Source organism: Glycine soja, chromosome 6 (genome assembly GCF_004193775.1).
Source record: "Glycine soja cultivar W05 chromosome 6, ASM419377v2, whole genome shotgun sequence".
NCBI classification, from domain to species: domain Eukaryota; kingdom Viridiplantae; phylum Streptophyta; class Magnoliopsida; order Fabales; family Fabaceae; genus Glycine; species Glycine soja.
The window spans coordinates 27,107,523-27,179,611 of NC_041007.1; the positions used below are offsets into that span (position 1 = coordinate 27,107,523).

Sequence of the window (72,089 nt, forward strand, 5' to 3'; positions counted from 1 at the left end):
AAGTCTCTTAAAAAGAAAACACATCGGGGTATTTATAAATTTTGACAGTTAAAACAAATCTAGTCGATTATAAAAATAAGTAATTGATTAATTCATCAAAACCCCTTTGTTTTGCAATTCATGAAATTGGTTAATCAATTATCAAAAAAGGTAATTGATTAATTCGTTTCAATCTAAGAATTTTAGTTTCTTCTATGTTGACTGGATAATCTATTATCATGTATGGTAATCGATTATAAATTCACACAGAGAGCTTATTTTTATTTCTAGGAGCTGATTCATTGATTATCACATGAGTTAATCGATTATCCTAAGCTATAAACCTTCCTTCTTCTGAAATTGGCTTGGGCAGTCAATTACCAAATGAGGCAATCGATTCATTTGGTGTTGCTAGCCAAATTTCAAGTAGAGGTGATTTCTTAAGAAACTTAGAGAAAAAGAAATCTTCATGTACTTCATAACTAATTAAACACTAAGCATGAAAAAGATAAAACTATATCACACACACATGCCTAGACTTAAAATTCAATACAAATGTCTCATATATCAAAACATGTTAGGCATTGCAAAATTATCAAACCAAAACTAAACTAGGGGCTTTAAGCTCTTCAAGCTTTGTTCTAACAATCCCCCCTTTTTTGGTTTCGATATTGTCAAATACATATGATGTGTATTGATGTTTTCCTTTCACAATACCTGTTCTACAACATGCTTCACAAACACATTAAGCATCTATTCAATTCAAGTCATGCTTAATTTCAATCAGCCATCAAAATCATCAATCTTTCTCAAAGAATGCTTAATAAACCGTTATGGAGAGAAGTAGAAACACTTAGTTTATAATGGTTCTCTCAACCTGAGCTATTTCCAATTATGAGTAAAGGGTTTCACAAATCAAAACTTGATTATAAAACAAGTATTCTAACCTATCACTCCTAGCTTTATAAATATTCTTAACACCACTTCTGGTACCTTCTAAAACTCATCCTAAATCTAAGAACCCAAGTATTTTTTTAACACTAAGCTACTTCTGGCTTTCACAAACAAATGTTTGAATGAAAATAAGTCTTCTCAACACTAAAAGAGTGACTACACAGTTATGCACAAATACAGAATAACTTTGTTTCGCAAAGGATAAACTAATGAAAATTGTGTATGATCGTCTAGTGATTTTAGCAAAATTTAGCTTCACGTATTTTCTTATTCTCTTGCTCTATTTTTTGTCTTGTTGCTTCATTAAGGGAGACGAAATTTTAAATACTTTAGAGAAAAATCCATTACGGGATCGCCATTGATATCTTGAAAGGACCATTGTCTCACACTAAAGAATAAGGTGACGTGTCAAGCTCTGAATTGAGAGGATTTATCCATAGTACCAAAAGCACCATGTGTATTTTTTCCACATCGAAAGCAACCTTTAAGGGAACATTCTTTGGAAACCTTCTATTCTCTTCTATATTATCATTTTCTTAAATTCAAATGTTAGTTATTCAAAAATAAGAGAGGCAAATAGAATTTGAATAAAAAAGTACCCATGCACTTCCCGTTTTTGTCATACTTATTCTTTGAGATTGGACGTGCATGTTTACCTTAAGGCAGTGTGTTATACTGATTTACATAAGAGTAGACGTTTACTTGATATAGCATGTTGGATGCTAGATTAAAACAGAGCATACTTTCTATAGATGTGGACGATACTGAATGTTGTAAATTTCCTTAACATATTGATCTTGTCTGATGCAATCCTCCCAAGGAGGGGACCCATCACCAGAGCCATGGCTAGGAGACTCCAAGAGGATTGGGCCATAGATACAGGAGAATGTCCTAAGGTTCTCATGAGCTTAGGGTAGATTTTGGGCTCATGGACTAAGTATGAGCCCACTTATCTTTGTACATATTAGATTAGGGTTTCATTATTTTTGGGCCTTGTATTTAGGGCTCCATAGTGTAGGGAGGGTACCCTAGTAATGTAGAATTTTTCAGCCCTTGTATTTTAGGGCACCTAGACTAGATTTTGTATCAGGGGTAGTTTTGTAATTTCACATGCATTAAGTGCACTATTTGATGTGTGTGTGTTTGGAGAGAAATTTAATTGAATTGGGAGAAGCCTAATCCAATTAAATTTTGGACCTTCCTAAGGGGGAGGTGAGCATTTGCTTGCTACACCCCATTGCCACATCATATAGTCACACTTTGTGCTTGTCCTTCATGCTTTACATGCCTTATGACACCTAAGCACACTTAGTGGAGAATCTTGGACTTGATATTGAATTAGTGGGCTGAATTATAGCTAAAATTCACTAATCATAATTAGTGAAATTTTGGCTCCAAATTTGGCTCCACAAATTCAAATTCAAATTCAAGTGTAATTTGGATAGAAATTCAAATTTTACTCTAATTTTGTGTGACACTTAGGCTATAAATAGAGACCTTGTATGTACATGTTTTCAACTTTGATCATTTGAGAATTACACTTCAAAGTTCAGACCTCATTTGAGGCATAAAATTTCGCGCTCCTTCTCTCCTTCTTTCTCTACTCATCTTCTCCTACCTTCAAGCTCTTATCTATGGCTTCCTATGGTGGTGAACTTGTTCTTAACTCATCTCCTCCTTGAAATGGCATCTCCAATCATCTTTTTTCCTTCTCCATTCTGCTGCTATTGATCTTCAAGAAGCATAGGATTCCATTGATGAAGAAAATCCAAGGCCTACAAGCTCTACATGGAGCTACATCATTGTCCACTTGTCAAAACTCATTAGAATATCAATAATTTATACTTATTGTTACGCATCAAAATCTAAGGTGGATGTGACACTTGGTATTTCAGACCTAACAATCTCCTCCTTTTTTATAATGAAAAAAAATATATATTTTGATTTATAAAGATAAATAGAGTTTTAAGAGAGGGATGGGAATGTAATGTAGTTAAACTTCCCCTAAGTTCAATTGTGGCAAGAAAATGACATATAAAAAATGATAAATGTAGCAGCAGAATAATAACAAATAATAACGAAAGAGAAAACATCTATGAAAATACGCCAAGACCACTTTTTATTAAATAGGTTCGCTTTTAATTACAATCAAAATTCTTATTTCTACCCTTTTTGTCGTAAGCAAAAAAGGGTTTGGAGATAGAAAGATTGAAGACCATCATTGTCAGTCTTAAGATGGCGGTGGTGGTGGAGGTTGAGAAGGTGGGGGTGAGGATTGAAGAGGTGGTGGTGTCGGAGCCAAGGTTGGTGGTGGAGGATCAAGGGATGCAGGTATAGGTGGTGGTTGAGGTGCAAGTGTAGGTGTAATAACAACTCCAAGCATAGACATTTCAGCCTGCTGAATGTTCTGCAATAAGACGACACTGAGGTTGGAGAACTGAATGGTAATGGCACTCTGCATAAAGAGTCTGAATTGCTAATTGTATTGTGTTAGTCGGTGAATACGATTAAATTTTGTGTATAAAACTTGTGTAAATTGTATCAAACTCTTCCAATTTATGGTTATTTTGCAGTGTTATAAGTATTTTCTGTTAAGTATAGGTAATAAATACTTAGAACTTCCATTTTGTGTGTTTAATAATCATTTTCTCTCAATTTTAGGTTAATTAGGCAAGCTTTGAAAAGTGTTGTTTTTCACCTTCTCGCTAAGCCAATCTGCTGGCTTAGCGAGCATTCGCTAAGCGCATCACTCATGGGCTAAATGCGAGGAAGACTCTCGAAGAAGATGAGCTATACAGGTTCGCTAAGTGCACCGCTTCATCTCACTAAGCACACCGCTTCAGTTTATACGCTAAGCGAGAAAGGCACGCCTAAGCCAAAATTCACTAATGTGCGATAAGCGGTCCATAATTGCGCTAAGCGCACAAGCACGAACAAGGCCACCTATTTTAGCCTAAAATCAGATTTTAGAGAGGGAGTTTGGGCTGCGATTCAGAGCTTTGCATGTCTAGAGATTCTAGAGAGAGAAAGGTCCAAGTTCCAGAGAGTTTTGAGAGATTTTGTTGTGTGAAGCTCTGTAGAGACTAGAGCTCAAAGTAGGAGCCGTTCTGAGAGCTTGAGATGAGTTTGTGAGTGATTGTGAGATCCTAGAGGTGAAAGAGACATCCTCACCACTTGTATTTTTGCAATCTTTCATCTTGTTCTTCTCTTTGTTGTAAAGAAGGTTTCCTAGTTATGGAAAACTAAATCCTCTATTGGATCTTCCCTGTAGGTACCTGATGTAAATATATTTCTATCTATTTAATGATGTTTTGTGTGTTCTCTGTGCTATCTGCTTTTCACTCCAGTATGCCTTTACCTTAATCACGTAGATGGATGCTTTGTTAGGATCATTCAACAATGGAAACTGGTATGATTCTAAAGTCCTTGATCGTACAGGGCTAAGTTTTCGTACTATCGCGAGGAATCAAGGTGCGCTAATTTAGTTGTGTATGTGTGTCTTAATGTGATCCTGGTTGAGTTTAGTCCAACAAGAGGAATCTGAAGACGATGCTTGATCAGGATTAGGCTAAACTATCATGAGAAATCAGGGTTTAGTATCTCAGGAGACACCATAGGAATACATGAGCATTCTTAGATAGAGAATATCTTTTTAGCATCAGGCACCTATTAGGAAGGCCAACATGTTTTCTACTTGTTTTTACACATCATTTCTCTCGCGTGATTCTCCTTTTTGCACAGATAGTTTACACACCTGTTCATATTCACACTTATCTTTACACACCGACACCTATTTGTTGAAATAGCTTATCAAATAACACAAGTTCCCCGAGAGTTCGATACTCGGTTCTTACCGTTTTATACTACTTGTACGATCCGGTGCACTTGCCAGAAGCGAACAAGTTTTTGGTGTCATTGCCGGGGAACTTCTTTCTATTTGGGAAGTTAGTTCGTTTGTAGGTGTCTATTCTTTATTTGTTATTCTATGATTGTTTTTGTGAATATTTGTTCTTAATTCCTATTTGTCTTTTCTTGTTAAACTGGATAACTGTTATTCTGTTAGTATTATATATGCATAGATCTCCCATAGGCAATTTAGTTCCTCTGGACTTAGAAATTGAAGCTACATTGCGAAGGAACAGGGCCGAGAGGAGAAGGAAACTTCTGCAAGACAGAACAGTTGCATCCATTCTTGAGGAAAAGACTTATTTCTCTGACTTATTATCACCTGATTCACCATCATCAAGGGAATCCGCCACTCAATTACCTGAAATCATTACCATGGCAAAAGAGCATGACCAGAGGATTACCCTTGAGGATTACTTAAGTAGTTCAATACCACAATTTTAACAATGTTGCATATTTCAATGAACGTTGCCAAGTGTGCATATACAGCTATTAGGCTCAGCCTTTTCTCATTCTCATTGGCAGGAGAAGCCAAGAGGTGGCTCCACACATTCAAGGGTAACAGTCTGAAAACCTGGGAAGAAGTTGTTGAAAAGTTCCTAAAGAAATACTTCCCAGAGTCCAAGACTGCGGAAGGGAAAGCTGCAATCTCTTTATTTCATCAGTTTCCTGATAAATCTCTGAGTGAAGCATTGGAGAGGTTCAGAGGCTTGTTAAGAAGAACTCCCACTCATGGGTTTTCCGAGCCAATCCAATTGAATATGTTTATAGATGGGCTAAGACAACAAACCAAGAAACTTTTAGATGCTTCTGCACGGGGAAAGATAAAACTGAAGACCCCGGAAGAAGCAACTGAGCTAATTGAGAACATGTCAACCAGTGATCATGCCATTTTACGAGATAGAACCCATCAACCCACGAAGAAAAGCTTCTTAGAGCTATCATCACATGACGCTTTATTGGCACAGAACAAGTTGCTTTCTAAGCAACTTGAGATTTTAACAGAAACACTCGGTAAGCTACCAACTAAGTTGTCTATTGGTTAACCTACGCATTCTTCTATTTTGCAGGTTACAGGTTGTACCATCTGTGGTGAGGCTCATGAAATAGGCCAATGTATTCCCACTAAAGAAAACACTCAAGAAATTTATTATATGGGAAATCAACAGCGACAAGGGTATACTCAAGGAGGATATTCAGGCTTCCAGCAGGGTCCCTATAATCAACAAGGACAGTGGAGGACACACACTGGCAACCAATTCAACAGAGACCAGAGTGGGCCTTCAAACAGGCCAATCCAACAAGGACCTAACATATTCCAGAGGACTACTAATACTAAGCATGAGGAGACCTTGACTCAATTTATGCAGGTAACAATGTCAAATCATAAAAGCACTGAGTCAACAATGAAGAACCTTGAGGTCCAGGTGGGACAACTAGCCAAGCAGATAACTGACAAGTCATCCAACAGTTTTGTGGCAATTACAGAACAAAATCCCAAGGAGGAATGCAAAGCTGTGATGACAAGGAGTAAAAGATTTGTTGAGGCTGAGGATGAGGATAGTGTTGTGCATAAGAAGAAAACTGCTGACAAGAAGGGTACTGATGATAAGAAAAATGAGGTGAGAGGTGAAAGTAATCAAGAAAAAGAGGAACAAATAATGGTCAAAAATAAAGAATTGAAGGACCAAGAAAAAGAAAAAGAAATAGAAAATGAAAAAGAAGAAAAAAATAATAGGAATGCAAAGAAGAGTAGAAGTGAAAAAATTATGGATGAAGGTGTGGAAGTACCATATCCTGTGGTACCTTCCAAAAAGGAAAAAGATCGTCATCTGGAAAGATTTTCAGATATTTTCAGGAAACTGGAAATAACCATGCCTTCGGAGAAGCTTTGCAGCAGATGCCACTCTACTCTAAATTCTTGAAAGATATGTTAACAAGGAAGCATAAATATATTCATCAGGAAAACATCATAGTGGAAGGAAACTACAGTGCTATGATCCAAAAGATCCTTCCACCCAAGCATAAAGATCCTTGGAGTGTAACTATTCCTTGTTCAACTGGAGAAGTCAATGTGGGAAAAGCTCTTATTGACTTGGGAGCCAGTATCAATTTGATGCCACTCTCCATATGTAGAAGATTAGGAGAGTTGGAAATAATGCCCACCCAAATGACTTTACAATTAGTTGACCGATCCATTACCAGGCCATATGGAGTAATTGAAGATGTGCTAGTCAGAGTAAAACATTTTATCTTCCCAACAGACTTAAAGGAAATGGATATCTCTGAAGATACTGACATCCCTGTAATATTGGGAAGGCCATTCATGTTGACCACAAGCTGCATAGTTGATATGGGGAAGAGGAAGCTGGAGCTAGGTTTTCAAGATCAGAAAATTGATTTTGATTTGTTTGTTGAAGACAAGCCTGCTCTAGAACACAATGTCTGCTTACAGGTAATGGAAGGAGGTCAAGAGGTTCTAAAAGTAAGAACCAAAACATAAGATCGCCCAGTGAGGTAAAAGCATCAAGCTAATGACGTTAAAGAAGCGCTTCCTGGCAGGCAACCCAGTTTCAATTTCTGTAACTTTTGTTTTTCATGCATTAGATCATTGGGAACTTGCTGCATAATCTGTACATAGGAGTAAATCAGCCTATCTTTGAATGTTAGATATAAGGGATTCAATTTGTTGAGGAAGGGACTGAAAAATAACTTATTAAACATTCTATGAAAAACAGTCCTTTCGCTAAGCGCCAGCTTCGCGCTAAGCGAATCTTTGGTCATGCGCTAAGCCGAGAGTCTCAAGCGCTTAGCGCCCAACCCTTGCATCTGAGGCTGATTTGGTCCGCTAAGCTGGCCAAGGCTGAGCTAAGACAACTTCAATTCGATCTGAATTCGGCTAAGCTGCAGCCTGATCGCTAAGCGACAGCTTATCCTTGGCTAAGCGCGACCTATTATCGCCAAGCTAAATTCCTTACAGCCAAAATTGAGGTTCATGAAGCTAAGCGCCAATCATGCAGCTAAGCTGAATTCCTTGCGGCATTGTAAGCGCTAAGCGAGTCCTTATCAGCTAAGCGCATGCTCCTCTGTACTTAAGATGCATCATTTTAGCTAAGCCAGCCCATAACCCGGCTTAGCGAGAGTTGCAGCTTTTCTGATCTGCAGACCTCGCTAAGCGGACTTATCTGAGCATTAAGCCAAGCCTGTGTGCAAAAAAAAGAAAAAAAAACTAATTTTGAATTTGAAATGTCAGCTAAGCGCGCGGATCCACTAAGCGAGCCTCGTTGAGAAACCAAACGTCTCTTTGGCTCGCTTAGCGCAGCGATCCGCTAAGCAAGAGTGTCGAAAACTGTTTAAGTGACTGTAACAGCAGTTACACTCACACTTGCCAGATTTTGGAAACTTCATCTCTGCATTCTCTCTCTCCAAAAATTTGCACATTTTGCATCTGTGCTTTCTTTTTGCATTATCAACTTCGAAGCAACAACCATACACCATCCAAGTAAGTTCCTTGATTCCTTTTCTCTATTTTCTTGTCCAAACAATAGGATAGAATACTTCACTTGTAGTTTAGATTTTTAGGGTTTTAATGTTTTGTTAGAATTAGTTTAAGATTAGGATTATATGCGCTTGTATACTGTATTGAGTATAATGCACACATTGCATGTTTGATATGCCTTTTAGAGGCTTGAAAAGTGCAAGAAAACAAACTGTGTTTTCTGGAAAATGCGATGAACTCGCTAAGCGAGTTCATCAGTACTCATTGTATATAGGCGTTCTCTGAAGAACTCGCTAAGCGCTCTTACTGCGCAAAGCGAGTTCATCCTTTGAGGATGAATACTCATCCTCTTGTTGAACTACCTGTGGCTAAGCAAGGCTGAATCGCTAAGCCCAGGTAACTTAGACAATTTTTTGTTGACAGCCACGCGCTAAGTCGAGCTTTCCTTGGCCAAGCGCGATTTGTTGCAGCATCCGCTGAGCTAAGCGAGCTTCGCTCGCTAAGCTCCCAATACTTAGTGAAATTTTTGAAGATTTGGTGCCACTAAGCACAGCCTATAAGGAGCTTAGCGCATATCCTTGCAGCAGATGTTCAGCTTAGCGGGCACTTTCCAGCTAAGCCAATTCTGCAAAAGCTGAATTTCTGCAGCTTCCACTAAGCAGCTCCACATGTCGCTAAGCGGTAGTATTTTTTTTTGCAAAGGCCAGCTAAGCGGACCATGTCTCGCTAAGCGGCCAATGTCTTTTCAGTTTTATTTTTCAGTTTTCATTTTTAATAAATTGTGTCCTGATTAATTGTTTGGTTTCTTTATTTGCAGATGGCTTCTAGGAAACGTAAAAGTATTGGTTCAAGACTCACAGTGCAGTATGACACAAGGAGATTCTCTTCCTTAGATGCTTGGACCAGATACACAGATAATTTTCTAGGGAGAAACATTTTACCAGAGAAAAAAGTAGAGAAATATCATTCTAAGCTAGATAAGTTTAAGGCTAAACTGGAGAGGCATAATTTCCATAAACGCCTCACCAATTTAGTCGATGGGAGCATAGACCTAGCTTTGGCGAAAGAATTCTATGCAAATTTATACAGTTCTAAGGATCATCCACCAAAGCAGTCCAGAGTCAGAGGTCATTTGGTGAAGATTGATGCTGACAATCTCAACACATTCTTGGAGACACCTGTGGTATTAGCTGAGGGGGAGACCTTACCCGCTTACTCCAGATACTACAGGTTGCTTACAGACTACAGAGAGATAGAGGTTGCTTTATGCATACCTGGCCAAGGGTTCATCTTGAACTCAGAGGGCCATCCTAGGAAGATTCTCAGGAAGGATCTAACTATACTAGCTCAGGTGTGGAGTGTCCTCTCATACTCCAACTTGGCCCCCACATCACACACTTCTGGCTTGACAGTGGATAGAGCTAGGCTGATCTTTGGCCTAGTTTCTCGCTTGGATATGAACATAGGGGCGATGATCTCAGGCCAGATGATCTCTATAGCCCATTCTAACACTTCTAGACTTAGGTTCCCTGCTCTAATCACCGCATTATGTAAATCCAGAGGGGTTGTCTCTGATAGCCTCACCTTTGAGCGCCTGAGCCCGGTCATTAACTTGGCCTACATCAGGAAGAATTGTTGGAACCCCGAGGATCTAACAGTTTCTATCTGAGGGGCTAGAAGGGCGAGGGCAAGGCCAGCTGAGCTTCCTTCTACTTCTGCAACTCCTACTCCAGCATCCACTTCAGCAGCCCCTTCTGTCCTAGTTCAGACAGATTCTCAGCGCTTTGAAGCCATGCTTCAGAGCATTCATCAGGGACAAATCATTTTACTACAAAGTTTACAGGTGGTGGCACCTCGAGGATCTATTCCTTCAGTGGAATAGTTCACTGAGATGGTAGCCTGGCCTGGGACCCAACCTTTTCTTCACAGGGAAGATGAAGGTCCCACAGCCCAGGTACCTCAGCATGTGGAGGATGAGTCATCTAAGGCCACCATCCCAGAGCCATTTGTTATAAGAGAAGAGGCAGAGGAGACACAGGTGAGACAGGTAGCTGCTGCCACACCTGAGCGATCCCTTGAGGCTACTTCAGAACCTTCTGCACAAGGGGAGGATATACCCTCACCTCAACCTGCAGCAAACCCCTCCACTCCTTTTCTAGAGATGCTAGAGGACCCGACTACATGAGTCCTAGCTATGGAAACTTCTCCTCCAACTACTCTAGTATTGCATCTGACAGATGAGGAGGATGTTCAGACACAGGACGCCCAAGACCAGTCACATAAATTTTGATTCCTGATGACACTTTTTGTTGTTTGGTTTATTATTATTATGAATATAGTTTCAGTCCAGTATTTCTTTTATATTTACATACACTACTAGTTTTATTTATGGATAGTTGGTTTGCCTATTCTGAAGCATTTTGAACAGCTTGACTTGATTTTGATGACATGGCAGTAAAACGCTTTTATCTTTTTGTGAAAAATGGTTGTATGCTTTTATTTTAGATTGAATGCATGATTAGGATGGAATTTGTGTTTCTTTTCATGAGTTTGAACAAATATGCCTGTTGGACAAAGAAAGAACAAGAATGTGAACTTGCAATTAGAATTGTTAGTCAATAGACAGATTGATTGAGAGAAAAAAGCTTGAACCAAAACCGGTGAGAGTGTGATCTTACATTGTGAGTGAACAACTAGCTATGAGTAATAATCTTTGCATGAATCTCTAAATTTTGGAATGAAATGTATAAATAAGGACATGATTGATGGAAGCTTGCTTGTGGGGCTTCTATGGAGGCTGGATCTTTGACCTTCAATGAGGTCCTTTAATGGTGATTTTCCACCATGGAGATGCAGCGGAAGACAAAGGAGAAGAGGTGAGAGGAGGCGCCATCCACTAGGGAATAAGCCATGGAAGAAGGAGCTTCACCACCAAGATGAGCCTTGGATAAGAAGCTTGGAGAGGATGCTTCAATGGAGGAAAAGAAAGAGGGAGAGAAAGAGAGAGGGGGAGCACGAAAATGAAGGAAGAAAAAAGGAAGAGAAGTTGAACTTTGAGTTGTGTCTCACAAGACTCTCATTCGTCAAAGTTACATCAAGTATTACACATGCTTCTATTTATAGACTAGGTAGCTTCCTTGAGAAGTTTTCTTTAGAAAACTTCCTTGAGAAGCTTCTTTGAGAAAACTTCCTTGAGAAGCTTCTTTGAGAAAACTTCCTTGGGAAGCTAGATCTTAGCTACACACACCCCTCTCATAACTAAGCTCACCTCCTTGAGAAGCTTCCTTGAGAAGATTCCTAAATAAGCTAGAGCTTAGCTACACGCCCCCTATAATAGCTAAGCTCACCCTCATGACAAAATACATGAAAATACAAAAAAAATCCCTACTACAAAGACTACTCAAAATGACTCGAAATACAAGGCTAAAACCCTATACAACTAGAATGGCCAAAATACAAGGCCCAAACAAAGGAAAAACCTATTCTAATATTTACAAAGATAAGTGGGCTCATACTTAGCCCATGGGCTCAAAATCAACCCTAAGGCTCATGAGAACCCTAGAACTTTCCCTTGGATCTCTGGCCCAATCTACATGGAGTCTTTTATCCAATGCCTTTGCGGGGTAGGATTGCATCAATGATGAAGGCCATGATTGTGCATATACAAGCCTTTTGACCAAAAAGCTTACCTTGAATGATAAATTGTATCCTTTGCACCCTTTATGAGCTGAATGATATTGTCAAAAATTTGAACCCTGAACTTAAATCATTATCTCCAGATACCTTGCTTATATTTTAGGAGAGCATATGGTTCAAGGAAAATTTATCCCAAAATTGGGGGGGTGAAGTTAATAGGAATGTAAAGAAAAGGTAAAGCATCAGCACACACAACAAATAAGTTGTATGTTAAAAAAAAGAGCAATCAAAGAAAATATGTGTTGTTATAATAAGGTCAGAAGCAAATGAAAGTGAAAAGCTAGTGAGCAAGCTAATTGTATTGAAAAGATCACTTGGATAAGTCTAGGATGTGTGCTCTCTTAGAATCTAAGCCTTTGAATCCTAGAAAAACCAATGAATTTTTGTAGCCAAACCTCACTACAAGCCGAAGAAAGTCCTTATGATTCTATTTATACATTTCTGACTTTATGGCATGAGATGAAATTCAAAGATTGGACCTCTTGCTAGTTGTTATTAATGAATAGCTTAAACACTTGTGCTTGAGTGAAACAGTAGCCGTGAAACTATGGTTTAAGCTACTTTCCTTAATATTTGTCTTATGATTAACTCCATCTAATAGTACAACTTACATTTTATTCTTCTCTTTGAATAACTGCATATTTTGTGAAAGCCAAGTGATGAGTACATAATGCTTCATTCTCTTATCATGCAATCAGTAATTTTTGTTGCATACACCTTTGTACATAGTCACTGCATGTTATTGTCACTTGAGGACAAGTGAGTTGTCCTCTTTTTGCTTGAGGACAAGCAAAACTATAAATTTGGGGGAATTTTTAGTCGGTGAATATGACTAACTTTTGTGTATAAAACTTGTGTAAATTGTATCAAACTCTTCCAATTTATGGTTATTTTGTAGTGTTATAAGTATTTTCTGTTAAGTATAGGTAATAAATACTTAGTACTTCCATTTTGTGTGTTTAATAATCATTTTCTCTCAATTTCAGGTTAATTAGGCAAGCTTTGAAAAGTGTTGTTTTTCACCTTCTCGCTAAGCCAATCTGTTGGCTTAGCGAGCATTCGCTAAGCGCATCACTCATGGGCTAAGCGCAAGGAAGACTCTGGAAGAAGATGAGCTATACTGGTTCGCTAAGTGCACCGCTTCATCTCACTAAGCGCACCGCTTTAGTCCATACGCTAAGCGAGAAAGGCACGCGCTAAGCCAAAATTCACTAATGTGCGATAAGCGGTCCATAATTGCGCTAAGCGCACAAGCACGAACAAGGCCACCTATTTAAGCCTGAAATCAAATTTTAGAGAGGGAGTTTGGGCTGCGATTCAGAGCTTTGCATGTCTAGAGATTCTAGAGAGAGAAAGGTCCAAGTTCCAAAGAGTTTTGAGAGATTTTGTTGTGTGAAGCTCTGCAGAGACTAGAGCTTGAAGCAGGAGCCGTTCTGAGAGCTTGAGATGACTTTGTGAGTGATTGTGAGATCCTAGAGGTGAAGGAGACATCCTCACCACTTGTATTTTTGCAATCTTTCATCTTGTTCTTCTCTTTGTTGTAAAGAAGGCTTCCTAGTTATGGAAAGCTAAATCCTCTATTGGATCTTCCCTGTAGGTACCTGATGTAAATATATTTCTATCTATTTAATGATGTTTTGTGTGTTCTCTGTGCTATCTATTTTTCACTCCAGTATGCCTTTACCTTGATCACGTAGATGCATGCTTTGTTAGGGTCATTCAATAGTGGAAACTGGTATGATTCTAAAGTCCTTGATCGTACAGGGCAAAGTTGTCGTACTATCGCGAGGAATCGGGGTGCGATAATTTAGTTATGTATATGTGTCTTAATGCGGTCCTGGTTGAGTTTAGTCCAACAAGAGGAATCTGCAGACGATGCTTGATCAGGATTAGGCTAAACTATCATGAGAAATCAGGGTTTAGTATCTCAGGAGACACCATAGGAATACATGCGTATTCTTAGATAGAGAATATCTTTTTAGCATCAGGCACCTATTAGGAAGGCCAACATGTTTTCTACTTGTTTTTACACATCATTTCTCTCGCGTGATTTTCCTTTTTGCACAGATAGTTTACACACCTGTTCATATTCACACTTATCTTTACACACCGACACCTATTTGTTGAAATAGCTTATCAAATAACACAAGTTCCCCGAGAGTTCGATACTCGGTTCTTACCGTTTTATACTACTTGTACGATCCGGTGCACTTGCCAGAAGCGAACAAGTTTTTGGTGTCATTGTCGGGGAACTTCTTTCTATTTGGGAAGTTAGTTCGTTTGTAGGTGTCTATTCTTTATTTGTTATTCTGTGATTGTTTTTGTGAATATTTGTTCTTAATTCCTATTTGTCTTTTCTTGTTAAACTGGATAACTGTTATTCTGTTAGTATTATATATGCATAGATCTCCCATAGGCAATTTAGTTCCTCTTTTCTTGTTAAACTGGATAACTGTTATTCTGTTCACACTTATCTTTACACACTAGACACCTATTTGCTGAAATAGCTTACCAAATAACGCAAGTTCCCCGAGAGTTCAATACTCGATTCTTACCGTTTTATACTACTTGTGCGATCCAGTGCACTTGCCGAAAGCAAACATATTGGTGTTGGCATTTAATAAAGGATTCTATGACTTGGCTAATCATATCCTGGACTTGATCACGAGTGACAATAGCGAGTTGTGCATAGTTGAGGGGAGTGGGGCTGGAACTAGTAGAATAAACAATAACAACATCATGTTCGCCCTTATCTCGAGAAGTGACCTCATTTGAAGTTGTAGACTACTTGGATGTAGGGTCTTGAATATGTGATTCAACTTCATCTTCCATAGCTGCATTGGACACCTCAGGAGTTTTTTCCATGACACCAGTGTTTGTAAGGTCAATGATGACCCTACGTACAATGGCGTCGTCCACAGCTTTAGTAGAAGCTTCAGCTTAGATGGAGACAACTGTAACGACCTGCCTCATCGCTACGATATCACTTACTATAAAATGTGACATTTCAATTTTTAAGTGAAAGCTCCATTAATTTGATTCTGAAAACGATGGTAAATTTTTTGCTATGTACATTCATCAAACAACTCACAAACACGTGAACTAATACATACATACATATATATATATATATATATATATATATATATATATTATACACCACTGCACATCTTTCAAATGTCAGAACATAATTTAGTTTTTTTTACATATATCTAAACTTGGGACTTACATGCCCAATCAAAAAGATTCAAGGAACCAATTAAGGAAGAGTTCATAACAAAACACAACTCTCCCCCAAAATAAATTCCAACATTATCACATCGGCTTGACGGCTCCATCAAAAAAACTTCTCTCCAAGTCACCTACTATTGCTCATCTACTCCCACGAATGAAAGTTCGAGATCATCACAGGCACCAATCATATGGTACAAAAATTGCAAGGGTGAGTTTATTATAAAAGATCAACAAACACCAAAAGACAATGATTAACAAGAAAACAATAACAATAACCACAATCATTCTCAATAACCCATCGGTTCAACGTACACTTAACAAACTAGTCATCAACTTTTCTATAATTCAAATCAATTATGCTCAGAATGATGCATGTACCTGACTTAACTCTAAAATGCAATGTGGTATCATTTATCATGAAATAGCCTAAGTGTGTCCACATGACACTCTCACTTAGGAAAACTAGGCAGCAAATGTCGAGGTCACCCTGTCATGCACAGGCAACTCCTCCCCCCCCCCATGGTGATCAACCTGAGTCTCAAGGAAGTTCCAAACCGAGTGACATGCCTCCAAGTACAAGTATTTTTCCTCATGAAAAAACTATGAGTACTTACTGACAAAGTTTGTACTATTTCCATGCAATATGAAGTATGAAACATGAGCATCATCAATGCATTGACCATGGATAGTTAAAGATTCTAAGTCATCCCCTTCTCTCTTTAGGAATGCTTAAAACTCTTTAAAACACTCTATCTCCCCCTCTAGGGATATCCAACATGGTCATCACACCCCCCATGTACATACACAACATACATCATCACAATAACATCATCAACATCAACATCATCTCATCTCAACATCATCATCAACATCACAAGCAATCACATTCCACATACATACATATAAATTCATGTCTGGGATCACAATCCCCAAGTCTTCAGGCAACATAAACCTCATACAACAACAACAATCTATAATATCATGAGACTCATATTTTTAAGGAAAATTCTAAATTAAAGAGGAGAACTATGGTATTCAAAATAAACTCTTATGTCCGTTTAAAATTTAATAAAGAAGTAAATAGAAGAAAAAATATAAAATTTTGGGCAGAGTTTCCTCCATAATTAAGACTTTTTCCAAAAATTTCAATCAATACAACAACATCATTGACAATTTCAATCATCAACAACAAATATATCACATCTCATTAGTTAAAAACATAGTTTTTCTTGAAAACCAGAATGCACATCAATAACAAATGTATCACATTCCATTAGTTAAAAACACAGTTTTTCTTGAAAACCAGCATGCACAAGGACAGACATACATCCCCATAATTGGATTCCCTGTCCCCAACTATGGTATCAAAAGTTGTAAACAAACAATAAACTTCCCTCACCTATCTATATCTCTCTGTTAGTTCTTATCGGCGTTGTTCTAAGATCTCTTAGGTTCACGTCCGTTCGTTCAAACGCAGAGCTCTATATACCAAATCAAAGATAATTCAGTATAAATTTCAAAGACAAGGTTAATATTAACTTTTGGGGTAAATACCCATTCAATTTTAAAAGGGGATAAAGGGGTGTTTTGAGATCCATATCAAAGAGAGGTCATTTTGAAATTTTGACCACGTCACTATGACCAGTGTTCAACAAATGTTACAAAAACAAAGTCTATTTTATAAAAAGGAAACTTTTACAACGTCTCTTTTTCAAGGGTTTTTCAAAGGAAGTGTGAAAACATTCACTAATGGTACCCAAGTCAGAAAAGATGCAAAGATAGGCTCAAACTAACAAGCAGAAGGCTTATAAATCACAATTGCCTCGAAGAAACCGCGAAAGAAGGATTGGAGGTTTCATTCTCTACCTAATCCTCGAGTTGAGTTTTGAAGATTCCGCTCCGATTAAATTGTTCTTCTTCATGCGGTGGTCCGATGGCAAGCAAAGGCGGCTCGTGGCGGTCATTGGTGGTGGAGGAGGAGTTTCGGGGTGTTAGGGGAGGGTTTAGGGGAAGAGAAGGAGAAGGAAAATGTTGTTTTATGCTGCTGGACGTATTTGTAGCCTGCAAGACTCACCTAGGCGAAATTTGGCTTGCATGCTCAAATTTTTTTGCTTCGGTTAAAATATTATATCTCATACTGAAGATTTTATATTGAAAATCCCAACGGTCAAAATGTGCAGAATTTCTTTGCAAGCCTATAGTTCAAATTTGAAAGCGATCCAACGGTTAATGAATCCAGGATTGCAATTTTAGTGGAGCAGGTTTAAGTAAAACTTAAAATCTCATAATTTCAACCTAGGTCAATAAAACTCCACATAACTCAACATCCACATCAAGAAAATCGCACATGGCTAATTCAAACAATACCTTAACTCATCTAAATAAATCAAGTAATCAAATAAAACAAGAAAAACATCAAACATCTATTTTCAATTATCGAAATTTCAAGGCGTTACAACAACAATTTCTTTCTCAACAACAACATCATCTTTGTCAACCTTCTTTTTTTGTTGAGCTTCATGGAGCTTAGTCACATGAGCTATCATTATTTCTTTTGATATCTTTTTCAAGTTGTAGGTGCCTTCGTACTGAATTGTTGGAAGCTTGAGAAGATGTTGTATGAATGAGTATCTATCAACATCCTTGGTAAAGCAAACGCAAGTGTCATCAAAGTGATACTTCCTAATAGGACGTAACACTTGAATAACATCGCGATGCACAACAATGTCACCTCCATCATAGCCAGAAGTGGAGGCTTTTTAAGAGTCCATCCACACGATCTGACACTAGAAGATCCTAGCATCATGAGCGTTTGAATTGCATATTAGCTACTTTTCATTAAACAACAAGCTCCAGCTACGAGGGAAGTTCACAATCTCCACCTTCATTTTCCTTGTAGGCATGTCTTCTTTGCAATAAAGCTCAAATCCTTTTTCCTTTGGAGTACCCCACACTGGTAGAGGCAGACACACTCTATTAGTAAACCATCTTGATGTTGGTGGCCCTTGAGATGTGCAGTTTGACTGGGGATAAGTATTTTTCTTGTGATAGATTTATATCAATAGGACACATTGGCAAGAGTCTAGAAATGGGTGTCCACAAGTGCACCTTCTTCTAAAACTCTATCTTTAGAGGTTCCACTTCTTGCAAACCTTCTTTATTTTGAAAATAGTTCCTGAGGGATGCAACTTTGGGAGCTCTTCTTGTCTTTTAGCTTCTGCATACTGTGCCAAGCTTGAGTGGGGGTCACTTCGGTGGAAGGTCGAACTCAATGCTGAATTCCAGGTGTGAGCCAATAGGGAGACATCTTAATAATGTTTGGTTGCACTGGACGAGTGCATTGTGGAAGTGGAAGATGAACTATGGCATCTGATGACCCTTAAATGCCTAAAAAGGAGTGTGCACATAGTCATGTTGCATCCACACGGGTGCTTGGACTGATATTTTTTCCCTAACTACAGGTTCAAAGAATAGCACTTCAGAGAAGGGGGTTGTAGGTGTAGGATTATCATTAATGAATGCTAGAGGAAACCTCTGAGCATCGGTTAATGGTTCCCTGGGAGCAACCCTTCTGAATTTGTCTAGATGTAGAGGGGATGGAGGTGGATGCAATTGAGTGGACGATGCATGCTTGTGGAGGGGTGAGATAAGAGTATCATTGGTGGACTTATTATCTGATGAGGAAGAGGTTGGATCTTCCTTGTTTCTAGTAATGCAAATTGCCCATTCTTTATCACCAATCTTTAGGTTAGCCTTAGTCGCCCTTGTCTTAATATGTCTTAGAATAATAGAAAGGATGACAAATGCCCGAGGTTCAGAGACTAGTTGAGTTTTCTTTGCCTTCTTTGGTGTAAGGGCATATGGAGCAGCTACTTTCCTCTTTTGCTTGGCCACTCGCACCAAACCTTCATCATCTTCATCAGTCTCACTTAGGTCTTTCAACCTTTGTGCGACTGAGTTCACTACCGGTGGACGTTCAGGAGTAGACGCAGTAGGTTCATGTCTTCTAGTCTTGTGCTCCTTGGCAAGAAGCTATTCTTCTTCTTTATCCTTTTGAGACTATTTTCTGGTCTTTTTTCTTTTCTGTTGTTCAGCCATGATCTTCTGAATCTTTCTTGAAATACCAAAGTTGTTCAGACCTTGGTCTTCATCAGCGATGACCTTGGCTAGCCTTTTCTGTTTCCTCTTGTTGATGGCGCCCACGTCGACTTCAGGAGCCTCCTTCAAGCTTTGTTCTAAAGCAACCTTCATAGCTTTCAGGTTAGTCTTGCTAAACTTTTTTTGTTTAGCAACCATTGAACATGGTGTGCTCAGAATCCTCGCCCATCTTGTTGAACACATGGTATAGTTCTTGATCCCACAAGAGCTTGTTGATGAGGGTTGCATTGCATATGTCGAACAGACCACCTAAGCTCTTCAAGCTCCTCAGCCTGTTAATGTATATGGTGTGTGGAAGGTCAAACAAGAGGTTTTCCATCAAGTGAAACATCACGAACTTGTGTAGATAAAAAAGGCTTGTTTTTGAACCTGCTTTATGAAGAACACTCTTGTTTAGAATGTTGGCCCATATCTTTTCCTTCTCATACACCAAGTTGTAGACAATCCTCTTCAAGCCACCATCCATGCCAGCATTCTCCCTGTAGGGAGCTATGGTGACATAAGATTCATAGTTCTTTTCCCAATTCTCTTGGTAAGTGATTGAGACCGTACCCGAATCAAATAAACATTAAAATGTAGTAACTAGGAAGTGATCCTAGGTCGTTTCCCAACGAGCAATGATAAACCAAATGTTCATAATAGATAGTAGGAAATAGTAACAAATTGGGGGGGGGGGGGGGTTGTTTGCTTTTGTAAATTAAACAGCAAGTAAAATTGAATTAGAAAATATCATAATTAAAATATGTTGCTTCCCCTTAATTCACAAGCAAGTCTCTTATCCTAGGTAGCGAGAATTTATCCTTTATCAGTTTAACCACTTAATCCAACCCTAAATTAAATTACTAAGTGAAATTTAACATAAGGCGTTCATTATGTGATTAAGCAACACATACACAAATTACTCATAAACGATCATTAAGCATGAACGTAAATTAAGCGCAGAGACAATTAATCAAGCACTAAGCATGCATGAATTAATAGCAACAAATTTAGAGTAATTAGTGAAGAGGAAAAACTGAACAGAATTTAACAGTAATAATAGAACCTCAAAGAGAACTGTGCTTGATCCTCAACAGAAAACAATGTTGGGGACTTAGCCTTCCATTAATCAATAGAAAACGAAATTATAGATTGAAGAACGAAATTTTATTGATAAAATTAAAAGTCAGAATTGGAATTGCAAAAACGAAAATAAGAGAAAGAGAAGATAGGGCTAAACTAGAACCTTGGTGTTGTTATATAGTTTTCCAGCCCTAAAGCTTACAAATCTGTTTTAAATCCAAACCCATAAATAAAATAAAATCAAATCTAGATAAGATAAGATAAGATCTAGATGAAATAATATCTGGATGAGATCAAATCTAAATAATATCTAGATAAGATAAGATCTAATTTTGTAGAATAAAATAGGCTGCCCTCTTCAAGTCCAAGCTCAATTCTGGATTCAAGCCCAAACCCAATTCTGGATTCAAGCTCAAGCCCAATTCTGGATTCAAGCTCAATGCTTCATTAATTCCTGAAATTATATTAAAAACATCAAATTAGCTGAATGGGCCCACATAATAAAACTGCCTAATTAATTTGACAATTAAGACTAATCAGTACTTAAAATGGTGCAAAAAAGGGTTAAGAAATAGAAGAAAATAATGTCACATCAGTAAATACTGTCCTCACGCAGACATCTTGTTGCCTTAGCAATAGTGTTGTAGGATAGCACTACCTTCACTCCCAAAACCTTTGAAGCGACAATCTTCTTGTTGACAAACTTAGCATGTCTCCAAAAAGTTCTAATCAATTTAGGGTATATGGTTTGTGGTTCATTGAAGAAGTGTCTGACACCGCAAAATAGCAAAATCTCATTGAGCTTTAGACCCACTTTTTCGTAGAACTGATGTTGCTTTTGCATTTTTTTTTTTGTCTATTTCTTACTATATCACATTGGTTTTGGGGAGAACCAATGTTGTATGGTGGATTTCAATATCGATTTTCATAATCGATGTTAAAATGATACTATTAACGATAGTTTCAACATTGGTTGAAAATGAATGTTGAGTGTTCATAAAAATCAATGTTAAAAGTTTATTTTCTAGTAATGAATGAAGCCTTAAATAGTTATAGTTGTTTAAAATCGTTAGAAATTACATTTTAAATTTTACTTCAAAATATGCAAGGTCCTATTTGGCATGTGCCAATGACATTTGAAAAAAAGACAAAAAAAGAATACTTTTTAAATTTGAGAAAAAAAATAATTTTGAATTTAAAGGAATAAAAAAATATGACCCAAATTTAAGGGACTAAAAATATATTTATGGCTTATGTTAATTAACCAATCAAACTTCATTAAAACTTTCCAAATTTTAGATCAAGGCTATACTATCCATTTCTTACCTGTATGTAAATATGCATAATTGTTATCAAACTTTAGAAGGGATATTTTTAGAATTTTCTGCTTACTATTATGATATTATGATTTAATATTTTGTATTGAATAATATTTCAAATAAATTATATTTTTTTAACTTACTCAATTGTATGTATATATCAGATTATTAGTATATGTCACATTGTTATAATATATAAATTATTACGTAATATAATGATGCTATAATATTATATATTTACGCATAAAATTATTATTACAATGAGTAAATAATACAAACAATAATTAAATAAAAAAGTACTTTCGTAGTTTTTAATGACGAATTTATTTCATTTTCTTAATCTAATATTTGCAAATTAGAGTTTATGTGGTACCAATAGCCATACTGCAGAGAGATAAATAGCATTGAGCCATTGACCAAAACTTGGTTTCAGATTTTAAATTTCTTATTGCATTTTTAGAAATAAAAAAGAATCTGGGGTGCTTAAAAGTTTCAAGTTCATGTATGATTCCATTTTTGTCTATTAGCACGCGCTCTCCTTTGTTTGAAATGCGTTTGTTGCCGGCCATATTTGTATTTAGCATTGTTTGGTTTGTTGATTGTTGTTTATAATTTTCGTTGGATGATACTTTAATTAGAGACCCAGTTGAAGCAAGTTTAAGGTGTAATAATTAAGGTATAGAAAAAACAAAAATTGCTCTTATGGGCTCGTCCGTCACTGATTTCTCTTTTATAAGAAACTGTATTTAAAGTTATATTATTTATATAAAGATTAAATATATTTTTCAGTTCAATTTAAATCATGATTTGTCTTTAGTTCCTAAATTTAAAATTGTCCGTTTACTCTTCAATTTTAAAAAATATTCTTTCAAGTCCTTCGGACGGTTAAAAAAAAGGTCATAAACTGTCAAAAAAAAAGTTAAGAAGGATTAAAATGAATATTTTTCAAAATTGAAGACTAAAAAATTAAAATTAAAATATAGGACAAAAAACAACCATTACTCAAATTTAAGGATATTTGAATCTTTTATAATATTTTTTAATGATACAGTATTTTTTCTTTTCTATGTCAATATCACAAATAATCTTATCTTATTAAACAGTTGTCTTTTTTTTTTCATGGCTCTTAGTTCTATAAATAGTGTAAAACGTGTGCATATGCATATAGAGGCGCAACAACTAGAAAAGCTGAAAAATGGAAGTGACGAATAAATACATAGTAATAAAGCATCACGTTGAAGATGCACCTAAACAGTCCAATTTTGAGCTCAAAACTAAGGCTTTTGCTCTGTCAGTTGAGTCAGGATCTGATGATATCATTGTGAAGAATCTCTACATTTCTATTGATCCCTATCAGATTAACCGCATGAAGAGTTATAGCTCTTCCCAGGGCACTATAAACTTTGCAGTGCCCATAACCCCAGGCGAGGTATTCATTAATTATGATTTATTTGTTAAAACGTAGGAATTCGAACTCAGGTAGGATTTATAAAAACTCAATAATGCTGATTTATATTAGAGAATTAGATTAATTATTTATTGATTATTTAGGAATGAGATTATTATAAGTAATTGTCTAATATTGCCAAAGATGTTTAATTGTCGTTCTAATTTGACACTTTCCAGGCTATTGATGGTGCTGTTATTGGAAAAGTTGTGGCTTCTGGGAATGCTAAGTTTCAAAAAGATGATTTGGTGATGGGAGTATTCACTTGGGCAGAGTACAGTTTGGTCAAAGAAGGGAACATAATAAAAAAATTAGAGTCCTCTGAATTTCCACTCTCTTATCATCTTGGAGTTCTGGGTAACTACATGTTACTGTTTATCATTGGTCACTTGTTACAGTTTAGTTGTTATTGTATTAGTAAAGTTTGTTGTACCGTTAATAAAGTTATGTTAGCTATAGATTAAAATTCCAGGAAAAAAGACTTGAGTAAATTACACAAATCTCACTTAAAGTTAAAAAAATTACATATATCACTTCATTTTTAAAATATATCTGAATTTAATGTTATTATTGTTTGTATGGAGTTGGTTTAGGTAATTTTGTACCTAAGATTATTGATGACTTGGTTAGAATAATTTTATTTGATTGTTGAAATCAATAATTGTTCATTTGATTTATGGATTTGATGAAATGAGATTGGTTCAATGGTTTCATAGCTAACTTTGATGTTTATTTGACTTATAGATTTACTAGTAAGACGACTTAACTAAGTTTTCTCTAGCTTGATTTTTTTTTTTTTTATCAAAATTGATTTATACTTGAAAGAGGAAGATAAAGACATTTTTAAAAGAAAAAAATACTCATAAAGTCATGTGTAACACATGACTTAGTTATTATCAAATATTTAGACGATATTTATAAAGATTTGTATAGGTTTTAAAAATTAAATGAAAGTGGGTGTAATTTCTTTAAATCTCATAAAAGATTTGTATAAGTTTAAAAAAGAAGAAAATAGGTGTATAATTTCTTTAAACCTCATCAAAAAGTTATTATAATACCTATACCATAATTAAAGAAAGTAAACTCAAGCTTTGATGGGCTTGAATCTTGATATTGATATTCACAAAGTGGAGAGCATTTTGCTGAAACCTAGTTCGATAATCTCTAGGTAGTTATTATTCCATTTACAGTTTATCAAGGCAAATTACAGTTGGAGGAGCATTTTGGCAACTTGACCAGATGATGTGAACCTTACGGGGCGGATCGCTTGATACAAGCTACGGATATTTGGATGACGCCACTTTCAATGAAGGAAGATAAGTCAGGGTAGACGCTACTTCCGATGAAGGAAGATAAGTCTGGGTAGACGCCACAAGGATTACCTTGATAAGTCTGATAATTGGTTCAACAATGAACCAAGAGAGAAACTCTCACCCAATTTTATGAAAATGCCAAAAGTTTTTTTTATTCAAAACAAAAACCAATACTTATAGTGTATCTGAACAAAAAGATAAAAATAGACATGGGCCTTCTAAATAGTTTGGGCTAAAATTACAATAAATAAAAATTAGAACTAAAAAACATATTTAACTTGGGTCTTCAAATTAATCTGGGCCTTCAGCAACAATTAATAGTCTTGATAGTGTCTCTGCCTTTGGGCCTTCATCCTTTTCCACTTGGACCTTCATCTTTCTCCACTCGAAGCCTTCGTCCTTCTCCACTTAAGCCTTCGTCCTTCTCCACTTGGGTCTTTAACCTGTATTTGGCCAGTTTCATGATTCTCATCATTGTAATATCTAACAACTTGTTTAGTCCTTTCTAAAAACTGATTATAACGAACTATTATGTACCACAGTATCACTACACTCCTCATGTTTGAAAATTGCATTTTTTTTTATTTATTTACTTGTTTCCATTCTCTAATGCAGGATTCAATGGACTGTCAGCTTATGCGGGGTTTTTTGAATTGTGTAAACCCCTAAAGGGTGAAAAGGTCTTTGTCTCAACAGCTTCTGGAGCAGTTGGAAACTTGGTAGGGCAATATGCAAAGCTTTTAGGTTGTTATGTTGTTGGTTGTGCAGGGAGCCAGAAAAAGGTGAGGTAACTGAAGTTTAGGATTTTAATCTTACTTGAGTTTTCAGCTTAAATGCCTAACAATCCATGAATTATTGTCATAGGTTGCATTGCTTAAAGAAAAGCTAGGATTTGATGATGCATTCAACTACAAGGAAGAAACAGATCTAAACTCCACTCTTAAAAGGTTTGTCAGCTATGAAGCCTCGATACAAGATATGACACGGGTACAATACGACACATATACGGCAATATAACATTTTTTTTAAAATTAAGGATTCAACACGTCTTACGTTAATAAAAAACTATAACAAAAAATATATGTATGCAAATATGCAGATTTCTATTATAAAATTTTATCTAATGCAAAAACAGCGGAAAAAGTCAAAACCACAACATCATCCCGGAGGCACCTCACAATAGAAACGCGAAAAGCCAAAAACACCCAATAGAAACACAGAAAAAGGACGAAAACGGAAACCGCGTCGAAAAGGGAACCTCACCTGAACGAAAAAGATGCAGAGAATGTGACCTCGTTGGAGAAAGCGCGAACTGTGGTGACCTCGCCGGAAAACACGAGAACAGGGGTGACCTCGTCGAATAACGCAAACAGAGAATTCAGTTGCCGATGTCCGTCGTCCGGAGCCTGTAGTCCGTCGTGTTGTCGCCGTGCTCTGAAGAGAGGTTGCGTGAACGGAAAGGGTTTTTGGGCGCGAGGGAGTCTATGCTTGAAACAGTAGAGGCTAAATTAAAACTTTTAACTTTTTTCTAATTTTAAAATTTTTATTTTAAAATATTAAAATTATAAATTTTTAAAAAAATCAAAAAATGGTTCAATCCAATACGGCTTGAGCTGTGTCCCTTCAACGTAAGCTGTATCGGCGCCGTGTCGGAGCCGTATCCTATTTTTTAAAAAATAAAAAATATAAAAAATTCTGATACTTCTTAGATAGTATCGGTGTCCGACGTTAGTACGAAACCGGTAAGTTACCTATTTTGGAGTATCGGGCTTCATAATTTGTTAGTGATGGAAGATAAAATCACAAGTCCATTTCGGAATAGAAGTTAAAAACTTTAATTAGATTGTGTTTGATGTGGTTTATATTTTATATTGTAGGTATTTTCCTGATGGAATTGATGTATATTTTGACAATGTTGGGGGTGAGATGCTGGAAGCAGCGGTTGCTAACATGAAAGCATTTGGAAGAGTGGCTATTTGTGGGGTAATATCTGAGTATACTAGTGCTGGAAAGAGAGCTTCACCAAACATGTTGGATGTTGTGTACAAGAGAATCAACATCAGAGGATTTTTAGCTGCTGATTTTCTGAATGTTTTTGAAGATTTTTCCACAAAAACTTCGGATTACATACGTACAGGGAAGTTGAAGGTGATTGAAGACTTGTCATTGGGGGTGGAGAGCATCCCTTCTGCTTTTGTTGGACTCTTCAAAGGGGATAACATTGGAAAGAAAATTATAAGTTTAACAGAAGAGTGACGAAGGAATGCCACAATTTACCTCTATGAAAGTAGCTAGTGTGATGAATTTGATCTTTAAGAATAAGATTGTTGTTTTGTTTAACAGGAGATGAGATGATTGAAGCTTGAGAAATTCATTGAAAAAGGCTTTGAAGTTACACCTCATTTCAACTTCTGCAAAAGTAAACTTTAGAATCGGCAAGAATAAAATTGATTCACAATTTTACCGTTTTTTTCTATCTCGTAGGCCTGAATTGTCAGGTTATTCAAGGGTAGTAAAATATATAAATCCCCATATCATATATATATATATATCAACAACTTATGGTTGAAATGTGCAAATTATTATTATTTTTTTCGTTTTTCTCTCTCTTTTTTTGTTTAGTTTCTCACTTCTTCCACGTGTTATGTTCTTCATTATTTTGGCTATTTTATTACTCCCGCTTGCATGTGTCATGCTTCCCTCACCTCCCGTGCAACCTCTTCGTGTTCTGCTTTCATGCGTCTTTGTTCCACCATTTTTCAATTTTCATTTTCTCATTTATGCATTCCAATTCCGCACTCTAACCGCGATCCTGCATTTTCATTCTCTGGTGAGGTTGTCACCTGTGTTGGTTGAAGAAGTTCACTTCACCTTGGTAAGGTTCTTTGTATATTCTCCTCCACCCCTAAGCGCCAAAAGTTTTTTTCTTTTTTCTTTTTCATTTTCTTTGTAGAAACCTGATTTCTCGCTCAATTCACGTCACTGATTCACTTTATTTTTTCCTCAGGTCGACAATGGTGCTGCCACGTTGGAGAAACCAATGTCGGTGGTGAAAAATTCGTAGGAATTAGGCATGCTGGAGCCTCCCGATGATCCCAGAGAATGCGCCGTTCAATACTCTTCTTTGCCTCTCATCTCTTTTCCTTTTTATGGTTTTCATCTTCTTCTTTCACAACTCACAAAAAGAAGCATTTTTATGTTTTGCATTTTAGGATTCAAATTCAAATCGACTGTTATGGCTTATGGGTATGTGTTCATCACTGCAAGGTGTCCGCATTTGGGTTTCTCTCCTATTGAAAAAAAATAGGTCGCTTTACACTAAATTTGTTTGCTTTCACCAATCTAATGCATTCTTGGATTTTTAATTTTTGTGTAGCAAATATAACTTCTATTTGGAATGGAAATTAATACTCACTCTGTTATTAAATAAGTTGCAAAAATATCAAGAGATTTACAATTTTTTTTTCTTTTTTGGGCTAGAAAAGCATTTAAGAATCTACTAATATTGTAATAACTCTACTGTCAGAATGCAAGACACTTGTGTTGAGCTATGACCAATACAAAGATGCATAGGATACAAGTGTTGTAATTGAGGTATATTCTTGACTATATGTAAGAAGTCATGTTTTTAATTTTATCTTGGTATAAGAGGTTTTTGCCATAAAAGTGTGTAAAAAAAATAATTGAAATTTTTTTCTGATTCATAACTTTGATTTGGATGGTTAGGATAATATTATAAATATTCTTTTTATTTAAGTCTATAAATCCGCTTGGTTTACTTTTTTTATTTGTCATTAATATTTTAAATCATTGTATTTGAATCTATTCTTGTAAGTTGAGTATGTCATGTATCAACTTTTGAGCTAGGATTTGCAATTAATCATGCTTATCTAACTTTTCAGATCAAGCAAGGTAGGAAAGTTGCTTGCTGAAGCATTATTGGGAGGATTGCAGGGAAATAGGTAATTTGCTTATTTCAAAATTTCTTTATAAAATTTAGCTCCTTTAAAATTGTGGAATATGAAATATTTTTAATCTATGAATTTTAGGCCTATTACACAAATAAAACATATTTTTAATCTATCTATGGACTCATGGTCTATTTTATATTTACATTAATGGATTTCTAAAGACTGCTTAACAACTCATGGTCTATTTTAAAGTTTGTTACTTTCGATCCTTTTTGTAATGTAGTGATTTTGTTTATATTAAATGTCATTTGTGTATTTGTGTAACATTGGCTAGTGCTCTATTTTATCTGGATAATGTTATACGAGTCTTTCTGCATTTTGTTTGAATGATATTTTATTTTTTTATTTGTTTTGGACTTATTTATGAGTTGCAAGTTATGTGTTTGATGTAATGCTCAAATGAACTTTGACATGTTTTAGCTGATATAATGCTTAAGTTTATTATAAAACATGAACTTTGAAAAGAAAATTGCACATGGTTAGCTCAATCAAATAATTTTTTTTTCTCAACCTTTTAGATGATTGACTTTCATTTACAATACATCATTGCATGCTTGCTGATTAAGGGAAAAAATTGCAGACCTAGGCCCCCAGGACTGAATCTTTCGATATGATATTGTTGAAGTTAGGAGATTACCATGTTTTAAGCAAATATGCCTTTTATATTATTCGTCTTACTGTGTGTCTACAGTTATTGAGCCTAAAAAATTGTCATGGATTGTGCTATGAGTGCTCAAGCAATTCTAAGATACAAGTGTGTCTAAGTTAAGATAATTTGATGGTAGTTATTATTTATTATATTTCAGTTTTATAGTTTGAAAACTAACATTTGACTTCTTAAAATTAATTGTGGTGCCCCTTATGATTTTGATTAATATATATTTAGTGGTGGGTTGGACTCTCATGCCTATAAACTTTTAACACAACCAAATCATGGTCCAATTATACTGAAAATTGCCCAAATCATGATGTATAGATATCATTATACATATTTTCTCAATGAATCTTCTTCAAACATGGAGATCCATATGTAAAACTATCACAACTTTTTCATTTAAGAAACATCACTCCCTAAAGATAGTCCAGTGAATATTTTAGATGAGTTCTGTTTATGAATTGAACTTTGGAGGTGTAGAACTTTTTCACAGCATCATCTTTATATGCAATGCTCAATTCTGATAATTTGGTGATAATTGTGATTGTTTTTTTTTTACTGAATCAACGTGCATATCAGGCTGTCGAAAGAGTTTGTTTTGATAATTCAAAAGAAAAAACAAATCTAACAGGAATATGATTTGCAGATCAATTACATTTTGTCATTTGAAGATGTCACTTTGAAGTTCATTAGTGCTGGTGAACAAGTACCCTTTGTGTTGTTGGTCTTTAAATAAGAATTATATGACTGCAATGTTTTTCAATGAGTGAATTTTTTGAAGAGTTTATATTGTAATTTTGTTTTTCAAAAGAAATTTTTTTGCTTATATTGTTCTCTATTCCATTCTTCTTTTGCATCTAAAACTTGTGTTCACAAAGTTAATCCAACCACACACATGGTAGTAATTCAATAATGTTTATACTCATTTATGAGTTAGTTTTTTTGTTTAAAAATGAGTAAAGCTTGAGAGCAATTGTTTATACTCTTCTAATTTTGTACTCTTCTATGGCTTTAGGCAATTAAATTAGTACTTTAGTTGTATTAATAATCTTTATCATTTGAAGAGAATCATATTTTATCATTTGAAGAGGTCACTTTGAAGTTCATTAGTGATGGTGAACATATACTCTTCATGTTGTTGGTCTTTAAATAAGAATTAAAACTACAATGTTTTTCAATGAGTGGATTTCTTGAAGAGTTTATATTGTAATTTTGTTTTACAAGAAGAAAATGTTTTTATGTGTATTCTTGTTTGTTTCATTCTTCTCTTGCATCTAAAACTTGTGTTCACAATGTTAATTAATCTAACCATACACGCAGTAGCAAATCAAATTAATAATGTTGATACACATTTATGAGTTAGTTTTTTTTTCTTTTTGAAAAAATGGGTAGAGCTTAGAAGTAATTTATGATACTCTTATATGACTTTAGGCAATTAAATCACTACTTTAGTTGTATTCTTAATCTTTAGTTTTTCGTGTTTTCCTTAGTGACAACAAGAATGTATTGGATGAAACAACTACAATTAAGTTTTTCAAAAGATAGTAGTTGATTCTTGATATGACTACTGCATATTTTTTGGTTAGACATTCATTGTTGTTGCATATATGTTTTCTTCAATTTTATTTATAAAGTTCTTCTTGGTCGTTTGTGTATGAAATTCTCTCAAGCACATTTGATTACTTAAAAGTTAATAAATATTGTCAATGTATATTCATGTGAGTTTATAGATATTTTTTGCTTGCAAATTAATTTGGGTTTCCAATCTTGGCCGTTTAAATAATTTGATTGCTCTTGGAAGATGACTATTCATCAAAGAATAGTAATTTTGAGTGGATCAGTTGTGCCTTTTGGGTTTTTCATTTAAATAAATAAATAAATAAAATTAAGTCATCAGTTCCCTCACTAGAACTTTTAACCCAAAGAATGCTTGAGCGACTACATCGAGGTAAGGAATGAATTACTCATGCTTGGGGATTAGAAGGAACATGTATAGGGATCCCTAGAGGATCAATTTTGGATTATTTTGGGTTGTTTCTTTTTTTAAAAAAAAATAAATTCTGTTTTTCCTAAATTTTTCACTTGTCATTGTGATCGAATTCCACTCGTACAAATTTGATTTATTTATATATGTTTCAAGCTTTGATCTCAAATTTTGAATTGTATAATAATTATATATATGGAGTTATACGATTTTTTTTATATACGCGTTAATTGTCATTACAAACCATTGCATTGGTTTCAATTGCAAAACTCACGTGAATTGCCAAACCTCAAATTGATTTTTTTTTTCGTATGAATAATTCTTATGGCCTAGATTTTCTAATTTTGGCATTCAAAGCAACATCACACCCTTGTGTCCTTTGGTTATAATAATTAACAATATGTGTGTGTGAGTGTTAGATAGATATATGAGTTGTTTTTCAAATGTTTTAATAGTCTAAACGAATTTGCAACGGTAAAAAGGTTAATACATTAGAGGCTTCCCTTGAAGGTGCAATATATATGTTTAATACGTTAATCATTGTGCATATTAAATTGGTAAACCATATTAAGCATTGTGCATATTAAATTGGTAAACGGATTGCAGCAGTAAATATATTGATATGTAAGAGGTTTTCTTTCAAGGTGCAATAATACATGTTTTATATATTAATCATTGGAGATATTAAATTTGTAAACGGTTGTGCAGTAGTGGTAATATTCATAGTTTTTCTTATATATATATAATACATTCTTACTTATATATATATTTGGTATTACATGTAATTGTATTGTGATGTGTTATATATATTTGCTACATGTAAATATATTTATAAGTTTTGAAGTTAGATATATTTTATTATTATAATCAGTGGCGGACCTACGTTCAAATGAGGGGTGCACTTGCATCCCCTCATTTTTTAATAATAAAATCTTATATTTTTGTATTTTATTTTATCTATATTTATATAATTGAACCCATTGATTTTATTTTTTATAATTTACCCCCACTGACTTAGGGTCTTGGATCCGCCACTGATTATAATACATTCTTACCTATTAGATAAATATTTTGTAGTTAGTTAATCGAGATCTAGGGGTGCATATAATTATTTTATACTTAATGTTTTGATTTGCTTAGTGCGTATATACTACCTAGAATTTATATTGTTATTAATTAATTGACATTAAAGATGTTATAGTTTTGCTTTGATATGATTTTGAAAATTATTCGAGTCGATGTGTATGTACTGGGTTGTGTCTTATAAATATTGCTATGAATGTATAACATGATATATGATTATAATTGAAATATATGATGAATTGTGAGTTATGAATTATACAATCACACAATTATAAGACCCTTTAAGGGCGACGAGTTAATGCATAATGAGTTGTGATGGGTTCCACGGTGGGATCTCAATGAGTTTAATCGCTTGAGGCACGATGAGTTAAAATAATTTTGGAAAATAATTGAGATTTTGAAAACAATTGAGTGGTTGTGTACATTACATAGTTCATAGGTAGAGTCTGTGTGTTAAAATATCTTCTGGGTTGGACCTGAATCAGAAGAGAGAGGCCCTAACGGACTCCTCGGAGTCTAGGCCTTGAGGATAAATACACTCAATTTGAGTGCTCCTTTAAGCTTGTGTTGATCTCATATGGTTGGATCATTCTCGCAAAATAGAGTGATCCTGACTGGTCTCCCTATGATTTCACTTAGTGAGAGTGACCTGACTTACCCATTGTGAGGCATGTCTTGTCATGTACTCCTAGACGTCCGATGAGGTTTTTCACTAAAAAATGGTGTCACATTGCATGTAGGCTTGAGTCTAGTGTATTTGTTGCATAATGTTTGTGTTTGACTTTCATTGAGTTAACAATTGCGGTTTGATGTTATTTTTTGGAGTGTGTGAACTTGAGTGAGTGTGAATAATGTGTGTGATTTTGTGAAGTGATGTTGTTTATATAAATTTAGCTCTAAGTATTATATGTTTCACATGTTCTAGTGTTTTATTATATACAAATGTGATAACTCATTTTCGGTGTGTGTTTGTGTTTGGGCTAAATGTCATTTTGTTTCAAGTGAGCCAGCATATGATGAGTTCCATGCTGGAGATGGAGAGGTTTAGTCTATGCCAGGGAAATGCTCTGATAAATGTGACATCAGGGCATAGGATTTTATTTCATATTTTATAATTTCAAGAATAATATAATTGTTTTATGTTTTCCAAACTTTAGTGTGTCTTCTTTTCATTCAAAATGGGCGGCCTTATTTTAAGCCGAGATAATTTTATCAGTATTTGAACAAGTTCTATTATGATTTCACTAAGCGAATGTGAATCTTTTACCATTTTGAAATATTTTTATTTAAATGTGTTTTAAAATTTTCAATTAATTTTGTATTCTTATCCTTTTATTATATGTGTGTGTGAGAGAGAGGTAGAGGGTGTCACATCGAGTACCAATCAATTAATAAAGAGTTTTGTTCCTTTCTCATTGACAACAAGGATATATTGGATGAAAAGACTGCCATGAAGCTTTTAGAAAGGTAGTAGTTGATTCTTGATATATTTGTTGCATGTTTTTTGGCTAAACACTAATTCTTGGTGCATACCTGTTTTCTTCAATTTACTTATAAAGTTCTGGTAGTTTGTGCATATGAAATTCTCTTGAGCATGTTTAATTACTTAAAAGTTTATATAATTGTCAATGGAGATCCATGTGAGTTTATAAATATTTTTTGCATGCAAATTAATTTGGGTTTCCTATCTAGATCTTTTGAATAAATCAAATGCTCTTGCAAGATGATTTTGCATCGAAGAATAGCAGTTGAGAGGACCAATCAATTATTAAAGAGTTTCATGCTTTTCTCAGTGGCAACAAAGGATATATTGGATGAAACAACTACAATTAAGCTTTTGGAAAGGTAGTAGTTGATTCTTGATATGTATGCTGCATGTTTTTTGGTTGGAGATTAATTCTTGGTGCATACTTGTTTCCTTCAATTTTATTCATAAAGTTGTGGTAGTTTGTGTATATGAAATACTCTCAAGCACGTGTTATTTCTTTTGCAAATTTAAATTCAATGAAAGATGCAGGAAAGTAAAGGATGTGCTTTGAGGATAGAGTGAAGGGTCCAAATCCATGTTTGTTTGTATTGATTAGTTTTGTAGTTCTTTGAGATTTTTAGAATTTTTTGGCTGGACATTAATTCTTGGTGCATACTTGTTTTCTTCAATTTTATTTATAAAGTTGTGGTAGTTTGCGTATATGAAATTCTATCGAGCACATGTTATTTCTTTTGCAAAGTTAAATTCAACGAAAGACGCAGGAAAGTAAAGGATGTGCTTTGAGGATAGAGTGAAGAGTCGAAATCCATGTTTGTTTGTATTGATTAGTTTTGTAGTTCTTTGAGATTTTTAGAATTTTATGGCTGGACAATAATTCTTGGTTCATACCTGTTTTCTTCACTTTTATTAATAAAGTTGTGGTAGTTTGTTTATATGAAATTCTCTCGAGCACATGTTATTTCGTTTATTTTACTTTATGATAATTGCTAAATAAGAGTTGTTTTTTTATGAAAATAGAGTTAAAATATCTTTAAAAACAATTATTTAGTAGTTATCCATGCTTAATTGTTAGGAATTGATATTTTTTGTTTACGGCTTGCAGATATAAAAAATGGAGGGATTAAAAGAAAAAAGATGCAGAAAATATGAAAAAAGATAAAGGTTCGAGCATCAGGCCCAGCCCAAGACGCGCTCAGTGCACGCTAAGCGCGAAAACTGGTACCTACGCTAAGCAGAGCGCGCTAAGCGCGAAAACAGGCACTTGTGCTAAGCGAGCAGAGCGCGCAAAGCGCAAGTACACAGACCCAAGTCCTCTCCAGCAACTATAAAAAGGGAGTCAAGCCAAAGGGAAAACACACTGAGTCTCACAGCACTCTCATACATACCCAAAGCCTGAGAACTCTTCCTTAGGGAATTCTCTTCTCTCTCTCATCATTCTTTCTATTCCCTTCTTCCATCCCTTCTCCTCTACTAATTCTTATACCCTCATTTCAGTGTAAGGCCCTCAATGGCCATGAGAGGCTAAACCCCTAGTTAGGGTCTGGCAGGCCTAAAAAGCCAAAAGATGTATGATGTACTCCATATTTATCAATGCAACAGGTGTTTTCTATCCTATTGTCTTTTCTTATTTATATATCATGCATTACTCATCTTTACATTATGTTAGGGGTTAGATGTTCGACAGAGGGTAACTCTTAATAAAAATATAAAGAAAATATGCATGTATCAGTTTTAAGGATTAGACGTTCGACAGAGGATAACTCCTAATAGAACAAAAAGAAAAGATATTGTAATGAAATCATTGCTAGACATAGGATGGTAACATTATGCCCATGCATTAAAGCACACATCTAGAATCAAAGTTTCATGCATTTTATCTATTGAATCTTTGCAAAGGCATTTGAAAGATAGGTAGGTAAAATAGGCTTGTCATCGTGAGGCATCAAGGGCAAGTAATTGAATAGATGTGGGTAGGCTAAATTCACCTAATTGATAAAGAAAAATCCAAAAATCATACATCCTAGGCAAACAAGGCATGTTAGGTCCTAACATTCTCATTTTATTGAATTCACTAATTAATTATTTTGCTTTCTATTATTTTCTCTACAATTAGCTATTATCTATTACCATTCTTTTATTTATTTTACACCACTCTTCATTTCTTCCCTTAGGAATTGAAAATTATACAATAAAAGTACAAAACAAAATCCCTGTGGAATTCGACACTCGGACTTCCGAGTTTTACTACTTGGACATTTGGTACACTTGTCAAACTGTTAACACTTTATGTTTTTTATCATCTAGGAATTTATGACAAAGGCAATACTGCCTAGCGAGGAAAAAATAATGGACATGATGGGGTTGTTTTCATGTTGTTTGGATTTCCATCAAGAAGTCGCTGCAAATGAACTGAGATCAAAGTTCCTCAGCACAACATGGCCTATTGTCTGAAGCTCTGGGATTATTAAATATCTCCTTCATTTTATGATTCCCCTCCATGTTCATCATTTTTTCATGTGGAAAATAATGTAAGCTTAGAAGAATGTTTCTTCTTTAGGAAGAAGTCATGCAACGAGAGGTAATATTTTTGTTTCTATACTTTGTTTTTGTTACCAATGTAACTATTACTTTTCTTTTCTGTTTGATTGCTATATTAATATTCTTTTCATGAGTATTGAATTCAAAATAGTTGTCGTTGTTGTTGCTTTTTTAAGTTCTTCATATTATTAACTCTTAATTTATATTTTTCACTTTGAGACAAATTTAAATTTAGGAATAAGAAATTGTTGCATGCCAATTTTCCTATTAGGTAAATTTTAATCAGCAACATGTCTTATATGCTATGTTGAACTACTAGGTTGTCTAGCTTTCTATAATAAATGAAATAACAGCTAGAAAAGAACTTGAAAAAATTAAAGAATCAATGGATAGTGTGTTAATATCCAAGAAATGTATTAGTTAATTATCCTAATAGTAAAACATTTTGATTTGTTGACTCTCTCTTTTGCTTAAATCGCAGATGCTAAATTTGCCTTGAGGTTGGAACCAAACAATCAAGAAACAATATGTTGATACTAAGTCAAGAAATCAAGAGCTCACAGTGTTACAAATTTACAACCAAATACTTTTGTCTTTTTCTTTACTTTGCATACAAACACTCAAGGTCAGCTATACGTTTTCTATTTGCAATAATATTGAGCCAAAGTGGAAAACAAAGAATTGCTTATGCGAGAAAGGCTCTAGTCTATTTTCTTCTCATTCAACAGCTCCTTATGTTCTTGGATGCCCATCATGGGCGACTTCTGAATTTGAAGTCTAGTGATCATCTATGTCCAAAAGTTTAAGCTTGAAAGTGGATGTTCTTCCACAACAATGCCACAAGAGCAAGACATTTAGTTTTCAATTCCAAGAACAGGATGCATCTTCAACCAAATCCACTGATCAATCTTATCCTGAAGTTGGTATGACATAATCTGGTATGTGGATTGAAACCCTGGCTTTTTGTATAACTCTGAATGTTTGTACATATCAATTGGTGTTTGATCACTTGTTTCTGCTATCGGTGTATATATTTCCTACCATAAAACTATATCAGTAGTCTGAATGGTAATATAAATGAAATGGAGTGCTACAAGTAGATAAGATGGAATCATTCAAAGCATGGAAGAACAAAAGGTCCAAAGAAGAGAGACACCTTGGAAGTTGAATTAATTGAAGAGGAATAAGAAGTTGAAAGTTAAGTTGTTATTACTGTGTGTGTGTGTGTATTAATTTAAGGCAAAAAGTTCATCCTACATGCACCATGTTGATTGAAAGTACTACCTATTTTGCGGACATTAGGTAGATTATCTACTTAACTATTTAAAGTAGAACCCTCTAAAAGAAATCATAGACTTAAAGAAGTGTACATTGTTAAAAACTATGTAGTTTCCTCATGGACATGGTTAAAGATTGAAAATGGGATTGTCATGGACATGGTTATGTGCAAGCTAAGGTTGAAGGGTGTTTCCTCATGTTTTCTTCTTTAATGTCTATTTGCCTACAAATGAGTTTTATATTCCTATGACCATTTTACTAATGTTAGTTAATTCTTGTGATGCAATCCTATCCCCCAAAGGCATTGGATAGAAGACTTCAAGAAGATTGGGCCAAAGATGCTGGAGAAGACCCTAGGGTTCTCATAAGCTTTAAGGTAGATTTTTGCCCCATGGGCTAAGTATGAGCTCACTTATCTTTGTACATATTAGATTAGGGTTTCATTATTTTTGGGCCTTGTATTTAGGGCTCCATAGTGTAGGGAGGGTACCCTAGTAATGTAGGATTTTTCAGCTCTTGTATTTTAAGGCACCTAGACTAGTTTTTGTATTAGGGCTAATTTTGTAATTTCACATGCATTAAGTGCACTATTTGATGTATGTGTGTTTGGAGAGAAATTTAATTGAATTGGGAGAAGCCCAATCCAATTAAATTTTGGACCTTCCTAAGGGAGAGGTGAGCATTTGTTTGCTACACCCCATTGTCACATCATATAGTCACACTTTATGCATGTCCTTCATGTTTTACATGTCTCATGACACCTAAGCATACTTAGTGGAGAATCTTGAACTTGATCTTGGATTAGTGGGTTGAAACATAGCTAAAATTCACTAATCATAATTAGTGAAATTTTGACTCCAAATTTGGCTCCACAAATTCAAATTCAAATTCAAGTGAAATTTGAATAGAAATTCAAATTTTCATCTAATTTTGTGTGACACTTAAGCTATAAATAGAGGTCTTGTGTGTACATTTTTTTCAACTTTGATCATTTTAGGCATAAAATTTTGTGCTCCTTCTCCCTCCACTCATCTTCTCCTACCTTCAAGCTCTTGTCCATGGCTTCCTATGGTGGTGAGCTTGTTCTTGACTCATCTTCTCCTTGAAGTGGCATCTCCAATCATCTTGCTTCCTTCTCCATTTCTCTCTCATTGATCTTCAAGAAGCAAAGGACTTCATTGATGAAGAAGATCCAAGGCCTACAAGCTCCAAATGGAGCTACATCACCTTGTGCGTTCCAGCTTTTCACAACTATCACTATTAATGAACCTCCTTCTGGTCTGAAGGCTATCTTTAGTTTCAAAGTTCCTGACCAAAGGTCTAGAAAGGTAAGATAGTCAACCATTTTGCATAACAAGCTTGGAAAATCTAATGCAAATTTAGGTGTGTCAAGTAACCTATGTAGTTTGAGAAAGCAATCTCATTAAGACTCTCTAAAACCCTATTAACTCTTGCATTCTATTCCTTTATGGATTAATTTGTATAGTTTGTTTTATGGAACAGTTGGAAGTTCAGTACTTGCATGACTACGTTGGAATAAACACCAGTGTTAGGTTGACTGCAAACTCAATTGTCAACTTCTCTGGTGTTATAGGAACTAATATTCTTGCTCTTCGTGCTGATCTTTCTAAAGCTATTGGAGTCATTAGACATGCTGCAAATAAATTTGCTATATGTAGGATAAGAGAATGTTGCTAAGATTAGTATTTTGTTTTTAAATGAAATAGGAATTCACCGTGTTTATTATTAGTGTTCTTATCTCTTGCAACATTGAAATCTTCTTTTGGACTATGTTTAAGAATACCCTATATAGTATATATATATATATATATATATAAAGAACACCTCTATAGTGATCAGGATTGCAATTGTTCTAAAATCAAGTACTATTCTAAAGTGATACTTTTGTTGTTAAGTATTAATTACAAAATATACAATGTTTAAGAATTCTATATTATTGTTCTATAAAATTTTTAGGAGATTAAAATATATTTTTTTAAATAAAATTCAATGTCAAATTTCCTAGAAATATAGGTAATTAATAATCTAAGGAATGAAACCATCAAATGTAGAGAACCCCGACAATGAAAATCCAAACAAAGAAATCATGTGAGTGTTAACGTAAGACAGAGATATATTACGAAAATAATTCTTGGTATAAAACTTTCTTAGGAAGTAATCTCACTTCTTTGGACTTTTGGAATTACAACCTCTCTCCTTGTCCATAATAAGGTCATTTACTTTTCTTAAATGTTTTAATAAATACAAGTAGAATTTTGACATTGAATTTTGTGGTTGAGGTGATTGATTTTTTCTCATCTAATCTGTTATTTAAAAATTATAAATATAAGTAGATTAATCAAATTGTTTCATTATGATAGAAGTGATTATTGAGTCTCATAATTTATTATTTATTTTTTAAGTAAAATAATTATACATAAAATCAAATGGATAAAATTGTACAAGCCAACTGAGTCACCATATCAACATGACGTTATATAATTGTCATGGTAGGATATTCTATAGTGTGAGATTGGTTGATTAGAATGAAATAGAAAGAAATTATATTGAAGGAATAATAAAAGTGTGAGATTCACACAAATTTTTTTATAATCTTTTTGTTTGAATTCAATCAAACCATAGATTAAATCGTACAATTACAATTAGAATTTAGAGATTAAAATTGTACAATTAAGTCATTAATTTAACAAAAACAAAATATTTTCAAATTATCAAGTGTAAGTTTTAATGTTAGGAATTCCCCCCCATAGGACCGTGAGTATCATCATTCAGTCGACAAAGGTAGAGAAAGTGGTGAAGTGATGAAAAGATCTGGAATCTAAAAAGAAAAATAAAAAAAATATTTTCTTTTATTTTCGATAATAATAATATTAAGAATATTTTTATTTTTTATTCATAAAAAACACACCGACATGGAGTTAAAAAATAGAAGAGAAGATTATTAGAGTTATAGCATCACCGTTCCAGGAAAAAAATTGAATTCAATTTGAAACACCCTGTTACAGTTCCAATTTCGAAAGAATTTCAATTGAACAGGGTGTTTTCGAATTCAAAACACTCACAGAAATCGTTAAATGAAGTTAGGTTTCCCAATTTCTTCTTCTTATTATTAGATCTTTAGTTTTGGATCCATACATTAATCATGGACAGCATAATGAGCAAGCTCCACAACCTCGACATGTACCCTAAAATCAATGAGGATTTCTTCAACCGCTCGCTCTATGGCGATGTCATCACACTTGCTTCCTCCATTCTCATGTTCTTGCCATTCTACTCCGAGCTTCGTACGACACCTCGTCTAGCATCTTAGTAATGACAATTTAACCTCTTATTACTGATATACACAAGTAATTATTTTTGAAAAAAGTAATGTTATTGGGATTCATATATCCCTATTACTTACTTTTGATACAAAATACTATATTGCAAATATATGCATCTTTGCACCAATCACTTGATAATGCTCCCATACAAAAGTATAACATAGCATGTAATATGAAGCATATCTTATATGCAATATTTATAATATGATTTTTTTAGATTACATGAGTAAATACCTTTAAAAACATGAATAATTGGTTTATCATTGTAAAGAAGTTTCATGATGATCTTTTAAATGTAAAAACATTTAGTTCCCAAAAATATTTGTGAACATAATCAAATGTTTTCTATATTATTTTGATGTTTAATACATAAAAGTCATTCTAAAACATGCACAGAGATGAATGCAATCCATTCTTATGTGTTGATTCATTGTACTTTTATAAAATTCATATTTTATTTATTCTAAAAATTTATATTGTCTACTAAAGTTTAGAGTAACAATTAATTATAATATAGATGACCCAAGATTATAATTTTATAGCATTCAATTTAATTACATTTAAAATTAGACAAGAAATATGTAAAAGTATATTGTTACACAATAATAATCATTTTTATTAGGCTAGGATGAAGACTGGCCAAGTATATACAAAGTCGTGGATGGATACAAAAAATTTATCGTGGTTGAGCATAAGGGATGGGGGGTGAAGACGATGTTGGGAAGCAAGAATGAGAAATGACCTACAATCTAGTAGTGCTCCATTGTCATGCTTATCATAACCATCATCATTTATATGGTTAAAACAAATTATATATAAACATAAGATTCAATACTTTTTTTTAATTTTTTGGGTTTACTTTTTTTCTAATTTTTTTTTTTTAAAAAAACTTTGATTTGTTCACATGTTTTTATTAAATCACGTATCATATGACATTGTCAAGTTGATGCTCTAAATTAGTATTGTAATTGTTCTTCAAAATATTTATCATGAATCTATTTCAATATGTTAGCAGTTTTAGATTTTTACTTCATACTTTAGTCTTTTGTAAATAATATACAAACAACATATCTAATGACAATAACCTCAATAAAATTAAATATGTATTTTATTTTTTATAAAATTGTAAAAAATAAATAATCATGAATATCATCAAAGCTAAATAAACAATGTTATTTATAAAATATATTATATATTTCAATCATATTAGTTTTGGTTCTCATTGAATAAGTTCTACACCAATACAATTATATTATGCAAGTATCTATGGTAACTATTATGGTTATTAATTTTCATTTTCTCTCTTTTATATTTGTTAATTATCGTCGTCGAGAATCAAGGACGGGATGGAGACCATGTTAGGGAATAAGTACAAAGAGTAACATCCAATCTCGGGGTGAGTGCTCCATTGTCATGTTTATTTTAACCATTATTTATACATTTTTTAAAAAATAATTATATATAAACATAAGATTAAATACTTTTTAAATTTTTTAATTCTTTGGGTTTAATTTTGTTTTCTAAAATTTAAAAATACTTTGATTTATCCTCATGTTTTTATTAAATCATTTATCACATGACATTGCCAAGCTGATGCTCCAAATTAGTCTGGCAATTGTTCTTCGATATATTTATCATGAATGCAGTTCAATAAATTAGCAATTTTAGATTTTTGATAACTACTAAATAATAGTGAATTAATAGTGGAAAATTGGTCTGAAATTAACTTAGAATTAATTATTTAGCAGTTATTTATGCTTTAATTTGAAAAGATTTAATTAATTTCAAATTCTGATTGCAGATGTGAAAAAGGGAGGTACAACAAGCAAAAAGGAGCAGAAATGAAGGAAAAAAAGAAGAAAATCAGAAGAAGTCCAGCCCAGCAAGACGCGCCCAACGCGCAAGAAGGCAAGGCGCTAAGCGCATGACACGCGCTGAGCACGAGGCTTCGTGCTCAACGAGACTACGAAGGCCCAAAGCCCAATTCTGCACCTATAAATAAGAGGGTCAGCCTAGGAAAACGAACACACTTCCTCAGAGCTCAGTTTTCATACCTCTGGCACTCAGTTCTCTCCTTTTCCTTTCCTTTTCTTATATTCTTATTACCTTTCTTTCACCCCCCCCCCCTTCTCATTGTAAAGCCCTCATGACCATGAGTGGCTAATCCCCTAGTTAGGGCCTAGCAGGCCTAAAAAGATAATGATATATGGAGCATTTCAAGAGTTATCAATAAAAAGAGGATTTCCTTCCAGATTCTTTTATTTACCGTTCTTTCTTATTTATCCTGTATCTCAGTCCTTATTTTTTGTTAGTCTTTAGTTCACTCGGGAGAGGGTAAAGCCTAATTAGGGGTAAGGAATGAATGCTTGAATATGTTTTAAGGGTTAGTCCACTCGGGAGAGGGTAACGCTTAATAGAACAATAAAAGAAAGAAATCATAGGGTTAGCATTGACCCAATGCCCATGCTTTAGCAAACATCTAGAATTTAATCTTAATGCATCTTAGTTATTGAGTCTTTGCAAAGGACATTTGGAAGATAGGTAATTAAGGTAGGCTTGTCATCATGAGGCATCAGGGGCAAGTAGATTGATAGATGTGGGGCAGAATTAGTTCACTGGTATTGATAACAGACAAATCTTGAATCCATATATCTAGGCTGATTAGACTTGTTAGGTTTTAGCAAATTCATTATATAGATTTTATTCCCTATTTTATTGTTTGAAGTTTCTTTAATTTAGAAGTAGTTATTCCTTATTTTATTATTGGGTTTAATCCCTTATTTTATTATTGGGTTTAATTCCTTATTTTATTGTTGGGTTTAATTTAGAAGTAGTTATTCCTTATTTTATTATTTGGGTTTTCTTAGAAGTAGTTATTCCTTATTTTATTTAGAAGTAGGTACTTAGGTTTATTAGATTTTAGCAATATTTTATAGACTTTATTCTTTATTTATTGCTTGAGTTTTCCTTAAGTTAGAAGTAGCCGCTTAGATTTAAATTGCCTTTAATTTTACAAACTAAATTTACAATTTGCAAACTGAAAAGCACTTCACATAAGTGCAACAAAATCCCTGTGGTACGATATTAGGATTACCGAGAAATTATTACTACGAGCGATTTGGTACACTTGCCAAAGAGCTAACAAGTTTTTGGACTTGTTGACTCATTGGCAAGTGTACCAAATTGTCACAAGTAGTAAAGTACTCGAAAGTCCGAGTGTCGAATCCACAGGGACTTTGTTTGTACTTAGATCAATGCAAATCCAATTATTCAAGCAAGAGATAAGAAATTTAAAATAACAAATAGAAAAAGATAGAAGATAAGGTAAAGAAAAGATAAAATTAGAAGATAAAGGAAAAGATAAAAGATTTAGATAAAATTAAAAGATAAAGAAAAAGATAAAAGATAAATTCAAGATAAGATGATATTAGGAACTGACTTGCCTTGTCTGCCTAGGATGTATGGGTTTATGATTTTTTCTTTACCAATTCAAGTGATTCTATCCTACCCACATCTATTCATTTACGTGCCCCTGATGTCTCACGATGAAAAGCCTACCTTAATTACCTATCTTCCAAATGCCCTTTGCAAAGACTCAATAACTAAGGTGCATTAAGATTAAATTCTAGATGTTTGTTAAAGCATGGGCATTGGGTTATCATTCTATGCCTAGCAATGCTAACCCTATGATTTCTTTTCTTTGATTATTCTATTAAGTGTTACCCTCTCCCGAGTGGACTAACCCTTAAAACATATTCAACCATTCATTCTTTACCCCTAATTAGGCTTTACCCTCTCCCGAGTGGACTAAACCCTAACAGAAAATAAAGACTGAGATATAGGATAAATAAGAAAGAAAATAGGAAAGAAAAACCTGGTATTGCATTGATAAATAGTGAAAAGTACATCATATTTCATTGGCTTTTTAGGCCTGCCAGGCCCTAACTAAGGGTTTAGCCACTCATGGCCATTGAGGGCTTTACAATGAGAAGAGGGGTGAAAGAAAGAAAGGGAGTGAATGAAACCCCTAGGAGAGGGGGTTCTGTTGTGGTGTGTACTCCTGTTTTCCTTGGACTGGCTCTCTATTTATAGTTGCTGAAGTGGACTTTGGGCCTTTGTAGGCGCGCTTAGCGCGACACCTCACGCTTAGCGCGTGTTGGGCTGGGCCTGCTTCAGACTTTCTTTTTTTTTCTTCACTTTCTGTTGCCTTTTTGCTTAATCTAACTTTAGTTTTCATATCTGCAACCAAAAATTCAATTTAATTAATTTTCTAACTTTTAATCATAAATAACTGCTAAATAATTAATTTTAGGCCAAAATTTGACTAATTCTCTACTATTAATTCACAATTATTTAGCAATTATCAATTTTTACTTAATAATTTAGTTTTTTGTAAATAATATACTAACAACATATCTAAGAACAATAACCTCAATAAAATTAAATATGTATTTCATTGTTTGTAAAATTTTAAAACATGAATAACTATGAATATCATCGAAGCTAAATCGACAGTGTTATTTTATAAAATATATTATATATTTCAATCATATTAGTTTTGGTTCTCATTAAATAAGTTTTACACAGATATAATTATACTATATAAGTATCTATAATAACTAATATTGTTATTAATATTCATTTTGATGTAAGCTCCATTGGAGCTTGTAGGCCTAGGATCTTCTTCATCAATGGATTCCTTTGCTTCTTGGAAGATGAATGGCAGCGGAATGGAGAAGGAAGAGAGAGAGGAGACACTACTTCAAGGAGAAGATGAGTCTAGAAGAAGCTCATCACCATAGGAGGCCATGGATAAGAGCTTGGAGGAAGAAGGAGATGAATGAAGGGAGAGGAAGAGAAGAGCATGAAATTTTGTACTCTAAAAGAGCTCTGAAATCTGAAATTTAATTTTCAAATGATCAAAGTTCAAAAAAATGCACACACATTACCTCTATTTATAGCCTAAGTGTCACACAAAATTATAGGGAAATTTGAATTTCAATTCAAATTTCACTTGAATTTGAAATTGAATTTGTGGAGCCAAACTTTGGAGCCAAAATTTCACTAATTATGATTAGTAAATTTTAGTTATGGTTCAGCCCACTAATCCAAGATCAATTTCAAGATTATCCACTAAGTGTGCTTAGGTGTCATGAGGCATGTAAAGCATGAAGGACATGCACAAAGTGTGACTATATGATGTGGCAATGGGGTATAGTAAGTCAATGCTCACCTCCCCCTCTACAATTTAATTGGATTGGGCTTCTACCAATTCAATTAAATTTATTTCCCAACTCACACATCAAATATTCACTTAGTGCATGTGAAATTACAAAACTACCCCTAATACAAAAACTAGTCTAGGTGTCCTAAAATACAAGGGCTGAAAAATCCTATATTTCTAGGGTACCCTACCTACATTATGGAGTCCTAAATACAAGGACCAAATATAATGACATCCTAGTCTAATATGTACAAAGATAATTGGACCCAACCTTGGCCCATGGGCTCAAAAATCTATCCTGAGGTTCATGAGAACCCTAGGGCCTTCTTCAGCAGCTCTAACTCAATCCTCTTGGAGTCTCTTGCTCATGGCTCTAGTGACTGGTCCCTTCCTAGGGAGGGTTGCATCACATTTTCTCTCTTTTATGTTAGTTTATTATCATCGTCCAAAATCGGAGAGGGGAAGGGATGGAGAAGATGTTAGGGAACAACAATAAGAAATAACTTACAATCTTGTGGTGTTCTATTGTCATGTTTATCTTTACTATCATTTATACATTTTTTAAAAATAATTATATATAAACATAAGATTAAATATTTTTTTTAATTTTTTTTCTATTTTTTGGGTTTCATTGTGTTTTCTAAATTAAAAAAAAATACTTTGATTTGTTCTCATGTTTTTACTAAATCATTTATTATATGACATTGCGAAGCTGATGCGTTAAATTAGTCTTGCAATTGTTCTTCAATATGTTTATCATGAATGTATTTCAGTATCTTAGCAGTTTTAGATTTTTTCTTCATAGTTTAGTCTTCTGTAAATAATATATTAACAACATATTTAACAACATTAACCTCAACAAAATTAAATATGTATTTCATTGTTTATTAAATTTTAAAACATGAATAACCATGCATATCATCGAAGCTAAATAGACCGTGTTATTTTATAAAATATAGTATATATTTCAATCATATTAGTTTTGGTTTTCATTTAAGAAGTTTTACACGGTTGCCATTAAATGTATACAATTATATTATACGTTTAATTTTACAGTTTACCTGTTAGTAACAGTGATAGTTCAAGGGAGACAAAAAAGGTGATTTTAGGAAATTCAAAGAAATGCAATTTTAGAAAGAAAGTATAAGTGTATCCTAATTACCAACCTATTGAATATGTGAACTCCTAAAGGTGTCCATTGAATATTGTTCCAGACCCATGTATATGAAATCATTGAATATGTGAACTAAAAAGGAAAATTACAATATTGTATGATATTATAACTATATAGTCCACATCTGTATTGTAAATTATATTTTTTAGCTTACCCGTGCGAATGCACGGGTCACTGACTAGTATATATAAAAACTATCCAACAACTTATCACATGTCAGTCGTTGAATTATGCAAATCCTTATTTTTTTTCTTTTTTTTCTCTCTTTTTTGTTATTTAAAAAATAACTTTGAAAAAGCACAGGCCATACACCTAGTTTGTTGTAAACCTTAAAGCTAATTCTTCTAAATCACATGAAAACTAAAGAAGATATATAAAACTATTTATAAGTCAAGTCAACATTAACTTGAACTAGTTTGCTAGTTTGGTAACAGTAATAAACTAGAGAGACACTGAGACAGTATAATGATGTGAGATATAAGGATATGGAAAAGATGTCATATAGAGGGGATAGGCAAGGCAAACTAGGTTAGGAATCACAAGTTAGACACGAGATATTTGTTATTATTAGGCTTATTTGGTTAAATTTCTCCATAAATACTTTTAGAAGAATAAAATAAGGAAAAAATATTATTAGTTTTTTTTATAAGTTTAAATTAATTTATGTACAAGTTAATATGTAGAATTTTTCTCATGATAATTTCTCCAAAAGCTTATTTTTAATTTGTGCATAAACTAATTTTAGTCTATGGAAGAACTTATCTCATTTTTTCTTCTTATTTTCTTCTCCTACAAATGCTTATGGAAAAGTTTATCTAAACAAATCTTAATGAATTCTTATTTATGTTGTGAGTAACATTACAAAGGAGGAATTCAGCATGAAAAAAACATTATAAATGAGGGTTTGCAACATTGCATTCAAAGTAGCACTAACAGATAACTTACAACTTTGTTTGCAAATTTAAAGTAGCATTGTAGTTTTTCCATTCAAAAGTTGTATTATAATGTTTTATATTGGATTTCACCTCTTCTAAGCATATTGGTACTGGTAGAACCACTTAAATTGGGTGTAATGTTTTTTTTTTAAAATTTTTCTAATTACAAATAGACTAATATATGTTTGTGATCCTTAATTTTATTTGTTCCTTCATAAAAAATTTTCTTCATTTGTACTCCCTAATAAAACAAAAAAATTGTTTTTGGTCCTTGACACTTTTATTTAGTCTCTCATAAATTAGTAAATTTTGTGTTTGAATCCTATTTTTTTCATTTGTTATTAGTCTTTTTCACAAGATTGATAACAAATGAAAAAAAAAATTAGAGAGCAAACACAAAATTCACTAACTTATCAAAGATAAAAAAAAATTGTTGTATATCAAGTCCACTCAGTTGCATATCCTTATTGAAAGGACAAAATGGAGTTGCATATCAAGTCCACTCAGTTCAGACTCTAGTTGATTATTACAAATGGAGACATACTCATTCTTAGACCAAAACCTGAATGGATAGATGTAGATCTTGCTATAATGGAGCTAAACACAAAAGCCCATTATACTTTGACATGTGTGCTCTGTCCAGGAATGAGTACAACAAGATCTATAGACTAAAGACAACCAAAGAGATCTAGGGCTCATTGAGTATCAGTTATGAATGTACGAAAGATGTTCAACTGAGGAAAGTTGTCACTCTAACAAGGCATTATCAGAGCTTCATCGTGAAGGAAGGAGAGTTTGTGGATGATATGTTTGGAAGACTTTAAGTTCTTCTAAATGAACTTGAAGCTCTGGGACACACCTTCGCCAAAGCTCAGATAAACTTAAAGATTCTAGACAATTTTCCTAAGGTATGGGAACCAAAAACAACACCCACTCAAGAGGCTATAAACATGAAAACTCTTGCATGGGATGAACTATTGGGCATCCTAAGGGTCCATGAAGTCCATCTTCATAATAAAGATCATCTACCAAAAAGAGATTTTGTTGCCCTCAAGTTTGGACAAACCAGTTCCAAAAGAGAACAAAAGAAGAGATCATCTAAAGCTCTTAAATTGTAGATGGTTGAGTCTAATAAATCAGGAAAAAAAAATTTGAAGAGTCCACAAACAATGAAGTGGCTCTTATTTTCAGAAAGTTCAAACAAATGCTGAAAAAGAAAGGAAAATTTTAGTACTTCTCTAGAAGGAAGGACACAAGGTTCAAGAAAAAGTAAAATGAGGAAAGCAATAAGATCATCTATTCTGAATGTAGAAAGTCTGGATAGATAAAGGTTAAATGTCCCCAATTGAAAAAGAGAAGATACTCTGGTGACAAGAAAAAGAAGAGTCTTATGGTCATCTAGGATGACTCAAACAATGAGAAGTGCAGCAGTTCAGATGATGAACAAGCCAACATATGTTTGATGGCTAATACAAATGATAAGGTTGAGGTAAAAACTTACTCTGAATTTAAAACTTCTTCCACTCATTCATTAGACGATGAAGAAGAAATGCCTTTTGATGTTTTTCTTTAGAACTCTCACGTGATTTCTCTTCAATGCAAAAAGTATAAAGAAAAACTCAAAGCATCTTTTGTGAAAATATTGAGTTGAAGAAATCAAATGAGGTTCTAAAAAATAAAATCAAGACTTTGAAAGAGAGTTTGAGCCAAGCCAGTAAGACAAACAAATCCTCCATGTTGAAAAACTAAGAGAGGAGGTTGCTTGTGTTACAAAAGACTCTAGGAAGTTCTTGGAAAGCTAAAAAACTTTGACTATACTTTTAAAATTCCATCAACATTTCCATGATAAGTTTGGCTTAGGTTTAGAAAAGGTGTCAACTTCCTCCAAGTCATAGTATGATACATATTAATGTGATTTCTATGGTAAGTCTAGACATTCCATGTTCAGATGTATCCATAAGAAGAAATAAATGTCTAGGGGTACTAATGCTAATGGACCCAAAAACAGTTGGGTATCAAAATCTCAAATTATTCTTGTTACAGATATCCTTGTTAGGAAAAGGCTAGGGTTTAAGCTAGTGCTTGAACAATGGCTGCTCATGACACATAATGGGGGAAAGGTCCATGTTTCTTGACCTAAAGCCACTTGAAGGATGAGCAGTTGCCTTTGAAAGCATTAGCAAAGGAAAGATTACTGGTATAAGTAAAATTGGTATTCCTTCTCTAGCCTTCATAAACAACGTCTTACATGTTAAAGGTCTGAAATATAATTTGTTGAGCATAAGTCAATTTTGCGACAATGGTTATATTGTGCCCTTCAACAAAGACAAGTGTATAGTCAAGATAGAATATGACAAATTCTTCTTCATTATCAGATGACACAACAATCTGTATGAGATTAATCTGATAGATCTTAGTAAGAAGAATGTAACGTGTTTTTTATGTAGAGAAGATGAGAGATGGATTTGGCACAAAAAACTTAGGCATGTCAATCTAAAACATATTTCAAAATTATCTAAAAATGATTTAGAAAAAGGAATGCCTAAGATTTGTTGGAAAATACATCTTCTCTGTGAAACATGTCAGCAAGGGAAACAAATCAAACAAAAGAGTCTATACAAACAAAAGATTGATAGGTGGAAAATATATGTAGTGAACTATGAAGAACATCAAATGAAAGAGTCCATACAAGTTGATGCTGATTTTTGACTTGCAATAAGAAATACAAAACAATTACAAAGAAAAATGCATAAAAAGAAATGATAGGAACACCTTTTCCCTCAAGCCAAAAGTGCCCAATGTTTTTCAAATACTTCCTCCCCCTTCCAGTCACCCTCGACCTTATTCATAACCAATTTGTTGTTCTCCAAATGATTACATATGTCACTCTCTCCAATCCCTCAATGACATGTGTTCTTCCTTTTGTTATTTCTCTATCCTTTCGTTCTTTCATAAGAAAAATGTTTGATAGACACCCAATATGTTATCGTACACCGAGTGAGAAAAAAAAAAGATATTGATATGATAGAGTTTATAATGTGATAGGGAGAGAAAGATAAAGAGAAATGAGAGGTGTTAGTAGGATGCTTAAGATACAGAGTGGTATATGTATCATTACTCCTATCATAATACACTTTGAAGCCTTTATAATTATCATTGGGCCTAGCAAACCTCTTCTTAGACTATTGCTTCCTGCACTTCAATAAATTGCTACCAACACTACATTTTGAAAACTCCAATCCATAAGTCTATGGAAGTGTAACAAGTTTTAGCCTCTTTTTATACATTTTAGTTATAGACCTATCAATTTTTTTATACCAATTTGAAAAGAAAACGAGGTTGTGGAAGATTGAATTAAAAAGACAAATATTTTTTAGTTGTAAAATATTGCTAATTTTATTTTATTTAAGTAGTTTTTTGGTCTTGTGTTAGAGACCACGTGTCCCTTCCAACTCACTGAGTAAAAGAATAATCTTGCTCGTGGTGTGTGACTACACTGAGAGAGAATCAAACACAAGTTCCTTATACCACTGTGTCAATTAAGTGGTAAGATAATTTGTAATTTATTATTATTTTTATTTTATCTTGTATCTTGACTAGGTTTTTTTTTAATATTGAGTGTATATTTGTGTTTTTATTTTTTATTAGACGATAATATAATTTGGTCTCTTATCAACACTTTAGTTTGATCCTTTAGGTTTAAAGTTTTGTTTTAGTCCTTTTAGGTGTCTCTTTAGATAAAATTGGTCATTCTGATAGTTTATCACACTAACTTGCTTAATTTGGTTACATGTGAAAAACTGAGGCATATCACTTTAGATGAAGATTTTGTCTTGTCAGCCACAATTGAGACCGTAAATGTCAAAAATTGCTAGAAAGATCAATTTGGTCTATAATAGAGACATTTTAAGGGATTAAAGTGGAAATTTTCAAACTTAACTTTGAGGGACTAAATTAAAACAAAAAAATTTAGGTAAGGCACCAATTTTATTTTATTGTTGCCTTTTTATTACATTTCATTTTTTGTTTGTATTAATGTCATCTTACAAAATATACATTTTTCTATCATCTTATTGTATACTAAACAAATAATATAAGAGCCTTTTTTTTCTTCTTTCCATTTATCTCTTACCAAACAACTAACAAATCATCTCACTTTTTACTAACTTTATTTCCTTTCACTTTCATCTATTTCTTTCATCCACTTTCATTTATAAATCCAACATAGTGTAATAGATTTCTTTTGAAGAAGGTTGTCCACCAAGATCGATCTTTGTAGCTTTAAGAGAAACTAAACTTATATTCATGAAAAAGATGAAAGTTTGTATTGAATACTAAATAACTTAGAGCATGTTTGCTTTTGCAATAAACTTCCCAAAACTAGGTAGAAAACGTGAAAAAATTGTCACAATCACAAGTAACTTAACATTCAGGGTGGAAATGGACTTTTTTTTTTTTCATCACACCATTGCACCAAATATACTCTTAATAATTTGTGTCAATTCATATTGGCCAATTATTGTAACACTCTTTTGATAAAAAAAATTATACTTAATGGCCAATCACATCCCTAAAACATCACCTTCTCACCTTCTTTCCTAAATGGTCCCTAAAGATAAAAAAGAAAAACAACTAATCCTTGTACTATTAAAAATCATGCTAAATAGTCTCTCAACTAATGAAAATTCGTTCGGATTGGTCGTTGAATATTAATAAAATACACATATTTAAGGATTGCATTAATGAATATCTACTACTTGGAGAATTACTTATACAACTTTAGGATAAATGGTCACCTTCCTGAAAATATAAAGCAATGACAATTTAATCTTTGAAATGACAAAAATTGTAATTTACTACTTAAATGTTTTAAAAGAGCAACAATTATGTGCTATTATACAATTTAATATCAAATTGATCTTAAAAATATAACTTAATATCAAATTGATCCCTGAACAATATTACATAATGATCCTACAAAATTTAATGATGAATCTTAATTATTTCACTTTTTATTTTTTACATATTCAAGGATTAAATTAAAATTTTTGTCCTATTAAAAACTAAAGTTACTATTTATCGTACAATTCTGCACTTTTACTTATTATTTTAAGGATTACTTAGGATAGTGGATAATATATAGGTGCGACCAAATTAATGGTTTGTTCAAAATGTATTAAAAAATATTTTTATTTCATTTTTTAAAAAATTAATATATGCATAATTGACTTAAATATATTTTTCATATCAGTAAATATAACTCATTTTAATTTTAGTAGTTTTTTACTACCTGGAATATATAAATAATGATTAAATTTGTTTTTTTTTCTAATTTATTATTTAGATTCAATTTGATCTTCTAATTTTTAAAAGCAATTCAATTTGACCCTTTAATTTTTAAAATTAATTCTTTTTTTGAAAATGTAATTTTGTGATGGTTTAAACCTATTTAGTAATAATTTTAAATTGACACAAAATGTAATTTCTTACCATTTAAACATAAAGACAAATTGAATTGGTTTTAAAAAATTATAAGATAAATTAAATCCATAAAAAATTAGAGGACTAAATTAAATCTAAAATATAAATTAAATAACTATATGACTAGTTAACCATAAATAATTGATTTGTTCTTGTTTTTTTTATATTAATCCTCTAGATCGTATTTATAAAAAAACACTAAATAATCCAAAATTCAACATAATAATAAATAAAATGTGATGGAGAATTAAAATACGGAAATCATTCCATCTTAACTTTAGCCAACTAATCACCTTTTATCTGCTCACTTGTTTTGTTGTTTTGGGTGCTTAGAAGAGAAGAGAAATGCCCTGTCCCTCCATTCGATGTTGTTCACATGATCGTTAAGAAGGGCTTCCTCACCACCGTGGCGCAAAAATGCAACACCCTAACCCAACTCAAGCAGCTCCACGCCCACATCCTCCGATGCCGCATCAACGACACGCCTTACGCCCTCGCCCCGCTTCTCTCCGTCCTAGCCACCTCCAACGACGCGTCGTTCTTCTCCTACGCTCGCTCCATCTTCCGCCACCTCACTAACCGCAACACCTTCATGCACAACACCATGATCCGCGGCTACCTCCAATGCCGGTCACCCCTCCACGCCGTGTCCTGCTACTTGTCCATGCTCCAAAACGGCGTTGCCGTTAACAACTACACGTTCCCACCTTTAATCAAAGCCTGCATTGCGCTTCTTCCTTCTTCTCCTTCGAACATTGTTGGTCGTTTGGTGCACGGTCATGTCGTTAAGTTCGGTCTCCGCAACGACCCTTACGTGGTGAGCGCGTTTATTGAGTTTTACTCCGTTTCTCGCGAGGTGGACACCGCGAGAGTGTTGTTTGATGAAACGTCATATAAAGATGTGGTTTTGGGAACTGCGATGGTTGACGGTTATGGCAAAATGGGGAATGTGAAGAGTGCAAGAGAGGTGTTTGATAAAATGCCTGAGAGAAACGCTGTGTCGTGGAGTGCCATGATGGCGGCATATTCTCGTGTCAGTGACTTCAAGGAAGTGCTGGCTTTGTTTACAGAGATGCAGAACGAGGGAACTGAGCCAAACGAGTCTATACTCGTTACGGTACTTACTGCGTGTGCGCACCTTGGCGCACTCACGCAGGGACTGTGGGTGCATTCCTATGCAAGACGATTCCATCTTGAGTCGAATCCGATTCTGGCCACGGCTTTGGTGGACATGTATTCGAAATGTGGATGTGTGGAATCTGCTTTATCTGTTTTTGATTGCATTGTCGACAAGGACGCTGGCGCGTGGAATGCTATGATTTCAGGCGAGGCATTGAATGGCGATGCAGGGAAATCGTTGCAGTTGTTTCGCCAAATGGCTGCTTCCAGGACCAAGCCGAACGAGACTACGTTTGTGGCTGTCCTCACTGCTTGTACTCATGCAAAGATGGTTCAGCAGGGCCTTTGGTTGTTTGAAGAAATGAGTAGCGTGTATGGAGTTGTGCCACGAATGGAGCATTATGCATGTGTTATTGACCTTTTGTCGAGAGCTGGGATGGTGGAGGAGGCTGAGAAATTTATGGAGGAGAAGATGGGTGGACTCACAGCTGGTGATGCTAACGTGTGGGGTGCTCTTCTGAATGCGTGTAGAATACATAAGAATATTCATGTTGGGAATAGGGTGTGGAAAAAGCTGGTTGATATGGGGGTCACTGACTGTGGTACTCATGTTCTTACTTACAATATATATAGAGAAGCTGGGTGGGATGTGGAGGCAAACAAAGTTAGGAGTAGGATTGAAGAAGTAGGGATGAAAAAGAAGCCCGGATGCAGCATAATAGAGGTGGATAATGAAGTTGAAGAGTTTCTTGCAGGCGATCATTCTCATCCACAAGCACAGGAAATGTGCAAATTGCTCGATTCCATTCTCAAGATGGGGACTTTAGAGCACTTCTGATGGGTATAAATTATTTTTTACTGCTAAATTGTTTTCTTACATGCTTTGGCATAATTATAGTTAGGCTTATATACATTTTTTGTCCATGTAATTTAGTGCTTTTTTCATTTCCATTCTTGCAAAAAAAAACAAATAATCCTTGCAAAATGTGTTTTTGTTTTTTTTGTCCTTAAAGTGTTTTAAATTGCGCTTTGAACAGTAAAAATGCTATTTAAAATGCTTTAAGGACGAAAAATAAAACAAAAAATATGATTTTGGGACTAAAACGAAAAATATAATTTTTTAAGGACAAAAATAAATAAAAAAACACTAAATTGCAGGGATGAAAAAAATATTTTAGCCTTATTGTTATGCACAAGAACCTGGAAATGGATTCAGTGACTTTCCCTTGTCCATTAGATCAATTTGACAACTAAGATTTTGCCACTTGTTTTTGAAGTTTTTTTTTTTAAAAAAAAAAGCATTGGTATTTTAAAATTGCCTTGATTTTCTGGGTTGTTTCTGCAATAGAAAATTTCTGATGGTTTGGTAATCGTCAGAAATTTCTAGTGGTTTTACATCTCTAAAAAAGTTTCTTTTGCAACAGGCGGCGAAGTCTGAATGGTTAGATTGATCTAATGGCTTAAAATGAGGGAAAGTCATTGCGACAGCGTGATTGTCCCTCCCTTAAAGTCACTTAATCTGTGTGTTTGCAAGAACCTATGGAAACAAAAAAGAAAATCAAATATAAAGTGTTGCTACTTTAGTGGTGAATTTATGAGGGCAGTAGCTCCACAAGGAGTTAAAAAAAAAAAAAAAGGAATGAAAGAATACACAGGATATGCTGCAGCTAACATGGCATTGCAAAAAGAATTTGGAGAATATTTTACACTGGCTTATTTCAGCTCCATCCCAATAAGCATGTTGCCCATGTGATGTGTAATTATATGTCATATATGCTATAAATCTCATACAGAGTACAACAGTTGCATCAATGACTTGTCATCCAGTATAGTTTAATAATTCATGTGAACCAGCTGATAGATTTTGATACTCGTGATCCTGATATAAATTTCATTTAGAACATCAAGTCAAAGGTCTGTTTTCCCTTGTGTTTACTCATATATCATGTTTGATCTCATAACAGCAACCTTGGGCATCAACTGAAGAAATGAATTTTTCACCTCAGTTGTTAGATGATGGAAGAGCAGCAATGAGCATAATAGGCATTCCAAACTCGTGTCAAGAACACTGATTTGCGTGAAAATTTTCTGCTGATAATAAACCATTGATAAGGCGTCCAAGCCTTTCAGCTCCAGGGCCAGGCCTTAGGTCAGTGATATTTCTTATGCCAGAATACTTATTAGTGATGCTTGAATTTGCTTGACTGAACCACCTGCCAGGAACATAACCAACTGCATTTTGTCCCAAGAGTTCAGTATCAATCTTATCCAAGACTGGTTCGTTCCTGCCAAATTTCCTAGCAAAAGGAGCATTGCTGTCCACCATTTTCTGGTAGTCATCAACTGTAAGAAAATGCGGGTGTTGTTTTGGAGGGTTGTCCCATGATATGAAGTGGAGGTCGTGATTAACGGTAGTGTTTCGAAACTCGTCAGCATTGCAGATGACTGTGTGAAAATACCCTTCCGGGGAAGACAGAAAGTTGGCATAATACATCAAGACTATTCTAGGTAAGTTGTCCCACCCCCATATACAGTATTCAATAAATGGGCGAGAGAGCATCATCCAGGCAGAACCTAAGCAAAATCAAGAATCAATATTTAATAACCCTCATAACATGAAGCAGGGAGGTACCAATTTCAAGTTATTTTCTTTCATTTTAAGTCAAAGTCATATAGTTTTGCTGTTATGGACAGTTATTGGTCTCATATTCCATAAACTGTGATATCAGGTTTTTTTTTCTGGCATAAACTGTGATATCATGCAACTAGTTAGTTGTAAATATGCCTTCATGTATATAAAAATGAGTGAAGTGAAACTGAGAAATTAAACGAGTTTGAGCATATACAATTAAAGCTAATTAAGAAATATGACTAAAAGGAATTTATGAGGATTGAATACACAGTTCATAAGGGAAGCTTACCAAAGGCTGTAGTCAGATTGCCAACCAGCAATGGAAACATATTATATACTGAATTTACAATGCTATCAATGTCTTCTCTTTAATACTTTTCATTATTAGTGTTGTTGGACTTTGTTCAAGAAATCTCCTTTACTCTGAGTTTTTGTAATTGTCTTTAATCTATTCAAGGGTTAGAATTCTTGTATAGTATCTAATTAAAAACTCTCGAATTTGAAAGAGCTAAAAATTTGAACAGGTGGGAAGAAAGCAAAATAGTTTTTCTCACCTGTAAACAATTTATAAGCTGTGGGTACATTTCTTTTCTCCGATACCCAAAATACATCAGATTTATTCACGCTATAAAGGCCTGGATCAATTATAACTGGCTTGGCCCTGTGATACCTATTTAAATGAGTGAAGAATCACTTGTAAAGAAGTGGTACATTGATCTTTACACAATCGTATGTTATTAAAATGCATAAAATCATATGCAATGAACAGAATGGAGAAAAGAATTGGCAACTTACTCCTTCCAACCAATATCACTGGTGTGTTCAATGAAATTCAGGTGTCTGGGAATAGAAGAAAGCGTATGCAGCAGATCTGTTGTGCAAAAGAAATGTAGCAAATTGCAAAAGTTACTCAATGGTAATGAAAACGGGGAACCATAGTTCGTGGCTGTTTTTTTTTTTTTTTTGAACTTTCATCAATTAGCAAAATTAATTTGCAAACCCTTAAATTCTTCACATAGTGTACATTTCTTGACGAATATTACTTAGCATTCTGTAATGCACAATATAAAATGGTTATGCTTCCGATCAGTGAAAAAAAAAAGAAACCAATTAAAATTTATTCACAGTATAATTTTTTTTACAGTTATTTTCTTTACAAATTATTATATATTTTAAAATTTTAGTTAACTTTTAGAATAATTAATTTAAAAAAGGAAACCAATTAAAATTTATTCACAGTATAAAATGGGTATAATTTTTGTTAACTTTTAGAATAATTAATTTAAAAAACATCCCAGAGCATAGCAATTAAACGAAAAAAAACAATACTAAACTTTCAGAATTACAAGTATTTTTATTTGAAAAAATATATATCTATTCAATCACAAATTATTAGTACAAAAAAAAAATCACAAATGATTATACATTATAAACTTATTGACTATGATGAAAACTACTCTAAAATCCGTTAGCCGATTGATTTCTGATTAGTCCATATCTCTAATTTTTTTTTTCCACCAATGTCCATACCTCTATTAAACTTTATTCAGCCGTGTTTTCCAATCCCGAAATCTACCCATTCCCTCCAAAATCCCTATTTCATGCACAGAGAAAAAGGAAGGGAGAGTCTGCCGACAAAAATAACTATTTTGACAACCAAGCAAACAAGATATTGAAACTCATGAAAAAATGAGATAATAGAACTGCGAAAACACGGATTGGTCACAAACTAAACTAATTTTGTTTTTCTTTCTTAAAAAAAATATATATTTAGCAGTAGCAAAATTAACCATGAGAAGATAGATAGTAATGATTAACAATGTTATTAAGGACTTAAAAAAGAAAGTTAAGGAAACATCATTAACCACCCGCTTACGCACGTAAATCCACTCACTCATCAAAACACAAACTTAACAAGAGAGGTACCTACCATCTTGGGTTACCAAAGGATAATCAGAAGCACTCAAATTAATGAACCAATCCCAATCCTGAGCTTCGTTCAACAAAATGGCCGCAGCCTGAAGGGTATTAGTCACCATAGTGGGGCCTCTATAAGTTACCAAGTTAGCCTTAACCACCGTTCTAACATTCCCGAACTTCTCAAAGAGAGGCTCGTTCCTAACGAAATTGGCGAGGTCCAACCTCTCCTTGGAAGAGGCCTCGAGGTCCAAGTGCACTGCGTAGTGGTTTAAAGGATGGTACAAAGCCTTCAGCGTCCTTTTGAGACTTTCACCGTCTCCCATTGAGCCCGAGATTAAATACGCGATTCTCGGAACCAAGTGGGTCGATGTGGGACTTATCTTCAGCTTGGACTCGACGAAACGGGGCACCACTTCCTTTGGGACTGGGGCTCGGTGATGGTGGTGCCACCGCTGGGAGGGTGAGTTGGAGGAAACGATGACGGAGAGGAGGATGAGGAAGGTGGATATGAGGAGGGAGAGGATTAGTGGGAGGAACCACTTTTTCTTGGTCTTGTTCTGGTGGCGTTGGTGGTGTTTGCTGGGCTCCATCATGTGTGAAAGAGGAATAACAGAGAGTGGTGTTTTTGGGAGTGAAAAGAGAGAAAAAAAGAAGAAAAAGAAGCTTGGTGCAACGGCGCAAGGATCTCTATTTATAACACTCACCCGGACGACACAAGGATCTCTGTCTATGTTGGCGTGAAACGCGCAGTGGGGGTGTGTGGGGGCGAATCAAGATTGGAGAAACATGCCACTTTAAATTCTTAGTGGGTGTTGCTGTCACTATGATTATGATGCGAGTGAGTGAGTGGCCGATAATAATAAATAAAAAGTTTTCCCTCTTTTTAAAAGTAACGATAAATAATAAAATCTCATTTTAACTTTTGAAAAATTTATAATAAATGACGTTACTTTTTTAAAAATATAAACTAATTCAGTCATTTTTAAGAATTAAATTTAATGACCATTTATTACTATCCCCCAACAAGTAAAATAAACTCTTTTGAATTAAATACTTACACGAATCAAACCTTAATATCATTATTGTACAAAAAAAAACTTAAATAAAAAAATTTATTATTGATAATAATCTGATTCAATTACGAATAATTTAGTGATGGATATATATTTCCATTAAATGAAATGTGTTAAATACTTGTAATAACTATTAATTATATTCAATTCAAGTAAGAAAAATTTATATGGATAATTATTGTGTTCTTTAAAAATACACTTATCATTTAAGATTTAAGAATAAAGACGATAATTTTATCTTTTAACAATTCATATGACTACATGAATATGATATTTTCTCTAAAAAACAATTATGTGTTCTGACCAAATTCTAGAATCGTGACATATAATGGTATATGTGATTGAATGAGATCTCGAACTTCATAAGTTAACTTAGGGATGGATGTGTCTTTGACAGAAGGAAGACCTAAAAAAAATGACTTTGACATTCAAGTAAGAATGTGTGTTAGGTGAATAAAGCAAGTAATGCTTTAAAGTAGCTCGTGTGAGCGAGATAGAGAGAGACTTTGTTGTCTTGTGCTAAGTGTGTGAGCAAGTCATGTAAAGGGGTTCGGTGGAATATGTATTTATATTAGTTGAGCAAGAGTGTTAGTCCTTATTTGTAGGAGCAGTTGTAGTCTTATAAATAATTCCCGGCTTATACATAATAGTTGGGAGCTTAGAGATAATGTTAGAAATAAACATTTGAATTATAGATAAAGGTAGAAGATAATTGTACATTGTAAATAATGTGACGTTATAGATAATACATTTAAATATATATATATTTGAATATTAGTTAGGTTAGAGATAATGTGTTTGACGGGGAATCCAACTGATAAGGGTCATGCATTCGCACTCCTGTAATAGGACTGACTTAAGTGCCAAGAATGTCACGTAAATTTTGTAGGTCCTTAATAGTACAATATGATATTTGAACTTTTTTGAAGATTAAAATAATATTTTATTTAATTATCAAAGTTAATTATACTTTTAAATTTTATTATTTTCATTAATATATAAGAATACTAGTGGTCACATCATCTAATTCATTAGCATAGGGATGGAATATTAAAAAAATAGGGCAATAATTATAAATATCGAAAATTTTAATTCGTTTTAAAAAATTAAAGAATTAAAATAAAACATTAGCAAAAGTAAGAAAATAAATTGATGATTAAATATAACTATTATTAAAAATGCATTTATTAAGAAAGATAGATTCCGTGTTTTTGTTAAATTTTAATGAAACATAAATTTATTTGGTTATATTACTTCGAGTTGTAATGAAAATATCTATTGATAAAAAATTATAAAAAGATAATTAATATTCTAATATTAAAAATGCATTTATTAAGAAAGATAGATTCCGTGTTTTTGTTAAATTTTAATGAAATATAAATTTATTTGGTTATATTACTTAGAGTTGTAATGAAAATATCTATTGATAAAAAATTGTAAAAAGATAATTGATATTCTAATATTATAAAATCAAGTACTTTAAATATTTCAAAGTAATAATTATTTAAAATAAATAAAATTATAGAACAGCATTTTTCTTGTAATGCTTTGTTAGTTCTTAAATTAAATTTAAATATTCGTGTAATTTGATTTATATTATTATACTACCTTTATAAATATATTTATAAGATTTCAATAATTAAATATCCATATTATAAATACAATATTTCTTTTTCATTTAACATTAAAAATCTACTATATTTATAAGAAAAATATTTTATTATATGGGATATTCCTTCCTCATATTCATTCTCAATTAAATACAATCAATTTCATTTTTATTTGTTTTATTCTTCTTTACTAAATGCAATCAATTCAAATATTCATTTTAATTATTTTATAATTCTTTTTTTTAATGAATATTCTTCTTCATTAAATGTAAACAATTTGAACATTCGTTTGAATTGTTTTTTTTTCTTCTCTATTAAAATCAAAATTATGCATACTAATTATTGAATTGTCTAAAAAATAACTCAATTAAAAAAATATGATTTGTATGATTAATATAGTATTAGTTTTTACGGGTCATTGTAATACAAGCCTACTTTTTAATTTAAAAAATATGATTTGTATGATTAATTGTCTAAAAAATAACTCAATTAACAAAATTATTCTTGTATGATTTGTCTAAAATATGATTTGTCTAATGATACAAGCCTACTTTTTAATTTAAACTAATTAATAGTATTAGTTTTTACGGGTCTTTTTTTATGATTAAATCATTCAAAACTAAAACTATAAGTATTTTTTTTCTTAAATACAAATTTTGTTCCTTTATTTTACTCAATCCATGCTTTTGATTCCTATGTTTTAAAATTGAGACATTTGATCTTTTTTTTTAAAATTCACAATATTGGCCTCTCTATTTTAAAGTACAAACATTTGATCCTCATATTTAAGAAAATCTACAATTTTGGTTCCTCTATTTTACAAAATCCATAATTTTTTGTTTAATATTTAATTTTTTCTATGTATTTGTTTCTTTTATTTCTTACTTTGTAATCAACTAATTCATTTCTTGATGTACCTTAAATAAAAAGAAATAAAGCATGGACAAAATTGAAAATTTGATCAAAATTACAAAAATTTTAAAATAGGAAAATTAAATGTCTCTATTTTGAGATAAAAAGACTAAAGTTGTAAATTTTTTAAAATAGGAGGATTAAATTTCTCTATTTTAAAATAAAGGGGTTGAAATTACCGATTGAACAAAAAAGGAGACTAAAATTACATTTAAGCTTTCTTTTTTATTCCTATTAATGGATAATACTAATATATAATTTAATAGATAGTTAACAAAATTATGATCGGTAAGATTTTTATAATTTGAACATTTCAAACTAATAATAATAATAATAATAATAATAATAATGATAATAATAATAATAATAGAATTTATGTTCATGGTTTATATTTATTATCATTACTTTATATTTTATTATTTAATAATTTATAGTATTTATGTATTATAATGATATTCATGATAATAAATTATTATATTATATTAAATATTGTTATTAATTATTAATGTAACAAACAGCAATGGATAAATATAAATTAGGCTAAAATAATAAATGGTCCTTAACTTATTTTTTGATTCTGAATTGGTTCCCTAACTTTTAAAAGTTATAAAATGATCCCCTTAGTTATTTAACTCATGATAAATTAGTCATTTCAAATAATTTTTTATTGTTGCACATGATTTTGAACATTTTTTATTAATTCAAGATGTGAAATTTGTCTTATTATATTCATTTATATGAAAAACTATAAAAAATCAACTAATGTTTAGACAAAAAAGAGACAAACAAGGTAAAAAAATGCATAAAAATGAGTCTCGTGATCAATAAAAAACCTAAAAATCTAATGTCAATGTTTTTATTACTATTAATGAGACTCATTTTTCATGTGATTTTCACTAAGTCTTTTTTGTTTCAAACATTAGTTTATTTTTATAATTTTTATGTAGGTGAATCTAATGATATAAATTTAATGTCTTGAATCCACTAAAATAAGATCTAAAATCATGTTAAAAAAATATAAAATGATTAATTTTTTTTTAAAAAAATTAACTTGTCAATGAATTAAATAAATAAGAATGCCATTTCAGAATTTTTAAAACTTAAGGTCCCATTAAGGGTTGTTGCTAGTTTTCTGGTTATGTTTTTAAAATACATTTTAAAAACAAAACATGTTCGGATGAAATAAAGTTGGGTTTGTTTTTTTACCTATTTTGAAAACACTTTTCCTATCATTTTGAAAATAATAAAAATTGGTTTCCCAAGTTTTGGTTTTAGTTTCATAACTTTAACTTCTTTGTCATCTCTCTTCACGCTCACCCACCACCACCACCACCTACCCATAGAGTGGTGGCTACTTGTACGATCTCTCTACCCCTCATGTTGCTCTCCGGATCCCTCTCATATTGGTTATTGTCGCTCGCTTGTTGCCTCTTCCCTCGTTCTCTCTGTCTCTCCTTTACCAGGCCTGGTCTCTCTCCCCCTATGAAGCACCGACACCGACACAGACACCGGACACGACACTGATATGAACACGTAAGCACTTATAATGTCCAAAATATAGAACGTAATACGAGTGTCGTGTCGGTGTCGGACACTGACACGGACGCGTGTTGGACACCGGACACGGCAAAGGGGGAGAGTCTCCCCCTTACGTTGCTCTTCCTTTCTCTTTTTCCCTCGTACGTGTGTCTGGATCTTAAGGTGACATGAAAAATTATATGAAGAAAGGATTATAGTTGAATCTAATTCATAATAGAGGAATTGTGCTACTGTAGAGGCATGCTGATGGTAGCCTATTGCGGTGGAGCTGAGAGGATGAGAGAAAATCAATAATTTGGAATTAGTTTTGGGAAATTTCTTTTTTCTATTTTGCAACAAGGTTATGAAGTTAAAGTTAAAAATTAACAAATCAACTTTGATTTGATAAAATATTAAAACTAAAAACAGACAACTACCCCAAGGGGGCGTAAGGGACAAATTTAAACCCAAAAAATAAGGTAAGAGAGCATTAATATATTTTAACCTATAAATTATCAATTAATATATTATTGGCGTTTTTGCACATTACCTCTGGTGCAAATTATTAATTAGTACTATTACCTTAAATATAAATTATTTCACAATATTTATATTGACAAATATTATATTTCTTTTATATATATATATATATATATATATATATATATATATATATATATATATATTAATACAATTACCTTAAATACTTTGAAAATATTTATTATTATTGATTTAGGTTTATATTAATTTTTTAAAAATATAACCAATCAATTATCACATATATTAGTCATAGATTTTTGTATTAAAAGTATATTATTATTCAAAAAATTGCATATATGATAACTATTACATATATTAGTCGTAAAATTATTTACAATTTTACAACTTTAATTTATGTATTCTAACTAATACATTATTATTTAAAAAAATAAATAAATATTGATTTGAATAAATTTAAAATTTATTAGTTATATTATTAATTTTTAAATCATATAAAAAATAAATTAAACTACATCATACTTATAATATATCCAAATGATTCTATTAATTTTTATCACTATTTCTAATAATTTGATCTTACTGTTTATAATATTTTCGTAAATATGATAAATTTAAAACATTTAATTAATTAATTTGATTTAAATATCTATTTTAAAATAAGGTCTTGCCACATGGACAAATGTCAATTTTTTGACAAATATTAGTCATTAACAAAATCATTAGATAGTTCATACCAATAATATAATTAAAAAAATGAACTAAATAATTTTTTTTTATAAAAAAAGTCAAAAGGAAGCATGTAAGACATCATCAGATAACACTCCCAAAAATAATAATAATTTTTTTGGAGCATGTGTGCATATAAAGATATATTTAAATATTTATTGATATATCTATTAACATATATTTATTAAAATTTAAACTAAATAATTAATAATATATAAAAATTTAAAATAATATCAAAGATGTATTCTTATAAATTATAAAATATAAATTTAATACATATGATAGGCACATGACACTAAACTAGTAGACTTGTAATTAGCAGCGAAAAGAAAAAGAAAAAGAAAAAAAATAAAAATAAAAAGATTTGTAATTGACTTCCAAGTTGACACCTGATAGTGGTCATTGGTCAATTGTGAATGTATGAATACATGATTCTGATGATGCCAAAGAAGAATCAAACAAGATTGCTTCAAAGGATAAACATTGCTTCAAGATTAATACAAGGTTGCTTCAACAAACAAAGTCTTGTTTTCAAGATTAACTCAAGATCACGTCTTGCCTCAAAACAAAGTGTTTCCAAGATATTCAAGACTCTGGTAATCAATTAACAAGCAGTGTAATTAATTACTAGAAGATAAGTTTGAAAAATAACTGTTAAAAAAGATTTTGAATTTGAATTTTGAACCTGTAATCGATTACCAGATGTTTGTAATCGATTACCAGCAACAGAGCTCTTGAAATTCAAATTCAAAAGTCATGACCTTCAAAATATAACTGTGTAATCAATTACCAAAAACCTATAATAAATTACCGGTGAAAAAATTCTGAAAAAACTTTTTGAAAAGACACATCTCTTCAAACCATTTTGAAAAGGCACGAAGGGCCTATATATATGTGTCTGATTTCAAAAAACAAGAGAGATATTCCAAGAGAACTTCATTGTCAAATGCTCTCTCAATAACTTTTGGATAAACACTTGCAAATCTATTGAGAGTTCATCCAGGAACTTCAAATTTTATTATCCACTCTAAAAAAGAGAAATCTTTCTGTTCTTCTTAGAAAGTCAATTGTAATCAAGAAATTGGTTGTCTCTTGAATTGTGAGTTTCCTGAACACAAGGGAAAGAGATTCCTTGGGTGTTCAAAAGTTATAAAAAAGATTTTACAAAGATAGTGGAAAATCTCAAGTGGGTTTCTTGAGGACTAGACGTAGGCACGAGAAGTGGTTGAACCAGTATAAATCAAGTTTGCATTTCTTTTGGGTGGAAGGTTATCAATTTTCACTTGGGTGGAAGGTTGTGATAGGCATGACCCTTTTGTATTGAATGTAAATGTAAATTAGGGAGTTGCTATTGGCCCCTAGAACTTTTGTTGTTGGCCCCTACACTAGGGTGAAAAGACGATTATACCCTCAGTTCAAAATTCTTCACCCCTCCTTCTTCTTCCTTCCCTCTACCTATGCCTATTTCCTTTCCTGGCACCCCCACCTCCCTCTTCTTCCTTTTCTTTTTCCTTTAACCTCCGCGCCCTTCACCCTTCACAACTGTGACACCCTCTACCCTCACAAATAACGAATAAAAGAAAATAAAATCATGCAGATTTTATTTTTTTTTATAAAAAACACATTGACTTTAAATTGATTTCAAAAGATAAAGGGTTCACATTCACTTAATGAAAACATAGTAGAGATTGTTCGAATAAAAACAAAGTTATCCTGGCTCAAAACAAGGCCGTCCATGCTGAATGAATCAAAAAAACTAAAACAGAAAACATAACAAAATTATATCATTTACGGAAAATATAACATGCGAAGTAAAATCCTATGCCCCAATGTCACACTTATCAGAGCATGTATCTATCACATACTAAGTCTCTCCAGCTCTATCATGGAACTCATTATATGATGACTCACCTGAAACAAAATGGCAATCAGCCCAAACACAAACACACACCAGGAGTGAGTTATCACATTCGTATATAATAAAACATTAGAGCATGTGGAACATATAATACTTAAAGCTGAATTTATATAAATAACATCACTTCAAAAATCACACACATTATTCACACCCATTTGAGTTCACAAACTCCAAATAATAACATCAAATCACAATTGTTAACTCAATGAAAGTCAAACACAAGCGTTATGCGATAAATACACTAGACTCAAGCCTATATGCAATATGGTACCATTTTTCAGTGAAAAACCTTGTCAGGTGCCTAGGAGTACATGACAAGACATGCCTCACAATGGGTAAGTCAAGTCACTCTCACTAAGTGAAATCATAGGGAGACCAGTTAGAGTCACGCTGTTTTGCGAGCATGCTCCAACCATGTGGGATCGGCACAGACTTAAAGGAGCACTCAAATCGGATAACCCCAAGGCCTACACTCCGAAAAATCTGTCAGGGCCTCTCCCTCCTGATTCAGGTCCAACCCAAAAAAAACATTTGAACACACATACTCTACCTATGAATTATGTAATGCACACAATTACTCAATTGTTTTCAAAATCTCAATTATATATATATATATATATATATATATATATATATATATATATATATATATATTTTAGCTCAGTGCGCCTCAAGTGATTAAACTCGTCGGGTTCCCACAGTGGATCTCATCACAACTCATCGCGCATTAACTCGTCGTCCTTAGAGGATCTTACAGGTGTATGATTACATAGTTCATGGCTCACAACTCAAAATATACAACATCTCAACAACCATGTAATTCACAATCCATTAGGTACCAAATAATTATCACTTACACACAATCTCAATCACAATTTCATAATAAAATGATTTATTGCATCCCATGCATCCTACACATATCATTCAATAGTAACATTTACTTGACACAAACAAAAATATAAATTAAATCGAAATATATTAATTCAAAAAAATAAATAAAAAAAACTTCTACAACAATTAATTTATAAAGTCACAAAAAATAATCACTATGAAACAATAATGTCTATAACCTTATTATTTATTTATTTATTTATTTATTTTATTATTATTATTATTACACATCACAGTGAAAGTGATCATAGAATATATATATACTAAAAGAAATATCATATTAGTATACATTAAACATGATCATAGAATTTTATGAATTAAAATTTTATAAAAAAAAACAACCCAAAATTGATCCTTGAGAGATCCCTATATATTTTCCTTCTAATCCCCAAGCGTGAGCAACTCATTCCTTACCTTGATGTAGTCGCTCAAATGTTCTCCGTTAGCGATCGTGACGTTTCTGATGCTCTCTAGAGTTCCTCCTCTGGTTGCTCTGTTAGGATTCTTGTGCATCAGAAGAAGAAGAAAAGAACAGAATGTGTTTTCTAAAAGCTGCTCTAGGTTGACATTTGGCTTATATAGTGGAAATTATAACCTATTTACTTTTACTTATTTATTTATTAAAAGTTACGACTGTTACAACAACCCATACAAACCCTTCCCAATCCTTCCCTTCTCCTCCCCAACCTTTTCATTCTCCCCTTCTCCGCACCCTCTCTAATCTGGTATATTTTTTTGGTAGTTTGCAATCAATGGAATTGTGATTCTGTAGCTTTTTATTTCAGAAAAATGAGTAACAAAATCATGATTCTGTTGTAGACAAATGTACAACGAAGTCACGATTATGTTACACAGTTTTTGTATGTTTAGAATACCACGACAGAATTGTGATTTCATTGTGTGTCTGAACAAACACCGTGTTTCATAAAAAAACACATAAGGAAATCATGATTTTGTTTGTGTCTTCTCCCAAAACACATAATGGAACCCCGTTGTGTTCTCTGTCCAGACACACAAAGGTGTAGATTGAAGACTTAGTCTTAGGATCTTTGGTTTATGTAATTTTACAATGTCAAACATGTTTTCATATTTGTGGCATTTTGTATTTATTGTTTTTCAATCTAGGCATGTGTGCTGATAGTTTATTTTATCTGGTATCATGCTTAGATTGGTGTCATAAGTGATTGTGAATGCTAAGATCACTAAGTTTTTATGTACATAAGTGCTTACCATAGTGTAATCGATTACATGGTTTTTTAATCAATTACAACATGTTATAACCTTGGCTAAGACATTGATTTTGTTGAAACAAGGCTATCCCTACAAGGAATTAACAATCGATTACCGAGCTTGTTTTCAAGAGTAGAAAGTAATTATGAGCCATATAATTGATTACCAAGGGTTTGTAATCAATTACAAGTGTTCTTAAAAACTTAATTTCCTTTCCGTGTGTGAATCAATCAATTATTATTTAGTTGTAATCGATTACAACAACATACTAGAAGCAAATATGACAGATTGCGAGTGGGATAATCAATTTCCAGTTATTCATAATCGATTATATCGAATTGTAATTGGAAGATTGTTCTCTGCGATCGAAATAATCAATTTTGCAAAATGCTGTTATTTTCAAAATACTTATATATTTCACAACTAAGCCCAAAAGCATTTTTCAAGCAAGATAAAATAATTTATTTAATAAGCCCTAATATTTAATTTAATTAATTTTAGAAAATGGATTTTGGGATGTCACAACTCCTTCTTGTGGTATCGGTCTTTACCCTAAGCTAGCAAAACCCGTAGCTAAGCCATCCGTTCTCTAGAAATTTCCCAAATAGGCTATGGCTAAGCAAGCAAGAGCCTTGGCTAAGCCATTTGAGAACCAAGGAACTATGAATGATAACTTGTTTTTATTACCTTCTGCATGAGTAATTTAAATTGATAAAAGATGTTACATGGAACATACTTTTAAGTAGACATCGCTTTCATTAAGTTAATTAGTGTGTATGCTTAAAATACCTTGAAGTATAATATTAAAACTAATAGAAAATAATGTGAATAAAGTAATTGTTAAAACAAAATAAATAGTGGAATATAAAAATATTTAAATAATAATAATAATAATTAGTTATCTATCATTATCAATATCATATTAGGGCTCATATATAATAAAAAGATAGAAATGAGAAAACTATATCTTATGTTAAAAAAGGTAAAATATAATAAAATCTTGCTTTATGAGTGGAAGAAGAGAAAGTAATATATAATAAAATATTATCTTATATATAAAAGATTTAAAAAATCTAATAAATATTCAAGGACAAAAAGAAAATGAATATAAAAAGTTAATGTTGTAAGCTAGCATTTTAAAAAATCTACTTGAAGTACCATTTGAAAAATGCCAGAAGTTACTTAAAAAAAATTATTTACTAAACAATCAAATAAGTTTTTTAGCTAGTAAAAAACTAGAAGCTAATTGAAATGTCTTGTCAAACATGGCTTAAAAAGAAAATCAGGTTAATTGTGTTTTTGGTTCCTAATTTTTTTTGAGTTTTCATTTTAGGCTCTTAACAAAAAATTGACTAGTTTTAGTTCCTGAAGTCTTTGTTCGATATTTTGGTTTTTTGCCATAAAATGTTGGTGTTAAATGATGATGTGATAATAATTTTGTTATTATTTAATTATATTTTACAATGATTAATTTTCTAGTAGTTATAAGTTGCCAGAAAATGTTTTAACGAGGTGATTAAAATATAGTAAACAATTTTCAGAGGTTAAAAATTGTTAGGAATTGCTTTTCCTGTCTTACAAGCTTGTACATGCCTCTTATCCCTTCTATTTGTTGGCAATTTTTCACACTCCTATGTCTCAACAATAGAATTTCATATCTACCATCATCATCCACCCTCTTTTCTTAGAAAAAACAACAACCTTATTGATTGAAAACACATTTATTGAGACTCTTATTAGGCATGTAATCATCAACCAACAAAAGCTCGTTCCTTTTTCTACAATACTATTGGATTTGGACCAAGTTTTTTTGTTGTAACCTCTCCATGATCGATATCTCCACCATGAATTGTTGTAACACTTGCTTCTAATCGTGGTTCGCACATTTCACAGTAATTTGAGTGTTATTCAGTAATGTGCTTCTACACTCTCACAAACCCTCCAGAACCTGACAACATCTCTTTCCTAAATTCCCTTGTCACTTAACTTAAATCCAAGTTGGAAAACTTGTTGCTTGCGTTCCATTGTGCAAAATTTCAGATTTGGGTGGTTTTGTTTAATTTGGTGATGTTGACGGTGAACCCTTCAAGATTTCGGTGGATTTTGTCGAATATGGTGATGTTGATGGCAAACCCCTTCAACATATAGGTGGATTTTATCGAATTTGGTGATGGGGTCATGTCGATTCTAATGGAGACATGGGGTAGCCCAAACTCAACCACCACACTCTTCTGTTGAAATTCCAATGGAAATGATGACAAACATGGACTTGTTTGGCCCCTATTACTACAACGATGACAAACTTATTTGTGATGG

The 72,089-nt window shown here is 33.1% G+C and overlaps 4 protein-coding genes across 7 annotated transcripts; 3 read left to right on the plus strand and 1 right to left on the minus strand.

Moving 5' to 3' along the window:
• The first annotated feature begins 22,977 nt into the window (after nucleotides 1-22,977).
• Nucleotides 22,978-35,358, plus strand: LOC114416746 (2-alkenal reductase (NADP(+)-dependent)-like). 2 transcript variants are annotated; one of them, XM_028381733.1, is made up of 10 exons: nucleotides 22,978-23,236; nucleotides 23,434-23,611; nucleotides 25,183-25,349; nucleotides 25,432-25,514; nucleotides 26,445-27,442; nucleotides 27,575-27,874; nucleotides 28,094-28,161; nucleotides 28,470-28,529; nucleotides 33,953-34,105; nucleotides 34,852-35,358. In XM_028381733.1, exons 1-5 carry the CDS (start codon nucleotides 23,003-23,005, stop codon nucleotides 26,821-26,823), a joined length of 1,041 nt encoding a protein of 346 aa, XP_028237534.1. In that variant the 5' UTR covers nucleotides 22,978-23,002; the 3' UTR covers nucleotides 26,824-27,442; nucleotides 27,575-27,874; nucleotides 28,094-28,161; nucleotides 28,470-28,529; nucleotides 33,953-34,105; nucleotides 34,852-35,358. The 2 variants fall into 2 exon arrangements, with proteins under 2 accessions (XP_028237534.1, XP_028237535.1); XM_028381734.1 differs by lacking the exon at nucleotides 33,953-34,105.
• Nucleotides 35,359-38,670: 3,312 nt separating this feature from the next.
• LOC114414166 (mitochondrial outer membrane protein porin of 34 kDa-like) lies at nucleotides 38,671-39,314 on the plus strand. The gene is made up of 2 exons (XM_028378495.1): nucleotides 38,671-38,893; nucleotides 39,069-39,314. The coding sequence occupies exons 1-2, from the start codon at nucleotides 38,747-38,749 to the stop codon at nucleotides 39,261-39,263; spliced, it is 342 nt and encodes a 113-aa protein (XP_028234296.1). The 5' UTR covers nucleotides 38,671-38,746; the 3' UTR covers nucleotides 39,264-39,314.
• A 14,690-nt stretch (nucleotides 39,315-54,004) lies between these two features.
• On the plus strand, nucleotides 54,005-57,671 carry LOC114416747 (pentatricopeptide repeat-containing protein At5g66520-like). 3 transcript variants are annotated; one of them, XR_003667564.1, is made up of 3 exons: nucleotides 54,005-55,683; nucleotides 56,807-56,991; nucleotides 57,063-57,671. XR_003667564.1 is itself a non-coding variant. In XM_028381735.1 (2 exons), exon 1 carries the CDS (start codon nucleotides 54,100-54,102, stop codon nucleotides 55,678-55,680), a length of 1,581 nt encoding a protein of 526 aa, XP_028237536.1. In that variant the 5' UTR covers nucleotides 54,005-54,099; the 3' UTR covers nucleotides 55,681-55,683; nucleotides 56,807-57,671. The 3 variants fall into 3 exon arrangements, 1 of the variants encoding a protein (XP_028237536.1); XR_003667565.1 differs by having other exon boundaries at nucleotides 57,099-57,671; XM_028381735.1 differs by having other exon boundaries at nucleotides 56,807-57,671.
• LOC114416748 (beta-glucuronosyltransferase GlcAT14B-like) lies at nucleotides 56,491-60,166 on the minus strand. Its single transcript, XM_028381736.1, has 4 exons — nucleotides 59,405-60,166; nucleotides 58,270-58,345; nucleotides 58,029-58,144; nucleotides 56,491-57,416 (listed from the first exon to the last, which is right to left on the minus strand). Exons 1-4 carry the CDS (start codon nucleotides 59,985-59,987, stop codon nucleotides 56,902-56,904), a joined length of 1,290 nt encoding a protein of 429 aa, XP_028237537.1. The 5' UTR covers nucleotides 59,988-60,166; the 3' UTR covers nucleotides 56,491-56,901.
• Nucleotides 60,167-72,089: the final 11,923 nt, after the last annotated feature.

Coding starts and splice junctions, on each gene's coding strand:
- LOC114416747 (XM_028381735.1), top strand. CDS start 54,100: ATGATCGTTAAGAAGGGCTTCCTCACCACCGTGGCGCAAAAATGCAAC.
- LOC114416748 (XM_028381736.1), bottom strand. CDS start 59,987: ATGATGGAGCCCAGCAAACACCACCAACGCCACCAGAACAAGACCAAG. Junction 58,145..58,269: donor AGTGATATTGGTTGGAAGGA/GTAAGTTGCCAA, acceptor TCATTTAAATAG/GTATCACAGGGCCAAGCCAG. Junction 57,417..58,028: donor AGCTTATAAATTGTTTACAG/GTGAGAAAAACT, acceptor GATTTTGCTTAG/GTTCTGCCTGGATGATGCTC.
- LOC114414166 (XM_028378495.1), top strand. CDS start 38,747: ATGAAGAAGATCCAAGGCCTACAAGCTCCAAATGGAGCTACATCACCT. Junction 38,894..39,068: donor CTGACCAAAGGTCTAGAAAG/GTAAGATAGTCA, acceptor TTTATGGAACAG/TTGGAAGTTCAGTACTTGCA.
- LOC114416746 (XM_028381733.1), top strand. CDS start 23,003: ATGGAAGTGACGAATAAATACATAGTAATAAAGCATCACGTTGAAGAT. Junction 23,237..23,433: donor TGCCCATAACCCCAGGCGAG/GTATTCATTAAT, acceptor GACACTTTCCAG/GCTATTGATGGTGCTGTTAT. Junction 23,612..25,182: donor TTATCATCTTGGAGTTCTGG/GTAACTACATGT, acceptor TCTCTAATGCAG/GATTCAATGGACTGTCAGCT.